This window comes from Ceratosolen solmsi, unplaced genomic scaffold, assembly GCF_000503995.2.
Source record: "Ceratosolen solmsi marchali unplaced genomic scaffold, CerSol_1.0 scaffold1, whole genome shotgun sequence".
In the NCBI taxonomy this organism is placed as follows: Eukaryota; Metazoa; Arthropoda; class Insecta; order Hymenoptera; family Agaonidae; genus Ceratosolen; species Ceratosolen solmsi.
In genome coordinates this window covers 1161924-1234012 of record NW_011948415.1, presented here as the reverse complement: position 1 = coordinate 1234012, position 72089 = coordinate 1161924, and the positions used below count along the sequence as shown (strand labels likewise).

At 24.8% G+C, this 72089-nt stretch overlaps 2 protein-coding genes across 2 annotated transcripts in view; both read right to left on the bottom strand.

Annotated features, from left to right (window-relative positions):
- The window catches only part of LOC105369038 (arrestin homolog), a 9509-nt gene extending 8286 nt beyond the window's left edge, over positions 1–1223 (bottom strand). Inside the window, exon 1 of the mRNA XM_011508280.1 lies at positions 1218–1223. Within this exon, the coding sequence (XP_011506582.1) occupies positions 1218–1223 (6 nt within the window). The remainder of the gene's footprint in view (positions 1–1217) is intronic.
- Positions 1224–19936: 18713 nt separating this feature from the next.
- On the bottom strand, positions 19937–51485 carry LOC105369037 (beta-arrestin-1-like). The gene is made up of 6 exons (XM_011508279.1): positions 51414–51485; positions 51071–51223; positions 34315–34462; positions 21345–21578; positions 20119–20282; positions 19937–19984 (listed from the first exon to the last, which is right to left on the bottom strand). Exons 2-6 carry the CDS (start codon positions 51167–51169, stop codon positions 19937–19939), a joined length of 693 nt encoding a protein of 230 aa, XP_011506581.1. The 5' UTR covers positions 51170–51223; positions 51414–51485.
- Between the last annotated feature and the right edge of the window lie 20604 nt (positions 51486–72089).

The window sequence follows — 72089 nt, the reverse complement described above, 5'->3', positions numbered from 1 at the left end:
AGGTTTGTAAACTTCAATAGTATCGATTTCTAGGTAATTTACATTTATTATTATATTGCATGGAATTCTTTAGGGATTTCGTCGGATTAATATTATTGTTAAATAAAATTAAATATACTTTCACTCGATATTATTCAACATATTTTCAATGGCACTTTCTTCAAGGATAAAAAGTGTTTTTCTAGGCGTGGAACGTGTTATTCTAGTTTAGCGCAGTTTTCTAATTTTTCGAAATAATGTAATCTTTAAACAATTTAGGTAGTGCGGCTATTTTAGAACTTATGCAAAATTAATAAGAATATATAATAGATATGTGTTTATTTGCACATTTACCTTTGAAATTAAATTTTCGTCACATTTTCGTATCAAGTTTAAGATTTGGTGGTATGGCTCACGAATAATCATACTTGGGCCGATGATTCTAACTAGACACACAGACGGAAGCTACTCATTACTTAGTTATGTGCAAACTCAGTAATCTACTAGAAGCAGACAAGTTGCTATAATATGCTTTATGCATGATTCACAGTGACACATTAGACATGCAGAAGGTATATTCAGCTTTTTAAATCCGGAGAACAAATTTCTCTATTAAATTATTATAATATATAGGCAAATGTTTCAGTGAACGTTAATTTATAAATGTGGATTTATTTTTACGATTGATTATTATTATTATTATTATTTTTTTTTTCATTCAAATTTTCACGATATAATTGCACCAATTGAAGAACCGTGCAAGATAATTTTCACACATACCTGCACATATTCAGTTTACGAATTCAGGATATGATTAATCCCTAATTTATGTACATATCATAATGTAGTGAGATACATTAAAGTACTTGGAACAATAATTAATTAATTAATTAATAATTAATTACGATGAAGATTTAGAATTTTTTTTATATAGCTCTAAATTATCACATAAGATTGCAAATAAAAATATGTATGTTAAATATAAATATTTATTATGTAAATTAAAAAAATTCATTCTTTTATTTTAGCAATGTTTGTACAATGGTATAAATATATTTATAACTGTGAATAAGTCTATTGGTGGGAAAAAAAATTGAAATCCAATCTTTAAAGAATTTGAAATTTTTCTTAAAAATCGAATGTTAAAGTTTTTGTTTATCAACTGTTTGTTCTGCCATTTGTAAAATTTGATGCAAGTACGTTTGATTTATTTACGGTAATTCAAAATTAAGACTTACGTTCATATTAACTTTTTTTAAAAGATATATATCTATATGAAAGCTGATTTCATTGTCAAATAAATTTTGGCGCAATTAGGACTAGAAACAGCTAGACCTAAATATTACCCGTTTTTTTTTTTTTTTTTTTTTTTTAATCGTGAAATTAACTTTTAGAGGATTAGAATGTAATTTAATTCCACTGTCGTTTAACAATTCTTATTTTACATTTATACGATATATATTATTGCATTAACTTCAGTGACAATAAGAATATTAATTATTTTTATATTAAGTTTAAAATTATTTCATTGAGTTAAACATTTTTTTTTTAATAAATTTTTCAAGATATTTCTTGACGTTGTTGGACGTGAAACTAGCGAACAATACGTATGTGTAACGACATTTATCAACTCGTTTAAAAAATTTACTCGAAATAAATTTTCATTGTATTTGTCGACTTTTATCATTTAATTCTCAATTTCAGTTGAGTTTTACTTTGAATTTTTAACATTAAAAGCAAAAAAGAAAAGTCAGAATTATACGCTTTGGAAACTAATCTGGTGGATTTTTTTGCAAGACCGACCCTGATACGATCGATAGGTCGTTTTGTTCGGGTGACCTCATTTTGGAGAACGAAAATCGGCTCTATACGGTTGAGTTTGAAAAATCTTTGATACCCGGTCGTACGAATTTGAGAAAAATAGAAAAAAAAATATAATATAGTAGAGAACGGGGACTCTTAGCATATCAGCCACATAATACGAAATACCAGCAAAATGCTCAAGTGTTTTGTATCAATTTTTCATTTGGCTAAGCAACTTTAAGGACGCGATAAAAATTATTTGAAATAAAAAGTAGTTACAAAAGGCGTGGCGCATTTATTATCGAGTCCATAGAGGACTTATTTCTTACATTAATAACGACCAGTGTGGAACAAAGTTAATGTGCGTATGGATGGAGAATTACTGTGGGGAATAGAAGTTTAGTTGTAACCTCAGGCATCGCGACTCTCCATAACTCAATCCATAACATAAGAAAAGCTGCTATTGTAATAGGAGCTTAGAAAAAATGTCTTCCGTATTCACCAGTGCAATCGCAGATTTGCTATTGAACCTGATATCAGCAAATTCCTCGATCTCGGAAACTTGGCTCGAATTGGTCAAGGGTGAAAGCGAAGTTTTATCCTAAAATAGACCCTTAATCTACGTTAGCTCCTGGCAATGTATACGCTGTCACTCGTTAGCTGAACGCGTACTAGACAGCCATTGTTTATGTTGAAAACGGTTTGATCGGGGAGACGAGTGTCTGTGTAAGCGAGGACGGTGATGGGATGGTCCGGAGTTGGGAGAGTAAAGCTTGCAAGCTCATTGTAACAAGGGATGGGAGTTTTGGTTGCACGCGCAGTATGGAGAATGAGCGAATGCATCTAACCAGCTTCCATTAGCGGTTGAGTGAAGGGTCCGAATGCTGCTAAGGCTCAAGATTCTGCCTTTCGCAATCATAATCTTTAATCCGACGAGCAGGCGCTCAAGTACTTTGAGACGATTCTTTATTATCGTTGAGCGAATATCTCGAACTTGATCGCTATCAGACCGTCGATACGTATCATAATTGACCGCCAGTTGATGATATTTGGGCTCTTTCATTTCGATCGAGAATGAATTTATTTTTATCGATATTTTATATATTCTATTCGCGCACTTTACGTCGATGTAGTTATAAACTATAATTATAAACGCTATGAAAAGTTTGACAATATTTATTATAAAAGCATCGAGTCACTCCACAACTATTACGTGGCTTTAAAAGTTAGCGCGTTGTAACACAAATTCGAATATGATAACACATTTTTAAAACTGTTTAACAAACAATAATTGATGCGGAGTAAAACTTTACAGTCGTATCCTATTAATGTCCTAAAATTCTGTAATTGTTACTTATTTTTTTTTTAGTATTTGTTCGATAATCAGCAAGAATATACAAAATCTATGAAGTTTTGTTCAATTACATTGAGGTATCTGCAACCGCTTACAGATTCATTTAAACTAAGCAATATATATATATATATATATATATATATATATATATATATATATATATATTAAATTCAATAAAATTAGTAAAGATTATTTAATAAAACCATAAAAACAAATTGAATAATATTCATTAATTATAAGGATTATTATTCGATAAGCTAATTCATTTGATAAAATATCTTTTTTAAGATTTCTCAGAAATTTATTTGTACTTGTTAACAAAGTAATAATCCAAAAGATTTGAAAGATTAACTCAATCCCATAAGATGAATAGGTTATTTATATTAAAAAAATTGATATGTTTGCAGGAAGGGAATAGGAGGTAAATATGTCAAACGAAACAGAAAATTAGATGACTATAATACGAGTATAAAAGAATTTATGACCATAACAAATCAAAAAATCGTACTCATGTTTCATATTGATTATCACGCTCGTAGGATAGTTCTTGTTCTATCGGAAATAATGTCTATTTGATTTGTTATGTTACCGATTTACTCTTCTTTATGTTTCTAAATACGCTGCTTTCATAATGTATCAACTATTTGTTTTATATTATTGATGTTTCTAGAATTTTAGATGACACTTTAGCCTATTAGATTCTGCACCACGTGTCTGAAAAGCCCTTTTTCACTACGTTCATCGTAGTTATTTTACAAAATATCAAGGCAAAGCAAAAATCTATGCATATATGTGCGTAAATAATATGTACTTATGTAGTGGAAAGCAGGAGGGCTATTTTCATGTACAGCTCTCTCGTGCTTACCTTATTTTAGTTCCAAATTGTATTATTATATTTCTAATAGGTTAGGATATACACAGGCAGGGCGAGTGCAAATGTGTAGGTTTTATTGTTCGAGGGAAAATTACGAGGATGAGAAAGAGGTATGTATTAATTTTAGACAAGAGAATGTCAAATTGACACGATACTGCATACGAATGTAAGTACAGAGTTCTACAAGTTTAAAACTATTACAAAGAGCATGCAAGTTAGAGGATAATTAAAAGTAATTTTATTTATTGAAATAAAATAGCAAATATGTGATTGAAGAAAATATAATGAATCCTTAGTTAATTATATTTATAAAATAATGTGATATAAGCTACATTAAATAAGACATAGGGTAAATAATTATTGTATTAGATACATTAAACGATAGAATTCCAAATAAGCACATAGAGTTTCCATTTGTTTATCTACAATATGATAAAATTATTATATTCTTCCATTTCAAATAAAAGCATAATAATTCTGTATCTATGAAATATATCAAGTTTTATATAACATTGAAAATGATAGTTTAAAGAATATAAGCAATATCTCGTTTAAAAAATTATTTTTGTCCATATATGGGATGTAAATGCCTAGGGATATGCAGACGCACGAATGTATTTGCATTATATGCTTTCAAATATAGTATCTTTAAGTTTGACCAACAATAGGAATTTATTTTTTATTTATTATTTAAACCCATTGAAAATAAATTTTTTTATAAACCATTTTTACAACCCCCCTCCCCCTTTTTCTTTTTAAACCAATGATAATAATTGTTCTTTTTACGCATTTGATAATATTTTTTTGGAACATACATTACATTTATTTTTCTTTTCATGTGGCTTTAATTAAGCAACTCCTTAGGATTCCCTTGTTGGTAGTATATTTTCAAAGGATTTATTACTGTTTAGTTTATTGCCATTTTAATATACACGACTGGTAGTACTTTCATTTAGAATGGAACAATAAACGCAACTGCATATATCTATGTGTTACTTGTATATCTTACTTATATCAATACTTGAAATATTCGTGTTATTGCTCGTGTATTTACGCGTGATAAAAGCCATTGACGGAAACTTTTATAATATGTTATTGTTGAAAGGCTATTAGTTTAATGATGTTATATTCATATGAACATCGGTTATCCGTTAAAAACGAAAGAAAATTTTAATTCCTTAATTATTAACCCTTGTTTATTAAGCTTTTAGACAAATAGAAGTAATTAGTACTCCCCAAGTATTATTAATATTAATCGATGTTTCGTTACAATTATAATTTACTGTTTAATTAGTTTCTCAGCTTTTTCTCATTAATAATATATATATATTGAATTAAAATCATTTAGACAGAAATCTGTAAGGTCAATATATTAAAGAAAATATATTATTTATTTACATATCATTGCGCTTCTAAGCGTTACCTAAATGACGTCATATGTACAATTGCGTTCGTAACCTATTTACTTAAAGAATAGTTATTGAGTAACGTAGTGTGTGGAAACAATAATTTGAATGTAAGACAAATCGTACTGAACACTTTCTATTTCAAGAAATCCTGCAATCGTTCTTATCGTCGTTTAATTTTTATGAGTCGTAACAAATTGAAAATAAAAAAGATGCATTAAAATTATGAATGTGGACTTCAGAAAAAAAGTAAATATTTACATTAATTAGCATTAATTATGCCTTCGCATTTGCTATTGGTCATCTTACTTATTTCTCTCTTCGCGAAACCAGTGCAAAGTGAAGACATAAACGTCCATGTAATTTATATTATTACGCTATTTGCAATTATGTATATTATAAATACTTTTGTTTTCCTACGTAAAACGAGAGAAGAAAAATTAGTGAGCAAAGTTGTGGTTCATTGATTCATTCGGTTTCATGCATTGGAATTGACTTTTTCTTATGGGTGTGCCACGGTATTCATATGTACATATATAAATTTGTACTCATCTACATTGTACATCAGTTGCTATTTTGACACGATGAAATTCATAATTATTATTGTTTTATTAATGACATTTACCACTATCAAATGTGACTTTTTTGGATTTTTGAATGACGAATGTGTATGTAATTCAGGTGAGTTGATTTAAAATAGAAATTCCGTTAGGCATTTCCGTTATAAAATGTTACCTTTTTTTGTTTATATCATTAAAAGTTCATATCTTCTCAAAATTGTGATAAAGTATAAGAGTTCATAACATTGTAATAGATAGAAATTCTTCGATTGATAAAAGTGATAAAAGTTCTTATTCGAATCGAAATAACACCAGATAATTTTTAATGTTTTCTGTATAATTGGAGCATATTTTAAAATAAAATTATATCAAGAGTTTTCTAAAATTTCCTTTATTCAATTTCATTATATAGTATGTATTTCAATTTTCCATGTACACATTTACAAACACTGAAAGGAATTTTTTTTTTTGTTTTTTTTTTTTTTTTTTGAAATTATATGCGATTAAGATAATACGTGGTGTAATTAGGACACTTTTGTAATTGACACAGAATTAATTTAGGGATTTTTACAAGAGAAGAGAATGTTTACAAACTTAAAAGATTTTTAAGCTCTATCTTTAAAAGTTACAAATTTAAATTTATAGTTTTTCAATTTAAGAAATTCATAAAACTTTGTTATTTAAAATATGGGTTTAAGCGTTATTGTTTTCAAATTATTTACATTATATTTATTTGCAATAATAAAAAAAGTCATAGCGTTGTTAAAAATAAATATTGGTATGAACAAAATTGGTATGATTAAAAGATAAAGTTACAAGAAGAAATATGGTCTATAAAATTTTATAAAAAATAATACATAAAAATGCACATTCTACTTTTGATCCAATTTAAAATGTGTTCATAAATGAGATTTTTTTTCATAGCAGTTGGTTTAAAATCATTACATGTTAAGAACAGACGAATAATAAATTCATAGGGAAATGAAATATCTTGATCTACATCTATTTTCCGTTTAAAATATCTAAGTGTATTATTAAATTCTTTTAGCTTCTCTGATATATGAATAGATGATAATTGTTATTCAATTTGATCAATTTCACAAAAAAAAAAAAAAAAAAAAAAAAAAAAAAAATATATATATATATATATATATATATATAGCAAGTATATAATGAAGATTATTACTTATTATATTAGTTAGAATCATCATAGTATAATATATTTACTATATAGCAGAGCGTTAATTTAATGTAAATATTTTTAAGTCTAATGTAAAATTTCAAAAGTTTGAATATCTTCAAATATTTCAATCAATTACGATAGATTTTTATTTAACAAAAGTTATCGTGCTTTTTAATGTAGGAAATAGCATAATTTAAAGGAACGAAATTTAAATAAAAATAAAGAAAAAAGTTAATAAATTAAACATTTTATACTATTTAATTTAAGGTAATTATGCATATAAAATTCATAACAATGATTAAAGATTTATTTTCAATATTTTTTTTTATTTCATTTTGGGTTTATTATATAGTATAGTCAATCCAATCAAATCATTATTTGGATTATTTATAATTTATTATTAATAAAATTTCAATTTAGTACGGTATTTATTTGTTTTATTATTTCATTATACTCGATACTATCGTCTTATACTTTTATTTGGGAGATTTATTTAACAAGGTGAAAAAAACTTTGAAAAAAACTTGTTTTAATATTACAAGGAATTGTAAATATATTATACGATAAAACACGATTAGAATATCATAAATCACCTCTTAGTATAGCAGCTAAATATTCTATTCTACTATTATTGAAATTTATATATTTCTTGAGTAAAGATTAAATTTTTGTTTTTCTTTTTAATGGAGGCTTCTAATTAGTTAACATAGAATTAAGCATATTAGCCATAAAATAACATAAAATCTGCTTATTCAGCAGATATTCATAAAAATATCTTCTTAACTTAATAAAATTATCATCATTCATTCATTACCCGAAATTGCTAATGATAAATCTAATAGAAGTAACAGTGGAATGAAATACATAGTATACAATGAAATTGGAATTTATTATGATTATGATATAATTTTTAGACGAACCTACGATCATTTATATTTTTATAAACTTGATATTCATTAATTTGAAATTTGAGTACGTGTAAAGAGGTATTCGATTTAGAATATTTGATAAAAATTTAGAAATGGATGCTTATGTAGAGATTTTCAGTGAATTTTCTACAGATACTTTGTAATCCGACTAACTTTTGAATATAAATAAAATATAATTGTATTTTTATTTTATGTAAAGATGGGACCTCTAATTGAAACTAGGTTTTAATAATACCATCGATATCAAATTTTTAGATTCTTCAGAGGACACGCCTGTACTTACAGCAGATTTGTCAACATTGGCGAATGAAATTGATAAGCTCCTTACGACAATTGAAAAAGTGAAAAAAAAGGGAAATAAAACTACCTGAATTACACATAAGACAAATGAATATATCATAACATATTGTCATCTTTTATAATTTCATAGATTAATCATTTTTAATGCTTCACTATGAATAAAAAAGATTCATATATTATTTTAATAAACAGTTTATTCATGGCTTATTATATTCTAATGATTAAATCACTCCATGGATTAAAAATATTATTAAGTAAAATTAAAATGTAAAATATTATTAAACTTACGTATTTGAAATGAAGTAGGAAATTATTCGATGTTTTGAGTTAAAGTTGAGTAAAATGAAATTTGAAACATTTTTAAAAAATATTTTATATGTTTTCATCATGTACACTATCCTATACTATGGAATAATTGATACAAAATTTTGTAAGTTTCTAAATGTTTTTTATTTTAAATTTGTACACGAATAAATTAGTTACTCTTTATTTACATTTTATGTTTCTTACAAGTTTATAAATATATGTATATTATTGAATCTAATAGTTAAAATAAATAAAAAACAAAATTTTTTGGATGTTTTTTTTTTTTTTTTTATACACAATTAATCACAAATATATATTATTCGATGAATACATTAATTATATAAAGTAGAACCTGCAATATACAATCTAATAATATTATCATAATTATTTTCTTTCATATAATTTCTCAATTTTTGGCAATAAAATGTTAAATTATCGAAATGTTGTACGTTCAATTTTTGACTATTTTCTCATTTTAAATACCGTTTATAGAATGTGATTAATGAATTTTTGAAATAAAATAGGAGAATCTACTTTGGAAAACGAAATTTTGAAAATATTCAATTGTTAATAATATAAATGGATGGTAATTAAGCTTTGATAAGAACAATCCAATAAAATATCTTTTTGTCCAAGAAAAGAAAATTATTTAAAATTATATGTTTAACTTTACTCGGCTTGTTAATGCGTTGAACTTCTACAAGCATCGGAAATATATGTAAACACGTATGTTAGATGTCTCACCCCCCCCCCCCCCCACAGATTTTACAATTCTCGTGTTAATAACAGTCGCTTATTGCATAGTCGTCGAGATGTAAATGAACTTCCTCCGTCTTCCCTTTTGCACAAGGCAATCTAAATTCCTTTTATCTCGTGGAACTTCATTCTTTGATAATTGACTGGCTTACTCGGATAGATCAATGGCACTCGATGCAGCGTGTGCATATAAATGAAGTAAAATTGGAATAAATTTAGCGACGGAAGCTTGTAAGCTAAAAATATATTATATATATGTGTGTATATATTTATTCGGAAGCATTGAGAAATCAGTGTAAAAGCTGCAGCAAACATCTGTATTAGTTAAATAATTTATTTATTAGGAGTGTTTAAGCAAGATATTATGACGGTGAATTCACTTCTCATCAGAGAGAAATTTGATATATCAGACGCTATTGTAAATTGTATCTTTTTGTGTAACAATTGTAGTTATATTATGTAAAATTTTTATCAATTATGTACGTCACGAAGCGCTGATTTTGAAGATATGTAGATGAAAAATATAATTTGAGTGAAAGTTCCTTGTTCTACGATTCGTATTTAGATAGCATTTTCATATAGTTTCTTGATAATTCTAATCTTACGATTTACTAATTAATGATTATTTGAAACTAATCATCATTAGTTATTTTAAATGTATCGTATACAGTTTATCATATACAGAAATTTCTATGATAATTTTTTTTCTTCTTTTCATTGAAGGTAACTGAATTTTATGCTTCAAAAAAGTAAAAAGTAATTTGAATATATAGGGTGTTTCGTGGCCTTTTATAATGATTAAAATATATATTGCTTTAAGGAAGTGTTATATATACCCCTAATTCTTTTAATAATATTTGGTAAATATGAGCCATAAACTATTCCGTATAATTCAGCTTTTTGATTAAAAGAGTAAGTTTAAATTTCATTTATAAATTATGACAAAACAAAAAAATAAATTTTTGCTTCTCTACAAATTTTTTCATACTTATTATAAAAATAAATATTATTAAAATAACTCATAATGTTCTTAAAATAAATTAATTAATAATTAATGAATAATAATTATTATTAATATTGCGGTTAGAATGTAACATATTCACTTTACCGAATATAAATGTATTGGTTCACTTAAAATAATTTGAGATACATAATGACGTAATTGGTGTGGAATTAATTAAGATAAGCTCACCAAAATTAATTATGCAATACTTATATCATGGGATTTATTATTTCACAGGAAAGCTTTTTGTAAACGTTCATTATTTCATCTTCTCACGAATCAGAAACTTACTCTGATATTCCTCCAAAGAAAAGTTTTTGTTTACCGAAAAAGCACGTAATTTCTCTAAGAATTATATATTAAACTGATTCTGTTTGTATCTACACAGGTTAATATGCCTCGAGCTCAATGTATTTAATATTTCGATTATCTGACTTATCTGTTATTATAATTATAATTACAATTAATAAGTACAATATATATATATAATTAAATCTATACTTGTATATGACTGTTAATGTTTTCTTTAAAATTCGTCTGTTAATGCTATAAAAATTATTTCAAGATCATCCACATATTTCTGCTTGATTATTTTATGTAAATAAAGGAAAACTTTTAATAATTAATATCAGTTGTTTTTAGTATTTTATAAATAAGATAGTTTTAAGACCATTTTTCATCCATTATTGCATTCATAAACTCATTGTGGATTGTGCTGTGGAATTGTGAAAATCTAAATTGTTAGTCCTAGAAAGTTCATTATTCTTTTCTTTCTAAAATTTTAGATAATAATTTACATTTATGTCTTTATTTAACAATTAAATTACAATAATCATTGAATAATAAACTTGAAATTGAATTTCGTCTATCCGCTGCAAGAAAATCGTAAGAAAATATGGTTGAGTATTTTTTTCAAATTTTCTTTCGAAAGCAATTGAGAACTCGTTAATGATCAACTAATAGTGGATAAAACGAGCTCCTCTCATTTAGCACGTTTTTTGTCTTCTTTTTCGTTAGCTTCAAGGCTTTCACGTTAAGCTTTTTAACCGTATGTTTATACCAAGGACCTATGATTTACATTATTTTATGACTTATATTTTGATTATTTGACAGCCTAAATGGATCTTTAGCTTATAGAAATGAGATAAGCTTATACAATGATCTTATAAATTTATTAAAGACAATCATCTTTATACTTTAGTGTTATATACAATAAATTACGAATAATTTCCTTATGTAATATCACCAGACAATAAGTTTTTATTGAAATTAGATATTTAAAAAAAATTTTGGACGTATATAATACATTTTCAATGACTTTCCACAATTGTAAATCAATAGAATGAAAATAAACTAATTAAAAATTAGTTTTTTTTTTTTTTTTTTATAAAGGTCAGCTTACTTCCATTACTTCACTTATGTATTTCTATTCCATGTGTCGTGTTTATTATTTTTTTTTCATCATTTTTAACGACAAATTAAAATTCTATCTCATATGAAGGAGAAAACATTGTATTTGCAAAAATATTTTATCATTCTGTAACGGGTTTAACGATAAAATGTGCACATCATTCGCTAGGCCGCTGAATTGAAATAATAATCTTCAACTTGGAAAAGTCGGTAAGGAAAGGGGTATATAGTGAGACGAGAGAGGCCGAAAGAAATTCATGTACATTCGTATTTACAGACATGTTCTTGCTAATAAATGTTCAAGTGGGTTCGATATTAGCTTTTTATATTGACTCGCGTGTGCTCTCCTTTCTCAATGGGACAGCATTTATACAGGACATCTGTACAGCATTAAAGGACAAATGAAACTTTTTATGCGAATACCTACGAGTGCCCGTCGATGGTGAAATGTATTATACTTTGTATGTCACCCTTTATTTATTCTACGTTAATTTCTAAAATAGTGTTGGAAAAAGTTTTAGCTTTAGTTTTCGTTTCAATAGTCTATAGTTATTTTACAACATATATATATAAACGCGAAAAGAACAATTATTTTTGTATAATGGAAATAGAAACTAGTTCATGCAGGTCTTTATATTTTCATCGTATTTGTTACGTAATTTTTATATACAATCCAATTTGATATTGACAATTCATATGTCTCATAAGCCAGGATTTCTTGTATTAATGATTAAAAAATCAGAGATATACGTTTATTTTAGTTATATTAATATCAGGCTTTGTTATCGATCATAAGGAAGATTAGGGAAGGAAGATTTTTATAATATTGATTTTTTCTATTTTATATTAATATGCTGTATGTTTTTATGTTGAGAGTTTAATTTATCTCGACAAAATTATAAACACTTTTTTTTTTTTTTTTTTACAAAGTTTTACAATTTATTGTAAAATTCTTATGTACATTATTTATGATGTCGGTTAAAAATTTTACTTGCTGTCAAATTTCGTGCAAATATATTTTTTTGAACTTAACAAAATAGAATTTATTTTGGAGCAAATGTAGTATTGAAATAAATCTTGTTCGTTATCTTATAAATATATGTTTCACATTACAATAACTGTCTTCTTTAAATGAAAAATTTTTTTAAATTTCATCACAAAGTAATAGTATTATTGTCTTTTTCTATTTCCATTTAGTCGTATTATCTGCAAGATGCCATTTTTACAGATATTACTTATAATATCTCTATTTATTGATTATTATTATATATGCGTATGTGCATATTTAGCATTGATTTAAGTTGTAAAATCGGACGAATTCAAGTAACTCGAACACTGAGACAAGGATTGAGCAATAAAATTTTAACAGCTTAAGTAATTAGTAAGTACACTTGTTACTCCAATTGCAACTCTAATTGCGACGTCATTATATTACTGTGCTTACTTTTTTATTTGGACTTGATATTTTATTCTCGTAATATTTCATAGATTTCTCTGTTCTTTAGCTTTTATTCTCCTCTTCATATCGTTTCACGTAAATTCTTGGGTAATATTTTTTAATTTATTTATTCAAGTTAATCTTTCATTTTGGTTGACGGTTTCCCTATTGTTTTCATATTTTCGTATATTATCGTAGATCAGAAATTGTTTAAAACTTTATGCAGTTACTAGAATTCATTATTATATGTTACTATTGTTCGAATTTCATTCGCAAGTTGACTTTCAGTATTTGCTTTTAATATAATTACCCAATATACTGCTCTTAATATCGATTAATTCGATTAATATATATATATATATATATATATATATATATATATATATATATATATATATATGTGTGTGTGTATCTCAAATATGAAAATATTAAAGATATCTTTTCATGCAAAGATATCGATTTTAATACAGAAATGAATCGACAGACTTACTTTTTAACATTTCAAATTAGTGTGAGTGAAATAGAAAGTATATATGAATATTGATGTACGAAGGCAATTCAAATTTTGTTCTCTGCCGCATTGAAGAGTGCTTTAAATAAATTAAATAACAAATATTACAGTTAAAAAGCATTGTCAATTTTTAATATATAAAAAAGGCAAAATTTTGCCTCAAATTAGTTATCTAATTCAGTCATAAGTTTTAATGGAGGTAATTTTTTTTTAATATTTATAGCTTATCGATGACATAAACGTATATTGTAACGAATAACCCTTTTGAAATTTTTGCATTTGATAAAAATCGCAGGCTCTATCGTTCTCATTAATTTGTGATATCAGCCGTGAGCTGTTTAATAGTCAGCTGATAACCGCACAGTTTTCAAACAATAAACGAACGAATGTTGTATTTTTTCAAATCTGAGTTAAAATATTTTTACACATCCACATATTTAAGACATTATTTTGAATTCTTTAAAATATTTTTAATAAAAGTCGTAGAATAATACATTTGGTTATATATACATATTAGGTATATCGGAAATTTGAGTATTTTACCCTATTAGATACTGTGTATAAGTTAAGTAGTTAATACTTATATTAATAATTGAGGATTTATGGGAGAGAGGGATATATATATATATATATATATATATATATATATATGAATTTTAATTATAAATGAATATTAATATAAAGTAGTTCATAAAACTTAAATACTTAGATTTTATATTAAAAACTGCAATATCACATCTTGAATATTCTAATAGAGATTATCCTTTTTGGAAAAATATTTTTTTAATAGTGGTTTCATACGTGCTTAAGTTGCATGATTTTATGTTGTACATTGCAAAAATTATCATTATAAATTCTGTTCACATGCCAGTGATTTTAGGATTAAAAATTCCTTAATGGATATATTTAGAATACAACAATATTCTATTATATAAAATAATATTGTGGATATTGTATAGTAGCTGTATCTATTTTATATCGAAGAAACTTAATTAACTAAAATAATATGTGTCAAGGGACTCTATTACGCATCAGTAGCCTTAAAGACTACACAATGGCTCATGTAGTTTGAATTTGAGATATCTAAATTATTTTAAATAACTCGAAAAAACAACAATTTAATTTAAATATCTTTAATATAAAATCTAAAGATATATATATATATGATTAATTTTCAAATGCTTTTAAAAGTATGATGATATGATATGACGATTTAAATAACGTAATATTTCGTTATATATTTCTAAATTATGTTTAGTCTGTTGAAATTAAAAGACTTTTATGAAAATTCTGTCAATGTTTCTTAATAAATATACTTAAGCACTTTCACTTTCATACTCATGGATAATTTATTGTTGTTAATATTTTCAAAAAATTCTCAATTCTAAAAGAACACATAGCGAGATAAATGTTTTGAAATAAAAGTAAATATCAAAATTATGCAATAGAAAATAATAAATTTCGAAGATTCGAAATAGAAAATATCTAAGTTACGTTAGAACACATAATCCACTATATAAAGTAGAAAATTTTTCACAAAATTTCTTTTGAAACTTAGAAACATAGTAGCTAAAGTGTTTAAGAAACACCATAAAAAGTATTAAAATAAATTTTGAAATGTCTGATTTTTATTTCAAATGGAATACTGTAGATTTGCCGAAAACTATAATGTTGGAGCTTTTTATATAATCGTAAAATATTTGAAAATACCTCATACTCTGTGAGTTTATTTTAATAGAAAAATCGTGTTCTATATTATATTTATGATAAACTTTTATGACATATAACAAAAATATATGTTGTTTTAATTTCATTGTGCTATAAAATATTTTAAAGTGATGTTGTATAGCTGTGATGCAATTCTTATTAGAAAGAAGTAAAATTTATATCTAAATTCCGAGTAATTTATTTTTGTTTTATTTTTACGTATTTGAAGAATTGTTTTTCTTTTCTTTTTAATGCAATTAGAATGTTTTAGTTAAATGTAAAATCTAGAATGTACACAAATTAGGCAATTTTTTCTTTATTACAAAAAAAAAAGTCAAAATGCCATTAAAGCATATAAATAGTGTATATGATGTTTATAAATTGAATGTGAGAATAGAAAGAATAGTTATATTTTATTCAGAGTCCATCTTCTTTTGTACCCTCTAAAGTATTGATGTATGTGATTATATATTCTTCTTGAAATATAACGTTGTTTAAGAAGATAATTTGACCTCCGAGTTTATATTATTTTCTTTCTTAACATTTTCCTTCACAATTGATTTTTTCAAAATTTTTAATTATGAAAATAAAAATTTCATTTTGTCGCAATATTAATAAGGTGAAGCGTCATGTTTCCTACCAATTTTAAAGATTAAAATATTCATAAATATGAGAAACATTTTTACCTGTGAATTTTAAAAAATTCGAATTTTTTTATCGTTATTATAATTAGAATTAAAACGTCAAATTTACTTTATGGTATTAGTTAAATTCAATATAAATTTTCCTAAATTTGTATGTTATTTTATAGTTATCGTGATTTTAAGCCTTTCGAAAGTATGTATTGTCAATGGCAGTTTACAATAAGGAAAATTTTTATATGAAATAACTCGTAATCGTAAGTGTCCAAAATATATATATCAATGTATATGTATAGGAACCGATAATTTTACTTAATTAATTTTTGGGATCTATAATACCTACTGTAAGTCGATGTATCTTTAATTTTTAATAGAAAATCAAGTAACATTAAAGTTGACGTACTATCACCAAAATGCTCCATATAAAAGACAATAAGATAGTATATAGAATCACTATTCCTTTGGGATGTCAAAGTAAGTTACATCTTCGAATTGTAGTCTATGGATACCGATTTTGAAATTGGCTGGAGAGAGTTGGGATCATGACGTCTGATAACAGCAAGTCAATGCCTATTTGACTGAATATGAGCCAAATTTTATGAATAGTAACATATGAATGAAGTTATGATTTTATAAAAGTAATCGTTCAACGTAACAGTAGTTTATAAATACTAAATAAAATTTATTAAAAACGATAGATACATTTCTAGCATTAAGAAAATTAGATTTCGTACGATATTTGAATGACATCTTTTATTCTTTTATATGAAATGAATAATAAATATCCATGACTGAACGAAATGACTAATCTTCAATGTTTAGTTTTTAAGTTGTTTATTATTGCTTGGCAATCAGGTTAATTGATAGTGCACGTGGAAATCATAATGACTCGAAATACAATATTAAAATATATGTATTATATCTTTGAACTATTTAACAACAAAACGATAATCCCGTAGAACTAGCGTATATATATATATATATATATATATATATATATATATATATATATACACATAAATAAAAATAACATTATTAAAGGTCTGACCATACTATTTTCTCTCTACTTAAAAAATATTCAAGTAAGAATACTTAATTGTAATATTCAAAATATTTAAAAAAAATTATAATTTTTTACATTGACTGAATATGTTTGAAAACATGAATGTGTTTAAAGAAATGCTCAATGTCAATAATTTGTTAAGATAAGTAACGTATTGGAATTATAAGAGTTCTATAATTGAAAGATAATTTATATGAATTAGAAAAATTTTAATTATAAAATATTGCTATTATAAGTATGTATAGTGTAATAATATATAGGTATATTATTGTGATAGGAAAAGAATTGTAATTAGATTTCTAAGGTAATTCGATCTTCTAAATCTTGAAAACTAATGTGTTTTTATTTGATAGATTCAACTTTTCTAATTTTATCATACTGCTTTAGATAGCGCAATTTTCATTCTTGTTTATGATATTTGATAATAGTGATAATATAAATGATAACTACATCAACCTATATAGTTAGTGATATTATAAATTTAATACACACACGTGTTATTATTTATGCTATTAAACTATGAAAGGAGTGTCATTAAACCAAGAAACTAAGAGAGTTTAATATTTACCTGGATAAACAACTAAGAAATTTTTTAATAACCTACATTAGATTAAATTATCTATATTTTTTGCATTTTTAATAATTTTTTCCCTTATTTATATTATACGAACCATGTTATGACATTCAAGGGTGAATGCATTTTATTTTATCTATGCAAACAATTTAATTTGAAGAATAATTGATTGTTAAGATTAACTTAAACTAAACTTCACTACGAAATTATAATTAATTTGAGTGCCCCGAGTTGTATACATCACCTTATCAGTCAAAACTGGAACCAACCATCAAGTTGTTAAAAATGTGCACGTAATATATGGAACAATGTAACTGCCTTCGCGTATACATTTACTTTCACATATACGGCAATCCTTTGAAATGAGCACACCGATAGTTCACAGAATTGTACAATTCCATTCCGGAACAAGTAAACGACTAGCGTATTCTCGGTTAGGTAGATGATTTCGAATCATCCTTCTCACTAAGCTTATTAAATTGCATATGCGAACAGCATAAAGGAACTATACTGGGATTATTATTGGTATATATTGACGAATAATTACTACGAATGAATGCTTTCAGCACCTGTAATACTGTGATAGTTGCATCATTTGTAAATTTTAAAAAAAAAAAAAAAAAAAAAAAAAAAAAAATGAATTATCAATTAAAGTAAGAGATTTTTTTTTTTGGTGAAAATATCGATTAATTAGAAAGAAAGTAATGTGTAGATTGTAGTTTCATTTATAATTTTTTTCTAATATTCTCAATCATTGGCTTAATAATGATACATTATTACATAGTCCAATGTACAAAGACTATTTTTCTCTTCATCATTTTCATATTGCAATTAAAAAATTTGATTAGCTTTATAATTATATAATAACAATAATAATAACAAGACACTGCACTACATAACAGCTGGAATATATCTGAATAATAAATACTAACACTAATTATTATTATATAGTTATTCGTTTAAGTAATATCTTTATAATAAATACATTTAAATTTTATACAATTTTTAGATTTAGTGCACATGTAACATAATATATCATCGAATAATTATAATTGCCTATAAATAGTGAAAATGGAGCAATGCAGAAAAATAGAATGCCAAATTTGCGTAACGAATTTTTATAATTTTAAAAGAAAAAAAAAAGTGCTAACCGTTAGCTTACAGCATAGAATAATAAATTTTTTTAAAGGCGTGAATAAAATTAAATATGTTCAATTAATTTTGTAAACTACACTTGTTTTCATTCTCTTTTTTGGCATGGTAAATCTGAAATTAGACCTAATTGGTACTGCATCGTTGAAATATTTTCAATCAATTTTATTGAAAGGTAAACTTAGAGGCAGGCGAATGATATATTTGTCTCAAAGCATATTATTAAAAAGTAACGTATTTTAAAATATTTACTTATAGAATGGAATTCATCACATTTTAAATAGTTTTAATTAAAGAAAAGTTTCGAAGAATTTTAGCGTAACTGAGAAACTTATTTTCAGAACTACCTACCATATGTGCATGTTCAACACTTATACGTCACGTTTACTTTATTATAAGTAAACACTGAATCTTTAATTAATAATTAAATATTCACTGTGAATACGACCGACCGAAAGTGTGTAAATATTTTAGAAGGACATTAGAACTTCGTATTCACGAGTTTGTATTATACTGAATTTATTTTGGGCGCTATTATAATAAGGGAACTGTCACTTAGTCATTAGATGTTAAAAATTGTATATAACATAATATAGTGCCCATTTGAGGTTTATAGTATTTATAAAATGTAAATAATTATTAAAATTATTGAGCAAAATTAATGCGCGAAAGATTCTTAATATTTTCAAAAACTGATGAATAATATTAATTCTATTGTAATATGAAATTTTTTAGTAATGCGTTTTAACGCATATATACTTATATGCATTATAATAGATGATATATGTTTGTATTCTACAAAGATATTATAAACTTTTTCAAACAACATAATTAATAACAATAGATTTATGATATATATATATATATATATGAAATTGAAATATTTTTATACATCTTAAAATGACATTGATGAATTTTACTTTAATTGGGCTTCTAGTGTTATCTTCATACGTATTAGATAAAAATGAGTAAATTTAGTAGTATAAACTATACAAGCATGGCGTCATTGCCCGTCACTTTGCACTCGTTATCCATCTTTTACGATAAAATTTATTTCTTATCCACGTTTGCAAAAAAATATATTATACACCAACTATTTATTTAACTTTGCCCTTACATTTGGTCTATAAGAAAAAAATATTCACGCGCAGAAGCCGCTTTGTATTTACCTCGATTCTTTTGATTGATTTGTTGCTGTTGTTGGTGACATTGATTTGCACCGTAATTGAATCCCCATGATTGTAAGTTGCCCGATCAAGACTGGCCTCGAGCCTAACTCGGCCGTCGGTTAGCAGAAATTGCTTTTCCACCACTGCGTGAGGAATTGGCGAATCTGAAAACGGAAAGTAAAAAAGAAAAAGAAAAAGAGAAATACGATCTCTGATTTGTCGGCTTTTCTCCTGTGACTAGATACAAATGGGCGGCGGTGGGTGGTGAATGGGGGAGAGGGAAGGGGACAAAAAAAAAAAAAAAGAAAACAAAAGAAATGTGTTTGCGTATCGTATATTTTCGCTCGAGTAAATATTAATATTGCTGAACTCTTGTCGCGTCAATCTGTGCATATAAATATATATATTTATATAAAAATATATAAATATATGTATATAAATATAAATATATATATATATATATATATATATATATATATATATAAATACATACTTCCCTTATTTTCCCGTTTCGAGAGACTTTTGCTCGGCCATTTCTGCTCACCTTATTCGAATATTTATGTATTCGGTAGTAGTGTTTTTTAAAAAAGAAAAGTTTATAGCGTAATTTATATAATTTACTTCAATAAAATTATATTTGAATAAATTTCATTGGGAAAGATTTTCAGATACTTTTTATCTTGGCATGATTTTGGACGGCGCAGCTAAAAATAATTACTCTTGACATCATTTAAATATAAGTATTGGCTTTTAATTTACTCCCTATATGAAAGTTTTTATTATGGAAACAATGAATTGATTCTTAATTAATAATATTACAAGTAGTGAAAGTAATGTAATTTTTTTAAAAATTGATATTTCAAATGAAAATTAATTCACTATTATAAATTTAGTTTTTTTTCTTACTTAATGAAAATATTATGCGATGGATATTAATGAAACTCCGTAAAATTAATTTTATCATTATAAATCAAAAGCTTTATATATTTTATATAAACCATCCAATTATTCAATAATTTACTTTTAAATAACAAAAAATAAAAATTTATATATATATATATATATATTTAAAAATTATAAATTAAAAAATTATATACACTCGCACACGCACACGCACGCACACACATCATGTATTTAATTATGTGCAAGTTGGCTTCCGGGTAGTTGTACATCATATTATTCCTTATGTATGAAATTTTATTTAAGCACGAGAGAAAGATATTCACCTTCCCCAGCCTTTATTTCAATTTTGTCCTCGGCACTGCTGCTTTTTTTGTCCAATTGTGATTTGGCGCTGAGTAATGGAGACGTTGTTCTTGTTCCAGGACTTGATTCAGTTGCGCTTGGAAGGTCGTAAATGGAATTTTTTGGCGGAGGGATTGTGTTGGCTCCTTGAATCACTCGAATTCCCATTCGGATGAGTTGCATTTTTCGCGTTAATTTTTCATCTGGTCTCTCGGCTGTAACATTCAATAATACTTACAGTTAAATACATATACATTTATATATATATAAATACTTACATATATATATATATACATATATATATATATATATATATATATATATATATATATATATATATATATAAATTAATTGACTTTGACAGAAATTCACGCTTTTTTTACACTTTTTAGATTTACTTTTATTTCTAAACAACATGATACTTTTATTACTTATATGTACATTTAGAATTGAATAGTATTATTGAAACCGGATTTATGAAAATTTAACATCATATTTGTATGGAATAATTTGAATAGAATATGGGCGTCGATGAGATAGAAAGTAATCTTTCGATTAATTCTTTTTCACATAAGTTTTTCCTTTATTAGTGTAAGATGCAACTCGACAATCGCATTACATAATAGGGTCGCATCGTAGATGGTTTGTGCGTGTTTAGAATGTGTGCTCCAATACCTCGTGATGTCTTCATGTATTGGTACGTGGGAAAAATCGTAAGCTAAGCCCGAGGTAACGTAAACAGAGCTAGTGAGCGATAACTTCGAGTTCAGATTAGATGATTTGATAGAAGAAAATTTTACACATTCACTTTATTGAATGCGATAATACACGAAAACCAATTTCAGTATCGTCACGTGAATTTTTCGCAAAAATTTAACCTACTGAAATTTACTTTAGCGCATATTGAACTAAAATTTCACTTGATATTATCGGTAACTAAGAAGAGCATTAAATTGTAGATTAAATACATTAAAAAAAAAAAAAAAAAAAAAAAAAAAATAAAAAAAAAGGAATGCGAGAAAGTAATTTGTATTAACTGCTGAAATATGCTCAATGGATTAAATTTTGTTTTACTATTTTACTTGGCGTTAATCATTTCAAATACTTCATCCGAATATGATGTACAATAATATGGATTACAGCCAGTTACAAATATTGCACATATTTTATCTATTTCTAAAAGATTAATAGGATTGTGCACAGCTTTTACATAAATGTAAAAGCTCTTGTAATACAAAATAGAAATTGTTCGAATGCACGAATACGGGGTAATCCACGAAATTCCATGCTAAACACGGTTCATTATTTTTTGTCGCAATATAGAATAAATTTATGATGATTAAATTCGATGATTTTCATCGATCTTATCTACGCCCAGGCTTAGATTACAGCCACTTCCTCTAATAAGGCTAATCTCGATTTATACATGAGAAAGATTAAGGCGTTTAGTCACGGATAAAGTGGGATGATTTGCCGGTATCATATCATTTACAAAGCTACATCAGATTATTGAAATATCAACAAACGCTGGTAGCAACTAATGAGCTTACAAATCTATTGGCATATTAAAATAAAGGCTAATTCGCTTTTATATTTTGTTGCCTATTAATAATTTAAGTCATTCAAGTGAAACTGAGACCATTTAAGAAAATACTATAAGAATAAAACGGTTAATGAAATTATCGAGAAGAAACTCATTCTTCTTCCGTTAGGAAATTATCCTAGAAAATTGTCTTTTAAATTTTTTTTTCCCGATACATATACAATATGCCTATCATGGTTATATATATTATTTATTATTTTACATTTTTCGTTTTAATAATTGCGACATTAATGGGACCTGCAATACATAAGATTATTATAATACTCGTCTGAAGTAACAATATTACGGGATTAAGAATAATTAATTCATCAAAATATTCAGCACTTTATTCGTACGATTATTTTCACAATACATATAATAGAAAAGTAGTTATATAATCATTTATTTTTAAAAAGTAGTGAAAAAATTAATTCTCTCAATTAATTTCATATTTAACATTTTAGTATTATGTATGTTTAAAACAATTTTATATGATTAAGTCTACAGCATATCAAATATTCACAAAATTAATCTGAAAATTATGATTTCAAAAACAAGACGTTGAAAATTACATTATATCTTGTAGTCGGTTTAAATTTGTTAACAATACTCTTGATATTTTTATATTTTATAGTTACCCAAGTCATACGAATAAATAGATTTAAAAATATTCTCTGCGTGGTATTTGAAAAAAAAGTACAATTCATTGATATAAAAAAATGAATGCATAAATTTTAATAAATGTACTTAAATAGGTGATGAAAATAATATTATCAGGATGAAACATATTAGTCACTAGCAGATATTTCTAAAGCATAAGATGAGAGATGTTAAAAATATCTTTTTTATTATGCAAATTAAAAAATATTTCGTTAAAAAACGCCAAAGTAATGGAGTAACCTGATAAAAATAGTATACGGTAACATGATACTAGATAAAGCGCTTTCTTTTTAAATCAGAAAAAATAAAATGTAAAGATAAATTATTAGAATATGATAAAAAGCTTGATAATATTATTGATTTCAATACCTAATACTACAATTATTATTATTATTATTATTATTATTATTATTATTATTATTATTATTATTATTATTATTATTATTATTATTATTATTATACAATAATGAAATTATGTGCATAATTAATTAATTATATTTTGAAAATTCTTTTAAGTACGTTAATTAATTGAAAAGAACGAAATTAATTTAATTAATATTTAAAAGGGTTTTCAAATTTAATTAGTTTAATTTTTCTTTCTTATAATAAATTATATTCCATTATTCTACATGCTATACATAAAATGTATTTATACTATTTTGAATTTAAAATGAAATCAGTACACGAAAGAAAGACATATGATATGAAAAAGGAATCAATATTTTATTCGTGATTTTTCGTCTATAAATAACATACCGTAAGTGTAAATTTTGATCGTTAAATAAATTGGTAAAATATTCATTATCCTGAATGTATAATAATAATACGTTTTTCTTCATCAATTGAATTGTGTATTAATGAGTTACCTTGTAATTATCTTGGGTGCCTTATACTCTGATCACAATACCGATCTAGTTTACATTGTTTCATATTCAAACATAATATCTTAAGTATTTATCGTAATACCAAGTTTAAAAAATTATTTAAATAATTTTAAGTAATTATTTTCTGTATTTTATTAAAGTTTTTGTAACATATTTTTAATGAGAAAGGGTATAAATTAATCGAACTATATGCAACTGTAACATATCACATTTATTAATAAGTATATCGTAAAATTTCTAAAGGCTTACAGTTTTTTTCTTTTCTTTTTTTTTTTTTTTAACAGGCTTATACAAATATTTAATTTAATGTAAAAATTCGAGATAATTCATATAATTCCGGCAAAACCAACTTTCAACGAAATACGTATGGAAAGATTATTTAAGATAGTACATATTTTTGAAAATTGTACAAATTCATTTATGCGCAAATAAATTAAAATATGAATTTTAAGATTATGAAGTCTCCGTGAACAGCAATATTTTGTAATGTTGTATTTAAATTTCTGAATACGAGAATACTGAATAGTATCAAGTAAAAAATATCTTACTTTTTATTAGACTATAATTTTAATTGATCAACTCTTTTGAAAATAAAAAAATCCTTGCATTATTTTGTCTGATTATGCGCCTTTTTAAGATAAAACTTGTTGATTACTGTAATAAAGTAGATGCCGAGTAACAAGAAATTCTGCCTTGCCAAAGGAATTAAAATCAGCTATTATTAAATTATTCAAAAGTTAAGTAAATATATTTATATTAATATGAATAAATTTTTTTTATATCTTAATATTATCCTGTCTAGAGATTTTTATGAATCCTGTTGTAATTTATATGTATAGATTTTCATAAATTATGTCGAATAGATATAATTGCAGAATGGACTTTTAAAAGAAAAATATGAGAATAATTTATTCTGTTTAAGTTATGAAACACAAAGTTATAATAATTAGTTATTGTTTAGGAAAATTTTTTTTTGTTTTTTTTTTGTTTTTTTTTTGTTTTTTTTTTGATATTTATTACAAGCTATTGATTAATAATTACATTAATATTATTATTCTCATAATATTGCAATATTTATATGAATTTTATTTTCTGTAATTAGTATATCGTTTCATCAATGACGGAGAATTTTCAAATGCATTCATTGAAATTATAAGCTGATTAAAAAATTGTAAAATAATATATGAAAGAAGTATAATTAAAAAATATCTGAATTTGTTAAGAGATATGCAAGTAAACATGTCATACAATATTTTATACAATTTGTATACGGATAATTGTTTAATTTTATAATATAAATTATGAGTGAAGTAAAATAATTAAGTATTCATTGCTCATTGGATAGTAAAAATTACGGTTTAATTATTAACTTATAAAAGTGCACAATAAATAAGATAAGATTAAAGTTTCATTTAACAAACTGCAATAATAAAAGTTCAATTTGGATTTTTCTAAACAATCTCCGTGGACAGATATTATTTTATATAATGCTACATCGAAGGTTCTGTTTAAAAGTTTTCATTTTTTTTTTTCAATATATGCGACAAGTGGAATAATTTTTGCGGCTTCTTTGTCCAAAGTTTATTCAAAGTCTGGTGACAAAAATACAATATACATGAGTATATTTCATAACAAAACTCTGCCAAGAAGAAATAAAGCGACAACTTTCCATTTTATCCTCTTTGAGCATGTTAAATATATTGGTTCAAGGATATAAAAACAAGAAATATTTTATGGCTAAAAATATGGTCTTAGTTGAATTTCACTTCTTTAATAATAATAAGAATTGATCATTAATAATTAACATTTATGCACGTATATTAGTGTTATATTATAGTTAAATTAATAAATCTGCTCAAATATAATTTTATTCTAGATTCTGCTTTGTCTCTTAAGATATTATATAAAATAAATGTATTATATATAATACAATATTATATATATATATATATATATATATATATATATACATAATATTGTCATCGATAAACTTGTATAAGAGAGTAGGGCACATCTGTTGCATTATTGCTGGCCAGAAACTAGCTGCTTCAATATGAATTTCTTTCATTTAAAATCTATGTGTTTAGATTTGATAAAATAAATATTTTAACTTGTATATGCGATACAGTATTTGTTAAATATATTGGTTCAAGGATATAAAAACAAGAAATATTTTATGGCTAAAAATATGGTCTTAGTTGAATTTCACTTCTTTAATAATAATAAGAATTGATCATTAATAATTAACATTTATGCACGTATATTAGTGTTATATTATAGTTAAATTAATAAATCTGCTCAAATATAATTTTATTCTAGATTCTGCTTTGTCTCTTAAGATATTATATACAATAAATGTATTATATATTTATCGTTATATTTTTATGATTATATAAATTTTTTCTTAAGTTCAAGTTGCAAGGATCAGGAATTTGATCGAAAAGTACTTTATCTAGTTGTTGTATAGGTATTTTATTAACATTTTGTTGGAATCTTAATTTATTAAAAAAATTCCCTTTGAAAATGTACAGAGTTGAAATCTTTATGTCTTTTAATGCTAAAATGAAGCTTAATTCTATATTTTTACGTAGGAAACAGCAATAGAATATTTAATTTATATGATACTAACTTTGTATAATATAATTTTATAATTGCTCATTAAATGTAGTATCATAAAATATGTACAATCTGTTAATAAAAATATAATGTTTCTCTCGTCTTTAAAAAATTGTAATATATTACTTCTATATAGTAGTTATATACATATATATATAATTAATATTTTACTAATTTTTAATTTACTCATTTATTAAATCTGCATATATATAGTAGAAATATCTACGCCATGTAATAAGAATATTAATTATCCTACAAGATGTAGTATAGTTTCTCGTTGAAAAACATTGATTTCATTTTAAAATTTAAAAATATATAAAAATTGAATAGGAGAACAATTTAATAGAGGACGAAAATAAAGATAGAAAAAGATATAAAGACATTTCATAACTTTTTCATACAAACTAAATAAACAAAATTTTTCAAATTTATGTACATTAGAAAATGTATTATTAGTATTTCTATGATATTTGAACGCAAATATTTAAGTCTTCGATGAGTTCAACGAACGTTCCTACGACCAACACTCTCTCCTACATCGTACGAATGTTCTACTTTAGTTCACATTTGTTGGCGACAAAAAGACTATTTTCTTCTTTATTTTTGCAAGACCCTACATTTTTCACTTTATTGGGTTGTATTCGCGCGCATGTCATAACGTCCATTAAATTTCAGTGAAGGTAAATGACGGGTGCAAGAGCATTTGACATTCATGCGTGACTCGATCAATCTTCCTTAGAATGATGCTCACTCGGGTGAGTCAAAACCGATGGTGTTATAGCGTGAACTTTGTTATTGTTGTTCTACGTTTTTCTCGCACGTATACGTGGACGAAGTTCTGCAAGTGTTTCCGGAATATAATGCTTTTTTTTTTGCGCTTCTTCTTGCGTTCTATACTTCGATGAGATAGAATTCATAAGCTTCAATTAATGTAAATTGAGGGAAAAGAACAACAAAATTTCCTACTCCATAATTAATCCTAATCTATAATCATTCGTGTATGTGTAGAAAGTCTTCCTGATGTCTATATAATATTTATGGGATTAGTTCAATTGAATGGAATTTGAATGAGAAGATTTACGCATATAGGCGCGCGAATTCTAACGAAAATGTATTCTTATAATTGAAATAATCGTATAGTTGCAAAATTTATAATGATAATAAAACTATAATAAGCATAAATATAATTTCGAATTCTATATTTTATTATATGATAAAAATGCATGATAAAAAAATAGAAAATTTTTTTTTGTTTAATGTAGTTATAAATTTTACGTATACACTAAATATTACGTCTACCCTTAGTTATATAATTAATTGTCTCATCTTTGCTTATTTTATTACGAAATCTGTTAGTAGCGATATGAAACATTCAGAGTCATGAATTGGCTTAACATCTTTGCATAAACAGTATACACATTTATATATATGAAAAATTCAATTGCATTATATTTAAAATAATATTTTTTAGATTCGTGTCTAAAATACGAGGGAACATAGATTGCAGAGTCGTTTCAGTTTATATAACTGTTTTTCTTTATTTGACTTTATATTAGTAAAGAGTTTTAAGAAAGAATATAATTAATTCGAAATAATTCATAATAATTTGTTCATTCGTCTCTCGTCATATAATCCTTGGAAGTGAAATATGGCTTATATTCTTAGTAAATCAATTTTTTGTTATTTTATTAAACATATAATGTATAATAATTTTATTGATAAACTAAATAATAATAATAAAAACAACTATAACGACAACGACAACGACAACGACAACGACAACGACAACGACAACGACAACGACAACGACAACGACAACGACAACGACAACGACAACGACAACGACAACGACAACGACAACGACAACGACAACGACAACGACAACGACAACGACAACGACAACGACAACGACAACGACAACGACAACGACAACGACAACGACAACGACAACGACAACGACAACGACAACGACAACGACAACGACAACGACAACGACAACGACAACGACAACGACAACGACAACGACAACGACAACGACAACGACAACGACAACGACAACGACAACGACAACGACAACGACAACGACAACGACAACGACAACGACAACGACAACGACAACGACAACGACAACGACAACGACAACGACAACGACAACGACAACGACAACGACAACGACAACGACAACGACAACGACAACGACAACGACAACGACAACGACAACGACAACGACAACGACAACGACAACGACAACGACAACGACAACGACAACGACAACGACAACGACAACGACAACGACAACGACAACGACAACGACAACGACAACGACAACGACAACGACAACGACAATAACAACAACAACAACAACAACAACAATAAAAAAAGATGATTATGATGATTATAAGTTTGCTGTTTCGATATTACTCAAGCAACAGGTTTCGAAAGTAGTACCGACTAGTGGTAAACAGTACTGTGTTTACTACTGGATGAACTTTGGAATAAGTGTTCGCGCCTCCGGTACTGGAAAATTAAAACAAGAAATAGCGAACATACCGGAGATTTATTAGAATTCAACAGCGACGTTATAATTAACTGGATGAATAGTTAAAGTAATTCATGGGATCGCGGATCCAAATGCGTGACTCGGAAACTTTCAGCTTTTTGTAAGAAGAAACCGCCAAAATTACGAGCACAATGGAAACAATCGTAAATAATCTTTCCCTTACGTAGTCGCAACTAATAAAGACACCAGAAACTTCCTGCGACCTAGCAATTTACATTTTTCACCGAGGCACAGCTGAATTGAAAAGCTCCAGAATTAAATTGCCGAAGGCGATAGTTACAATGCACCCGAATCTTCCGTTGATCAAAAGCGGTCGTTTTTTTTATGCTGAAAGGACTCATCGTCAAATGTGCCAACCCAGTGGATATTCTAATATTGTTTAGATCTTTGTGTCTGCTCGATACCATTGAGACCATTGACAAAATCTATAAGCACTCGAGCGGAGGATAAGGGATACAATCCGACCTGCAATAATATGGCTTATGTAGAGTTTGTCTGATACAAATGACGTACACGAGATGTATTTAACAACTTGTTAACAGGAGTTAAGTAAATTGAGAAACGAATAATCCCGTTTTACATGTTACGGGTCACCTAAGTGGGTGTTGGTAGATAACGATAATCTGTAAGAAAAGAGTTGACATTTGTGTTCGCGACGTTCTCGAGGTGTTTGCCATTTACCAAAGAAGCTGGGCGATGTAATATTTTTAGAAATTTGTATTATAAACGATAATTGTTTTTATTATCTTTTGTGTGTGCGTGGGCGCGCGCGCGCGCGCGTGTATATTACATTAATTATAAGTTTATAATAAATGAACGCAAGCCTGTTTTCCGTATTAGATAGAACCCATTTGATAATAATTTCGTGTCTAAGTTTCTGCACCATGAAGATTATTATATTTGCATTTCCATTATATATTTATGTGGAGATAAATAGGAATAGTATAAACAATATTAACATCGAGACCAATTGAAATAATATTTTAATATTTTTTGTGAATTACCCAAATTTGTATTTTTTTTTTTTTTTTTTTTCGTAAAAATTATTTCATTATAGTTGCATAAAAAGATAGTTCTACTAATTGTTATATAGAAAAAAGTTTTGCTAGCCTATGTAATATTACGGATTAGTTTTATGCCTTCAACTTAAGGAAAGCATATTAAGCGTACGAACATTTCCTTAAAATGTTAAATTATAAAGACATATTTCAGGATCGAGATTAAATTTCTTAGATAGTGACTTGCATAAAATATTTCGATATTTAATAGGATTGTATGGCAGTATAATCTTTATAGTACCAATTGGTCACAAAAAATAATTTAAAATGACTTTATTACAGAAAGTTAAGCATAATATTTTGTAAGACAAGATTATAAATGTGCTAATAGTAATTAATAATTAAAAAGTTGTTAATATATCTTCGAGTATTATAGTTGTCGTTGTGACGAGACTTTCACTCATTTATATTATTTATCTTGAAATATTTGAAATTATATCTGATCAAACTCCTTATTTTAATTTCAATACATTATATATTCCCTTTAATAATAATTACAGATATCATTTTACGTTTATTATCAGTATAATTAATATTTTTATAATTAACAAGATCGACAATTTACCAAAGAAATATAAGGAATTTGTAATCAATTATTTAGTTTATATATTATTGAATTTGAATAATTGATCTTACTTAGGATAAGACGAAGCTGAATATTTTGATTTTTTATCATCGATCATTAACAATTACTATATTTATTAATCTAAAGCATTTTATGTTATTTATTGGTTATGTATTTTAATAATTAGTTTTGATGATTCTGTTTAAACAATATTTTTTTCAGTGATTACGATATATCTCTATTTGTACATATTAATAAGGATTAAATCAGTGAAACTAATCTCGTATTCTGCATAGTGCATCTAGATCTCTCATTAGGGTTTTAATATTTAATTTTGATTATAGTCATTACAAGGCATATGTCAAAAAATACAATTGACATATTAAATCGATCGCATTACTTAATTAAAATATTTCCTTGTTTTTTTACATTTTTATAGAAGTAAAAGAATACAATATCTTACATTTTTCTTCTATTTGTACGACATAATCACTTACGGATTCCATTATATCGATGAAATTACTTATCCATTATTATCAATTTTTTCAATTTTTTCAATTTTTTCATTTTTTTCAATTTTTTTCAATTTTTTTCAATTTTTTTCAATTTTTTCAATTTTTTCAATTTTTTTCAATTTATTATTTTCCTGGAATTATTTTCAATGTGAAATTCTTTTATTTTCTTCAAAAATTTATGAGAAATGATTTTTTAACAATCTATAGAGCTTTCACACTTACATTAATGAATTGGATACAATATTATCATATTTTTATTAATTAAATAAAAAATTCTATTACTTATTCATAATATTATATATTACCTATTTATAAAATTAATATTAATATTGACGATTATATAACCGTTCCGATGTACTATTTCAATATATTTATATAGTAATTAAATTAAAATACGAAATAATATTGGTATATTAAATATTTTATACTTAATAATTATATTTGTCAACAATTAAAATTCAAATTATTGATAGTCCATGTTATTTTTTAAAAACTATTATAATTAACAGGTTTTTGTTAAATTCAGCTTAATAAAATTAATTAATCCCTTAAATATTGTATCAGCTTAAATATGTGATTGCTTTATATCCTTTTGAGTCAAAGCGGAATTATTTCCGACGTAAAATTTTGAATTTTGATTATTCAAAATATCGACACCCAATAATTTTTGTTTCATTTATATATTCTATGAATAGATTTTTAACTTTAGATACACAAACATACAAATATACACATATAAATATATAATAAAATTTACTAATAACATAAGAAGCTTTTGAAAATTTAATGTTATAAATACAAGGAAAGCTTTATGCATTCAGTATTTTATGGTAAATATTTTGGTGGATATACTGTAACATAATTCTATTTAATGTTTTACTTTACCTAATATTTTATTTAATATAAACTAATATATTTATTTAATATTTATTTAATTTATTTAATTTTTAGTACTGATAATTTTTATAATCTTGGTTTTCTTGAAAAGTTATAAAAAATATTTGTAATGTTGCTTATTATATTATTTAAAAAATAAATTAAAAATTTTCAATTATAATGAAGAAAGCTGATATAATATATTTATATATATAAAAAAATTTTTTATTTTTTTATAATTTTTAATATAATATTAAGTTTTCTATGATGTAGAAAAAGTCTAGTTAACGTTTAATGTAAAATGTTAAAAACATAATTTGAATGCGCTACTTTTTAATATGAGTAAGATTTTTGTAATTAATAGACATTTTTCCTATAAATTTTATTTAATATTTATATTTATTGTGCATTCGAATAATGTGATCAATATAATTTTGATAAAGAGTTAGACATTTTATCATGTCTAGTTTTGTTAAGACATAACTTGTAATATCCTTCTTAAAAAAAAAAATCTCTAGTTTGATGTATAAACAAATACTATTTTATGGAAAAATACGGCTTGTAGAAATATTAAAAAAAAGAAAATATTAATTATGACTGTTTTTAAAATTTTTTAGATTATACATATTATATATATTATATATATATATAAAATATTAAATGTTAATATTTTCATAATATTAACTCATTAACTATAGTTCATTAGTCCAATGTATCAATGTATATGAAAATGTACACCAAAGAAAATTTTAATAAAAGTCGATAATTAATTGTATAATTATGCATTTTGCGAAATATGTGTCCAAAAAAAAAAACCATATATACGTAATAAAATTATAGTTTTTTGTGGTATAAATACTGTACGATACATTTAATTTTCTGATATATAATTTTCTAATAACTTTCTTATGTTTTTAATATTTCCTTTTAATTTTTTACTTTGATGTCATATATTTTAGAATTTTCTTGAAAGTATGTAGGAAAAGTATTATTGAAAATCTTATTTCGTAACGTAAAATACTATTTATAATTATTTCATTAGATACGAGGTAGATGAGAAAAGTATTTTAATTTTATAAAGACTAGACGATTAAAAAATATAATATATTCGAGATTTTATTACAGAATAGAGTATATTAATTTTTAATATATTTATTTCAATAAAATATTATATAAATACAATATAATATAAATACTATCCAATTCCTTATTATATTTCTAATAATTATTTCTAACAATTAGTTCCAACTTATTATTAATACTTATTAATGAACAGAATAAAATACTTGCAATAAATAATTTACTAATATTTATTTATTTATTTTTAAACTTATGTAAGTGGTTTTATAAGCGATTCAGTTTAATAACATGTAAATGCATCTTTATCAACGAATAATTTTGTAGATTAAATAATTATGAATGATGCAACTGGCATTAGCAATTGCTCAGTAACTCAATATCTATGCATCGTATTGTGAATTTTAGTTTCACCTGTATTTGCAACGATATCAAACAGTTTCATTGGAATTTAAAGGATTATTTTAATTATATGCTGCTTCATATAAACTATATAGCAATTAAGTATTAATTAAATACGTATTTTAGAAAAGAAGATTAAGCTTTGCAATTGCCTACCTACGTAAACTCGAATGTCGTAACTCGTTCCTATTGGTGCCCCATTATATTCTTTAGCCGGTACAAGCTGAACCGAAGGTGGTGCCAAGGGTGTCACTGTCATTGTAAAGGCATGCGCATCCGGATGAAATCTTTTAACTAAAACATCCTAAGAGAAAAAAAGAAAGCGTCATATATTGTAAATTATTTACATGTCAATATGAACATAGAAATTTTGTATAATCCAATTTAAATTTGTATTTAACATATTTTCTAGACTTATTAATGCACTTTAAGGAAAATTGTATTGGCAATGCTGGAAAAAAAAAGAAAACAAAAACAAAAACAAAAAAATCAAAAAAGAAAAAACAACAACAAAAAACATCAATTGTTTTTCAAGAAAAATTTAATAGATACGTTTTCTGCGATTTTATTTCTAACAGTTTAAACAACAATAGTTTACTGAAATTTTTTTTCATTTTTGACCATCCGATGGCGCATTATTAATCTTAATTACCAATATCCATGAATGAAGAATATTATTTTATTATATATTTATTTTTATACAGAGGATATGATTAAAAAACAAATACAAATACTCTATATATTTTGAAATTGCAAGTTAAATATTTGTCTGTAAAATTGTCTGAACTTAGCGTCATAAATTTTAAAGTTCACATAAAAAGAAGTAGTCACATAAAGAAATGTAATTTATACATCCTTTGTGCTCTTGATTTATTACATGTAAGTAGACAAATTTTATGTTTGCTTGGATTATATAGCCCACATATTTAAGATTTTTATTCACTAGCGTGAAAAATGACTTTAAGAGTTGGAAAAATAAGTACACTATTTTTGAAAAATGTGAAGAATTTCAAGTTGCCCGGAAAATGTTATGTAACTTTGTACGTAAGTGCACAAGTATTATTATTGTATTCTTGAGCAGTTCATTATAAGCGTAACTTTCACATCAACATCTAATGGGGGGATGGTCTAATGATTAATTATAGGAATTAGAAAAAGTTCTTCTTCTTATTTCTCTGTTTGGTCATTTGAAATTTAATTTCATTCCACGAGACTTTTATTTGACATTTATATGCTAGAAAATTATTTTTCTACTAGAAAAAGAATTTACAATGAGAGCAAATAAATTCCTAGAGGGCATTGGAAATATATCAATTTCATAATAATAGTTTACAATATAGCGTCACTTAATTAATATTAATTATTTATTTAGTTTCAGGTTTTGCAAGTAAATCATAGCGAGCTATGCTGTATGCTTGATATTATACATTATAAGGTTATTTCAATGAATTATATATGCATGATGAATTAATTAATTGAAATTTTAATATAAATTAATTGTTACTAAAAATATTGTTAAATAAAATGTAAAAGAACACAGTATTCATTTCGTTGTTTTCTCAAACTCTATCCATCATATAATTCATATATTCCACTAATTTTATTCAATGTTTGGTCTTTCCCAGTGAAATGATTGAAAATTCTAAAATAAAATTTCCAATTTCAACATAACTACGTCGGCATTAGACAAATTTAATAAATTTATATTTATATATTAAAGATTTCACGTTAAAAAAAAAAAAAACAAACAAACAAACAAAACGGTAGCGCTGTGCCATTAGTGTAAATAAATACTCAAGACATATCGTTAAATATGGATCGTAAAAATAAATTCATTAGAGTTCTTTGAAAATTCTTTAATAACTAATTATCCGATATTTATTTTACATTATCGTACTATTCGAAGGCACAATTTACAACGGTATAATTTCTAATTAAGTGTCAGCAAATTATTAATAAGCGCGGATTGGCGCTCATCCAAATGATGTTGAATCGCGCAGTAGTTATTTTCGAATCCTACGGAAATGATGAAATCCTTTTGTGTTGATTCAGTGATATGACTCGTTTAGAATAAAAGTAGTTGCTATGCATATAATTTAATTTTTCGCGTTAATGAGCATTGTTGTTATATATGCATTTTTCATAATTTATTACTTAATTCTTTAGTTAATATATGGAGATATTTCGTTAAAGAAAAGTGAGAATAAAATTAACAGATGACAATGTTTTGCAGATAATTTAGCAATTAATTAGGAGATTTTTTAACTACAAGATTTATTACTATTACCGTTCCAATTTTATTTGCTACAATAAAATTATTATTATGTTTCCAATACATTAAATTGGATTTTATTCATAAATGATTTATAGTAAAAACATATAATTATAAATTATTAATTATTACGTTTTATGTGACTGCATTATAATATGTGCCTGTAAAATGTTATATGGAAATACATAAAATTTTCTAATATCTTTTGAACAGTAAATTATTAAAGATTATGCAGTATGATATAAAAAATTTTTTTTTATTTATATTATTAAACAGTTAGTTATATTAACTAATATAAATATTAAAGACAAAGTTGTTTTGTTGAAAAGCACATCATTTATACTTCATATCAATGAAAAGAAATATTTAATATTAATTGTTTTAAATAATTTTACGTTATGAAATAATTATATCTCATTGTTTTAACGTAATATCTGAACTTTATTGATATGAGGAGTTATTATTAAATACGATAATTGGAGGAGGACGTATTTATAGGTAATAAATACTCTTATATTTCTAGTAGACCCCTAATTATTGTTAATTTTAAATTATTATATAATTAATTATTAGAAGGAATAATCATTTTACTTTAAATAATTAGCATTGTTAGGAGGATTTTATTTCAATGTTACTTTGCAACTTTTCAACATTAAAAAAACATCTAGAAATTTGTCGCGATGTTGTGAATCTGTATTATTAAACTTCTATAAAAAAAAAAAAAAAAAAAAAAAGATATTCTTTTAATGGTGAAATATTTTCTAAATAAATAACCTTCAATCTTTTTCGAAATAAGAGTTGCATAATTTTATTTTATTAATATTTACTCTATTAAATGCTACTGCAGAGACTCTTTGAAATTCATGAGATTTAATTTGGAACGATCGTTTTACTAATTTTCACATCTATTGCAATTCATTACATTCCATTTTTCGTTAGATTATATTAAGCGTTAGATTGTATTAAAATTTTAATTGATAGTGTCAAATACATTGAGAAAATATTGACGGGAATGTAATCGAAAAATATCTAGCTATAATATATATATACGAATCTTATATTGAAATTATCTGCTTGGAAAAATGTAATGTAATTTTTTTTACATATATCGTCTTATTTTTAATGTCAAAATGCTATGTACGATATTATCGTAATACAATTGAAAGATAAAAGAAAACATTTTTTTTTCAAATCGGAATGTTTTCTTATATGAAAATCTTCATTCCTTCAATCTTATTTATGTCCTCAGGTATTTGGTTAGTTCGTTTAAAATTATTAAATAGTTTAGATATAATGAAGCCGAAACGTCAAACTATGATATAAGCATACATTAGAAGGTTGAGTTTTTCAATTTTCTTATTTTAAAATTTGATCTCAATGCCGTTTCAAGTCTTCTTTATTCCGTACACTAATTTAAAATTAATATCTATTTATAATGAAGTATATATACACGAGATTACGGCAGAATATTATAATTAGATCTATAATATTAAGTTTATTGTTATAGGGACAGATGTTTATAATTGATGACACGAGTTTTCATCATTTAAATTAGATTTAAAAATCCTTGAATAACATTTATGGTATTTTCAATTTACTTTTTCTGTACATTTTTAATTCCGTTTACTATTACATATTTTTTTTTTTTTATTTGATGATGATTCTATATTAAGATATAATAATAATAATAATAATAATAATAATAATTATATTAATAATAATAAAGCCCGTTCGAAGAGCCATTATGAGATTGAGAAAAAATCTTCATTTAATAACAATAAGATAATACCAGAGTAGTCTATAGAATTCCGTATTCGCATATGATTTCATTTCATTTAAGTCTTATTCAAATATTCAAACGGCTACTGTCATAAACTAAGTCCGAAGTGAAATTTCTACATGTTGCGTTACCTATTTTTACTTTCAAGTAGTTCGTTGATGATATGTAAGTCGATGGTGATTGTCTCATGCTATTCCTTGTTGTTGTGTAGTCGAAAAACATAAAAGCTATGTAGCCGCCACTCATGGATTCCTTGACTATATCCTTGATTTTATTTATTCCTGCCTTTTGCATGCATTAATGCATTTTACATTGTATAATAATATAATATTCAAATTCTATTTATTGATTTATCGTTGATCCTATTCGGCAATATCATTTTCTTTTGCTGTATTTTATACATAGTCCATTAATGTTTAAATTAGAAAAAATGGTTAATAGATAGAAAAAAAATTAATAGAAAAAAGCTTAATGGTCATGGGTGCTGCAATTTGCATATATATCGTAAAAATAAATAATGTAGTCTTATATATATTAAAGATTAGAGATAAATAGGTTTTTTTACATTATAAGCATTGTAAGTTATGTACTTTTTGAAAAAGGTTCGGTACGATTTTTCATATTGTTCGAATTAATGTCTTTCTTGAATATTAATAATCTTATTGTTAATCTACTTAGTATATCTTGGTAACTTGCATGGTTTTATAGAAATTTCTCTGTTTTTCTATGAGTATTTTTCTTTTCATCAAATGGATGTTTTTCATATATTTTTCATTCTACTGGATCACCGTTTAACCATTAAAAATTAATTATTTGAATGTAGATAAATTTTTGGTCTATAGACATATTTTTTTCTACTAGTGTATTTCATATTAATTGCCAAATATATTTAAATTGATGTCCTATCATATGTTGTTTATAAAGTCTGCTGCGAGAGGATGTTAACTCTGCCGGAATATATCGACATATTCGTTTAAGATTTAATATATGACTATGATTTTTGTTGAGTAAAGTCCAAAATGAAACATGGAAACTCGCGCAAGTATTTAATTTTTTTTTTTTTATATTATTTTAGATTAATATCCATAATATCAAACAAAGAATATACAATAAAATGATAAAATACTAAATTTAGAGAAAGGATTTTTTAAATTTCATTTATTAACAATTTATAAATTATGTATTTATAATTTTAATGCATTAAAGATAACAACAGAGTTTTGGTTTCATTAGAAATAAATGCAATGTCATGTGAATTAATCAGCTCCATCTCTCTAATTTCTCTATTATTATTATTATTATTATTATTATTATTGTTGTTATTGTTGTTATTGTTGTTGTTGTTGTTGTTATTATTATTATTATTATTATTATTATTATTATTATTATTATTATTATTATTATTATTATTATTATTATTATTATTATTATTATTATTATTGCAGTAGGTGATTTTGATATTTTGTTCTAATACAAATGCATATATTTTAAATATTAAATATACAATTATAAGAACCGTAGGTTAAAAAGAATAATGAAACGTGGTTGTTTCATTTTGAATAATACAGTATCTTCATTCTTATATAACTGCAATGGCATTAAATGTTTATGGAGACTGCCGAGAGTCCAAGAGAGATAAAAGGTTGAAAGCATATATCCAAACACGGATTATGTAGTTTGATACACCAGATACCTTGAAAAATAGGTCAGGAAGAGGCACATAAGGTCTAACTGCATACATCTTCCAAAGGATTGGCATTGTTGAGCTTACAATGATCCAGTCGTAAATTAATGCATAACAATGACTTCGAAAAAACCATAAATATATAGATACCGCAAGCAAGTATGAATTAGTTGAACGAGGATCTATGTGGATTTTTCTTTGTAATGAAAGTGCAAACTTTGTAGGCCTAACTGTATCGTATTTTTTTGTTTTTTTTGTTTTTTAATTTTATGACACACACATTTATACGCTGAAATTTAGTCAAATTTAGTCCATATATATGTATCTGTATTTTTAAGAAGTAAATTACATTGAGTAGCTCAATGAAAATCTTCGTACGGTAATATTTTTTGTTGCTTTGCTTGTTCTTATTATTTTTTATGCAAAATAAAGATTTTTTTTTTAAAGAAATATGTAAAATAAGATTTAGTAGAAAATTTGATATTAAGTTTATAAAAAAATTTTTCAAAAGAGCTATTAAAAGAAATAAAAATTTAAATATATACAGTAGATGAGGTTCTGAATTTGATTGTCAAAATTTATTGTCTTGTTCACTATTTATAATCTAACAAACTATCAATCGTTCGTTTTCAATAAAAAAAAAAACTTGTCATTTAAAAAGAAAATTGGAACTTTCAAGTTCCATTAATTTTTCATCAAAGTTGATATCTTTAATTCCGTTCCATTAGTTATATGTTGTATTACTAAAAATTTCGTTGTTAAATGGAATAATTTGTCAATGTAAGTTATATCTCTTTGCATTAGTCAGTGATTTATGTATATAAATTTGAAATTATACTCTTTGCTCGATAAATTTGGTAAATAATTTTCATTTTTATCATATTTTCAGAATATTTCTTTAGTACAATAATAATTTTAATGATAGCATTATTTTGCTTAAAAGTATCTAATTTTGTAAATTTGAATTTTATGAACTTTCCTAAATAATCGCAGGCTCAACATAAATGAAGTAATATCAACGTTTTTAATTTGTATATATTATTTATGTTCTCAAATGATTAGTTATTATATGCGTTTTTTTTAAAAATGTTAACATTACTTATTTTCACATACAAAATTAAATATCTAAAATTAAGATATTCGTATTGATGAAATTGGTGTTACAAGATATTTTCTATATATGAAATATGTAGAAAATAGATGGTCACGAAAAATTCAAAAAGCACTTACACCGAGTAGTTTCAGTGAAAAATAAAGGGCACTATACATCTTACTTCAAGAAATACATCCATCAAGTACCAAAAACGAAGTACTTGTTTTACTTGTCTTGATTCTCCTTATGAAATAGTTGTTTTCATTAGCCAACTCATAACTTCATAAAGACATCTATCCTTTTCTTTTTTACAGACTTTTTTTACAACTTTGTAAAACACCACTCTGTCGAATATTTTAAGAATATTTTTCGTCACATGAGAAAACCTAGGTATTTTATTTATTTATTTATTTTCATAAAAAATTCAAGGAGAGATGCAGATGCAAGAGAGTATTGATAAATTATTGAATATTTTTATAACTACAGCTCATTATGGTTTAATTTGTGCTCCAGGATGCTCTTGAGATTTTGAACAGAAATTGAAGTAAGCTATCGAATAAACGGCTATATGTGTGTGATGAGGTGTACATTATTTTTTTAATGTGCCTGATAAATAAATTTCTACCGGACCAATAGCTGGTATTAGCAGGTCAAGGTTGAGGTCAGGTCGTGAGAACACTGACGTCAGCAATGAAAATGTATCCAAGAGGTGTGCGACTTCTCCGTTCTCCTTTATAGTTTCGTCTTTAATACTTTATTATGCCGAGGATATTATTGGAAGATGATTGATAACAGAGAACAAATGGCGTTTCCATTTACGATAGAACATATCGACGAGTTTTGACAATATTTTGTATTTTATTTGCTGGTATCGAAACGTCTGTAATCTTACCGGCAAAGTCGTTGTGAGGGTATCAGAGAGTCATCGAGACAGTATTATATGAATTAATTCTATATATATAAAAGTGTAAATTGTCACTCGATTCATTGTTGGGGCATTAAGTTCAACGACCTTTGGGATCAACGCGATCCTTTACATCTTCAACTAATTCTTAGAGCAAATATTAAATTTACTATGTGTTAAATAAATCTCGATGTGGTAAATTATTAACATTTTTCATAAATAGAAATTTTATATTTGTGCAAATGATTGAAAAATTGTTAAATCTGAATAATATGAATACGATGAATTGTTAAAGGCTGTTTGAAAAAGAAGACAATACGTTGGTACAAAGTATCGACAAATAAAATAAAATTTCTATTTATTCAATACTGTATTAAATAAATATTTCATTAATTTTTCTACATTTAATAAATATCTAGATAAAAACAATAAATAATAATGATTTAATTTATGATTCATATACTTTGGATTATTTTGTTTATACAGACATTTCATCGATACTATCTATATTAATTTTATTGGATGCAATATATTTTAATATAAATAATAATATTTTATTATAAGCATAATACACGAAAAATCCATTAGATGGTTTTTACCAGAAGAGTATTATATTAATTATAACTTTTTCAATTTAATTATAAATAGAAAATTTGTTTTTATCAAGAAATGACAGGACTAGGGGTCTTTATTTATCTTCCTTATTTGAATATTGATTCTATTGTAATAAGATTGTTCGTTGATCACTTAATGAAGAAAGTTAAGAGCTTATTCAAGTAAAACTAGAGAAGTTTCTTAGATATAAAGACATAAGAAATAAGTAAGAATAATTTTCGAGAAAAAATGTTGCACTGAATGTATGCTGCCATAATAAATCTGAGCTTTTAATGCTCTCATTTCAAGATAAATACAAAATATAATATTAAATAAAATTAATTCCCTTCAAATATAAATATATTATTATCGTTAGATAATATCGATTTTTCATATTAATAAAAAGATAAAATATTAGTTTTATTACGTAATTGAAATTGTAGAATAAAGTTTTATGCAAATACATGCGATATTTCTTAATATTTTGAGCTTTCGGTGCTTAAAGTAGCGTGTAAAATATTATTAAAGTATTAGATGTACTTTTCAAAGGTTTTTAACTAAAAATAATAATTATTGGTTTTTCAATTTCGTAATTTCGAGTAATGATGCTTTTTAAAAATTTCAAAATCACCACCTAAGCATCATCTCACTAAACTTAAAAATTATACAAACGATATTATATAAAAGGATTTTAGATCAACAGCTTACACAATCATTAATAATTTTTTAATTATCATTTTAATTTATCATTCTAGATAATAATAATAATAATTTTGAAGTTTTACATATTTTTATTAAGTTCTACATATATTTATACGCAGTGCTTTATATCTCAGTAAAATATAATTTATGGAGGCAAGTATTTAAAGTAATACCAGTTTATTTTTTATTGACGGATTTAATAATTGAATTTAGGGAACTAATTAGAATAGCTAATTTCCTTAATTACGTCTAAAAGTGTGAATTAATGAATTTTTTTATTAGAATTTTATTTATCATGAGATAATGACTACGTTTAACTATTCTATATGATTGCAAATAAATCATTACATATACATTAAATTAATTTCAATTTATAATTTTCTCTACCTCTTCTTATCTTCCAAATTATTTTTCTATTCTTTTCATCAATTTTATGCCATTAATTTTATTGTATGGAAAGATTTTCTTTCAGTATGAGAATAAGTTTCTAGAATTAGATGAAAGAATATCCATATCGCGTACTTCTATGACGATAAATACTCTTTTAAAAATTGTCATTAAGTCATACGGCAGCAAAATTATTATTATAGCTTGAGATTTTATTAACTTCGTAAACATGCTGATATTATCGTACGAATTACATAAATTGGCACGTACATACCTAAAAGTGCATATGCTCAGATACAAATATACATATCGATGTCTGCAGATTATGAACGAGGCTAATAGCTGCCATTTAACTTCGTAAATGTCATTAGAAATATTACCTGGACACTTGTATAGTTTTTTTTTTTTTTTTTTTTTTTTTTTTTTTTTTTTAAGAAAATTGTTATAATACTTGCTATAACCAGCATAGTTTGATATTCTAATATGTAGTAATATTTTAATTAGTTTCCTGGAATAGGCTCTTTACAATTTTGTCGTTTCAGTCATTAGACATTAATTTTAAGAAATATGAGACAATCGGATATTGCCGAAAGTTGCATATATATTAGGGTGTAAGGAAATAAAATAATTATGTTTTATAAAATTAAATTTCATATCATATTCAATATTCTTATTAGTTTCGAATATTCATGAATATTATCATTGAAAATAGTTATCATTTTATATTAATTATTTAAGGAAAACATTGCATTGAATCAGAAAGAAAAATTATTTTCATCCAGTAATTACATTTATCAGGGAGAAAAAGTTATAAATTTCTATAATAATTACAATGCTACGTTATTTAATGACCGTTATTGGAGACTTAATAATCTTAAATTCCTATATTTCGTAAAAATGGCTCATTATCACTCGTTTAACTAGAGATTTTTTTTAAAAATAGGTATTAATAAATTTTAAATGAAATGAAAAAAGAAGGGCATATTAATTGCAGAGGCAAGGTCATATTTAATGAAAAAGATTAAAATAAACAAAAATATAACAAAAAAAAAAAAAAACACACACACACACACACATAACAAATTCAAGGAAGATCGACTGTATTTAAGAATTGTATTTCAAATTTTTTTATTTTCATGTAGCTAATAATATATATCGATATTAACATAGAAAATATAATTACATTCGATCAAAATGATGCTATCGTCTATAAGATCAAAGTAAACGGAATGTAGACGCTCAATTTCCATTTTAGTAGTATTGAAAATGAAGATCATTTAATCAAAAGCATTAGATAATAGCGTAAGAATTGTAAAATATGAGCTTTGAAAATTTTTTGTAGTTTATTACAGACAGCTTAATATTCTTGACTAACAAATGCTTTTCCCGTCATTGTTTATAAAAGTTTATTTATTATTATTTATAATCATTAAGATTTATATATATATATATTTTTTTTCATAGAAAGCATTTGCGCTTCGTATACTTGGCGCTTAATTACCAATATATCAAATACAATATTTTAAATAATTATATTTATGCAATTAATATAGATGATTCGATTTTTTTTGTAGTTGAAGCAACGTACTTAAGAAAAGTATTTATTTATGACATATAATAATTATTCTATTTGAAATTCTTCACTTAGTTACGGTTATTACGCACAATTTTTATATCTATCAAAGCTTCTTTTTAATAATTCGAATAATTTTTCGGTTTCAATGTTTTACAAGAATATGTATACATATCGTAAGAAAATAATTCAAAGTTTTTAATGCCTCTGAATTTGAAAATTTCAGTGTTCGGTACAAAAGACTTGAAAACATGAGCAATATATGGAAGGTGTGGCAAGTTAGAGAAATTTTGGAAAGGCCGCCCCTAGCCGAAGATGTCGCTACAAATTGCTGAATCGAGAGATGTGGTTATTCACGATTCACCTAATAAACTAAATAGTATTGAGTATCCATTTAAATTGCTTAATCAGTTGCTTTTTTATAGTTACCTCGGACGTTTATCTGATATGGCGTTTTTATGTGAGCAAAGACTTGGAACATTTGCACCCAATCAGTTTCGTATTGTGACAAATTGATCCTTAGAATTTATTAAAGTTTTTTATATCGAGCATTCGGTCGATTAATTAAGCGGTAAAATTTTGTCGGAATAATTGAAAATGACCCAGCGTGTAATATTTTTAATTACATTTTCACCTTATTAACTGTCTAAAGATTTAATTTAAAGAAACAACAGCAGCGAGTGAGAGAGAGAGAGAGAGAGAGAGAGAGAGAGAGCGTTGAATAAACATGCACAGAGGTCGCGGTCATAAATAATTATATTTTCATATGATCGATATATAGATGTTTGGATGCTTGAAAATGTAATTGCACACACATAATGTGATGTTGTGTTAAGACTCATTCGTGTGTTGGCAGACTAATCGAATGCAGCTTCTGTTGAAATGAGGGGCCAAGCTAACATTAAGGGAATTGCTTGGTACCATCGACGAATACACTGCGAATATTCGCGTCTACAGCATCGCACACACATTTACATGTGTTTATAATTATAAAATGAGCGTATTTCTGAATAATTCGGAGCAGTTCTCTGTTTGGCTCAATTATTTTGGATGTCAAAATTTTGTATAAAATGTACCAACTTTTTAAATGTTCAAGCGTTTATTTTGATATTACTGTCAATTTCACTGATAATTTATTTTTATACTATAGGACATAGTTTAAAATTAATGATAAATTAAAGATAAATGTCGTCGGATATTAGATGAAGTTTATACAGTGTATCATGACATTCTGTATTATTTAAAAAAAAAAATACAATATTTAAATAGCATAAGGCCTATTTAAGAATCTAAATCATATTGGAGTAATTTTTACGTATTCGATGATAAGAGAGAACATACTGCTGTTGTAACGATTTAATGAAAAAAAAAAAAAAAAAAAAAAAAAAAAAAAAAAAAAACTTGTACTTGTATGATGTATAACTACTAAGTTGAGTAAATGAAAAATAAATAAATGAAAAATAATAAACTTTATTCCACTCGTTACTGTATATTTACTAATATTATTGTAAAAATGGTTCAAATATAGGAATGTATATATATATATATATATATATATAGATATATATGTTATCGGAATATGCATAAAGAATATTTAAAATAGAATTTTAGAAGGAGAATAATAGATGAATTTGGACAATTTTTATTTTAAGTAAGAACAATTTTACCAAATGTGAAGTAAAATTTTCTTCTATTCCCTAGTCTTGAATAAGTCCGATAAATGTAGTATAGTCACGTACATAATTTCTCTTTTAGTTGGAATTGTACTATGGACACTCATAATTTCTCTTGAATTATATGGTTATTAAATTTCATACATGCATGAAAAATATTTTCAAAAAAAAATATATGTTTTCTTTCTTTCTGCTCTGAATAATAAGAAATATTATTTCTATCCGTAAATCAAGCTCATTTGAATATCAACGAGCAGAAGTTTTGCCAGTGATGTAGCACAGACATTCCAATCATTAAATATATTACTGGATACCCTAATGAAGTAGTAAAATCGACTATTAATCCTACTTATAAGTAACCTATTATTTTAACGTTTTGACATTTTAATTGCAAAGAAAATCAAAATGTTTATATGAATTGATAAAAAATGGCTATCCCAACGACAAAGATCATTTTAAATTATATTTTCCATTATTAATGTGAACAATGTTAATGGATTCATTTTAATTTCCATACCAAGAATATTTTACCAAGTTCATCAATTAAATGTAACGATTTTCAGACTCACCTGAATAGTTTATTACTTAATTTATCTATCTGAAAAGGGAGCGTGAGCCATTAAACGTTTAAAACGTCAGCTATTGGATAGCATTAATAAAGATGGCATCTAATTTAGATAAAAAGTAAAATTAACTTATTTTCATATCGACTTATCAATGATTACGACAATCAACGACTCTTGAGCCAACGAGTCTTGCTCATTGAGACAAAAAAAAAAAAAAAAAAAAAAAAAAAAAAAAAGAAGAAAAAAAACAAAAACAAAAGAGGAGGGGAATTTTAGAGTCGAAGAGCCATTATTTAATAATCAATTGATATGGGAGAAAGTGAGTTAATTGGATCGTTGGAGTCAAGATATGTTTCGAGGAGGGAGTCGATCACGCATGGCTCTTGCATCGCTGCGCAGGCAAAACTTGGTAATGGAGTGCTTTCATACACGAGTGGTACAAAGATGGAGGCGTACTCGCGTAAACAAGCAAGTGGATATTCGTTGTGCAAGATGCGTTAATAGAGCCAGGGAACTGGGGAATGTCCACTCGTAGTAGTCAACGATGCACTTCACAAGTACCTATTCCATACCCGTTCTCGGCTACTCAATCCTCCCTCTCCCTCCTCTTTCATCGATGATATCATATTCCCATAGCACCCACGCACCCGCCCCTCATACGTCCGAGATCGCATGGTCTCGGCGCTAAATGTAGCGTATTGTCGGGCTGGTTATTGGCGCCACGGCAATCCTCCCTCCCCATCCTCGTGTGCGCCCCACTATTATATCGTTCTACTATTATAATAATTATTATACTTGCTAAGCTGATGCGCGCCCCTGAAAATGTAAGATAAACTTTGCAGGAGAGTATTATTATTATTTTTTTTTTTCCGTGAAATTGCTAATTTTCTTGGGCGATGGCGGGGTTGGGGGAGTAGGGGGGGGGTAGAGAGGGATTGGTTAAGTGGGAACCGAGAGAAGCGATTCGATAAGGCTGTCGGCGCGAACGGGTAGATTCGTTACCGAAACGGCATTCGTCCGAGTATGCGTGCTCTCGCTTTTACTCCGAGAGTGCTTTATTTATTTGGTAATTGATAGCCATTATTTGAATGTGGAGCTGCGAGTTGCTAATCAAGGGCTGTCAGCCGATTTCAGTACTTGAACTTCAATGTTCTCGTGAGCTCCATTTCAATTGCCATTATTTAATTTACACGAAAGCTACTTACCGTAAGGGTCCGAGCAAATATCTTGAATTCTATTTTTCAACTTTATTGCAATTACATGGTCTGGTTATTCTGGTTGATGGATTATGGTTGGAAATATTGTGGACAATGTCAAATGCAGCATACACTGTTACATATAATAATCTAAAAATAAAGCAGCATGAATCAGGAGCGAGTATTCCAATAAAAATAGTTTAAATAATAACCGAATGAAAATGTGGATTTACTCGCTTCTAATAATAACTGCAAGAAAATTTACGTATTGATGGATATGTTCTCGTAAATGTGATTTTACGCTTGAAATAATTTACCGTCAAATGGAAAATTATTATTGAATGCGACTTGCGAGCAAGACTAATTTTAATAATATTTAGTTAGTTTAATAATAATCTATTAAATAATTTTATTAAATAAGTTTACTTGCAATCACGATTCGCGTTATTCATATGATATAGTCGCATGACTCGTGTTCCAATAAAGTATTATTAAACTTTATATCTTCAAATTGAGTATATTATTTTATTTGAGATATTCGACTAAAAATCTTTTCCACTTGTTTTCGACAATTATATATAATTGGTGTGGTAGTAGGGCATTGTATGTTATTTAAAAAAAAAAAAAAATCACTAAACTTAAAAATTGGATATTTAAAACATTGAGCGAATGACTAATTTAGAAATATAAATTATAAATTGCGTGTTATAAGTTTTTGATTGGTTAAATGCTTATAGGTTAAGTAAAAAATTTGTTTTGTCATTGAATAAATAAAGACAAAACTTTAATCTTTCGTAATGATTAATTATGTAAAAGAAAAATTTGTTTTTTCTTTTTTTTTTTTTAATACTTTATAAGGATGCCTGACTTTTTTCTTTTAATCTTGTAAAAACGCCAGTATTTACGGTAAAACCTTTCTTCTGATACTTTGCTGATAAATCTTATGCATGTTAATAAAAAATTCCTATTGCCAAACGGTATCGTGTAAAATTACTATTAAAATAATTGGACAATACAAAGAATTTTAATTGATTTAAATATTTGCTCTTATGAAAATAATGCCAACAAATTAATATATGAAATGATAAAAACATACACAGCACCGCAATTAAGGGAAATAAAATGTCTTAGTTATTTGTAAATTGCTCTAACGTTTTAATTAATTCGAATTGCAAAAATGCCTTTATAGTGACAAATCGCTTTAAAATATGGGCAATAATAGTAGTTTATAGTTAAACATTAAGAACTATATTTATAATTTTATATTGCTAGTCAAGTAAGTTAACATAATTTTTAAATACGAATAAAGTCTTGGAAAAATCAAGTGGAATGTATGTTTTAATATGATAATGACAGAAAATAAGACAAGTAGTTTGATTATAGAACAATAAAATAATTAAAATATCAGAAAAATAATTATCTTATAAGATCAATTCTGACAGATATTCAAAAGCTTTACTATAAGTGATAAAATTTTACATTCAAATTTTAATTCTCATTAAAGATTTTTTTACCATATCGTAGATTTTACAAAGTTGAAAAATTGTTTTTGTAAACATCAAATTCAATTATATTAGAGCTTGCAAATTAATGATTAAATTACGTAGTAATTTTGGGTAAGAATTCGAATTGTTTTATATGTTTTATATAATCATTTTTATTATTGAAAAAAAAAAAAAAATCAATCCTCGTATAATTGTAAAATAAATTAAAAGAAATTAATTTAAAGTAATTTTTGTATTTTTTTTCTTTATCGTTTACCGTTAAATTGTAATTTTATTCTGTCATAGCTCTATTATAAATACTATAAGTACGAATAATATTTGTAATATTGGAAATTATTTTCATACAAATATAAAATAATTGATAAAGTAATAGCAGGAAATTAAGAAATGAGAACATCTTGGTTATACGATCAATGCCAAGTTTTAATAATTGTATTATAAGTCTATATATATATATATTTATATATATATATATATATATAGTTATAATTATTATATATTTTAAAAATTTAATCGTCTAGAAATTTCAGTTTTATCATATGCGTTTACATCTTATCGTGTTTGAAAATTGGTTTTGTAATGGAAAAGTCGCAATCGTTTTTATCATCTGGTTGGTCATCAATTTTATGTACTATCATTTAAATAATATAATTTACAAATTGGATATTCAATATTTTAATAGATTTAATATCGCTTGATGACTCCATTGTAATACAATGTTGAATTAAATTTATACTACGCTTACATGAACATGTATAATAACTCTAAGTGTGTGTACTTACATTCAAAGTCACGAACAATTCTTAATATTCTAGTGTAGAATTGCAAATTGTCTATTAGTATTAGGGATATTTCTTTTTTATTAATGGCATTTGTATAATTTTCCGATAAAAAATTTGTAATGGCCTTTTTGATAAAAATATTAATAAATACGCCTTTAAATTAAAAAAGTTCTAGTTAATTTAAAGTATAATTACACTAACCTGAAATGGAGTGGTAAGCTCTTGGCGATCACCTGGATAATAAGGTGGATAAAGTTGAGCAAGAGACATAATGGCCTCATTACAAAATTTCAATCCCATTACTTCTTCGTCTTCTCTGCCGTAACGAAAAGTCAATGTCACCTGTCCATAGACCTACAACACAATACATTTATTTATGTACACACACACACACACACACACACACACACACACACACACAGAGAGAGAGAGAGAGAGAGAGGTACACACACACACAGACACACACAGGCACACGCACACGCGCACATATATATATTTTTATTTTGGATATTGATGAAGTTGCATGTAACAGAGCGAGATATACCTTTTTGTCTTGAAGAATTTCAGGATCAATCAGTATAACACCTTGAATTTTATCGATTTTTCCATCAGTGACAATGAGATCTCGACTAGCTAAGTATAGGGTGAGTTTGCCATTTTGAGATGACTTCTTGAATGCTCTGCTCATGAAAATTATTAAATTAACTTGATTATACTTTCTATTAAAATACTTGCATTAATAGTTTCATTATCAATTATTCCAAAGACGATATTATACGAAATACGATATACCATTCAATATTCAGATACTTTATTCTTTTTTCATTTTTACGTATAATATATTAAATTCTTATGAAGTTGATTTTGAAATTAAATGCAACAATGAATTAGTGCGTAATATCTTAAACATAAATATATAAGACAAAAAATTGAAATATATCTAAAATAATAGTCGGCATAAAGGAGTTTTCGTTTTTAAAATTATCTCTTTTAACGAAAGTTTTTTGGCATATATATGATTCAAATATTGCACGTGTTTAGGTAATAGAATTTCAGTATATTTATTGATTTGTGTTGATGTTGAGATATCAATATTCAACATGGAACAATTTAGATGTATAAAGTATAATTAGACACCTTTACATACGTCACAAATCAAAATATTTTCCTCGGGTTAATTCGTACAATTTAAAGTATTATACATTTATTTTCTATTGTCGGAAACATTAATGATTAAAATTGTCATTTATAAATGCCATTATTATTAGTAATTACTCTATCAGATAAATTCATAACGAATTAATCAAGATTATATATATTTTGTATTTCATAATTTGTCGATATATTTATATTAAAATGTTTAATGCATCTAGAATTCGTATTCATTAATTCACGTCGTATAATCATTTCTTTATTATTATATTGGCATTGAAATATTGAATTACCATTATTTGAATAAATATTCTCTTTGAAAAATTTAATCTTACTGTAATCACGATCTCACAATCATGTTACTTTCATCAATCATTTTCTAAATTTCAGCTACTGGTATTTGATATAATAGTCCTAATTAATAATTCGCGTTTATATATTAGAACTATCAAGTCTTTTAATTTTTATCCATAAAGGGACGTTGAAAATAATTTCGATATTAGTAAAAAAAAAAAAAAAACTATACTTATAATCGTTAAATTTAATAAAAATTTTGAATTATAATTAAATTTGGATTTTAGGAAAGTTTAATATCATAATTAATATTCATATTAAAAATTTAAGAATTTCAATGTATTAAATTATCACTTGTAATTAATTACATATTTAACTTTTCAAGAAAATATTAATATAAGACTTTGGATGTGTTTTTGAACTTATAAGCTTTTAAAGTCAATGTACTATACGATAGGTGTAATACCCAACTTCGGTATTACCATTATGAAACTACTATTGTATTCATTAAGTTGTACCTTCTAAAACCTGATGAAGTAGATTTTAGTAAAGTAAGTTTAGATTAATGATATTTAATGTTTTGTGACATAATATTTGCATTTCTTATTGTTTCGGACGTTATTCGTAATATAAAAACTTTATTCATTAAGAAATATTCTATAACTTTACGTTTATTACAAATATTTTTCTTTATAATGTTCACCGAGTATTTTCAATAAAGATTATTGCTTATTTATTCTAAATTTCAAACAAATATTTTAATACAATGTAAAGACATTATAATATATCTAATGATTTTTAAGACAGATGAATGATATTCTTAAAAAAAATGTTTCTTTACACTATTTATATATATATATATATATATATATATATATATACATATATGTGTGTGTCTAATTTAAAATAAAAAATTTTGTTAATATGAAAATAATTGTTAAAGAAAAAATATTAAATAGTAAACATTATTCTACTTATCGTTATAATGACAAATTTTTATAATTATGCTTAAGTAAAATAAACAAATGAACCAATTTAACTGCTATTATATATATTTGAAGCTAAGCTGTTCGTTAAATTTTTTTCAAACAACTGAATCTTTACAACGATGGAAATTTAAATATATAAAAATCATATTTCACAAGTATTTCTTACATAGGAATTCGGTTAATTTCTCTCATTTAGATTAAAATGTAATTTTAACGAATATAGCCAATTTATTTTTACAAATATGCCAAAGTATAGAAGTAATATTTATTTTACATTCGATATTATAGAAATGTTAATAAATATAAAATTCATATAAAAATGAAGTTTTATATGAAGGAATCATTTTAATAAATATTTCCGTTTGATATAAATAATGATAATGATATAAAAATATTTAATTAACTGTTCACAAGTACTTTTTGTATTTCAGAGTTCATGAAAAAATAACAGTTAAAGAAATATAACTAACTATTATTAGCTTTTTAATTAAATTATATAAAAGTTACAATTAGAATTATGAAAGCTCATACTATAACATTGCATATGCATTATCTGAGATGTTATGAAGGAAGATTGGCAAGTGAGATTATAAGAGTATTATTACAATTTTTAAAAATATTTTGTGAAATATCAAAGGTAAAATACATTGGACTAAAATAATGTATATTATACATAAACATTTGTAAGCTATTATATCGTATGTTTTTACTGTTTATAAAAGTTGAAAGAATTGTCATGTATTACTATTAATTATTTATGAATTTTCGTGATAAACTAATAAATTTAGCAAATATTAATATAAAACTGTATAATTAAATATATAGAAAGTTATCTATTGTATTTTTTTTTTTTTTTAATTGCTGAAATCGGAGCAATGGCAATTTATATATATAAACTAATTTTAAAATCGTAAATTTTTAACTTTAAATAAAGAAGGAAGAAATAAGTTACAATACATAGTAAACTAGAATATATAAAAAAAAGTTTACCGTTGACTGTATATACAGCTGGAATCTGATTCGCTTGATCTATTTATTTCTAATTTCCTGTAAAAAAAAACATATATTGTTAATGCATATCTTCCTTTATCACTATGTAATTAAATAATTATTTATAATATAATAGTAATAGTTATCTTGAAATTGTCGAGTATATTAATTACAATACATTATTTGAAGTAATTTATCGAATTAAAATAGCTGTAAAATTATCATTTACATTAATGGATTTACTATTAATAGTCTATCATTTAAGTAATTAAATTAGAATAGATTACCTATACTACATATCTGTTATTTAATTAAATTAAACATTATTTAAATTAGTTTACGAAGAATTGATACCAATATAAATTTGGTCGGATGCACATAAGAATACAAAGTTACTGTAAAAAATAATAAAATTAGTAGTTCTCTCATTATTGTTGAAAATATTTAAAATATAATATATCGTTATAAATAATTAAAATAAATTCAAAATTTAATATGTTTAATAAATTCTCGCAACTAAAGTCCTCTTTATATTATATAATAAATTATAAAAAATAAGAAATAAAAAAAATAATAATATGTCGTTGTGATTTATTTATAATTTCCAAACAGAAGTATTGCAATTATTTTGACCCGATTTTGTAAAAAGGAAATATTTTTCTTATTAAAATAATTTTCTTTCGGCAACTTTTATTATGTTCTATTATATATTTACATGAATTTAAATGATTACAGCGCGTAGGTGTGCTATGCCTTCATTTTGGTGAAATGTTCATCGGTATTATATTCAGCACGACCGGGTCATACGCCAATGAAAATATTTTAAAATACTTTAGTACAATTTAAAATACTTTAAAACACTTCACTTGATTAGAATTGTATTTATTTACACCCTAGTTAATGTGCTGGATTTATAAGATTAGTTTTTGAAAATTTAAGTAAACCAAGATAAAATACGATTAAATAAAGCAAACTTAAAATTTTTATCTAATTAATGCTTAATAGTATTTATAATTTCAAGAATGATCTGTAATTTATAAATATCAACCATTGTTTACAATACCGTTACAACAATGTTGCTTCATAGTATATAATAATAACAACAATAACAGAATAATATGAAAAACAACGATAAGAACAATAATTACAATAATATCAATATATAAAATAACTTGTAAGAATAACTTTTACTTGAGTTTAGGAATAAATTTAACTCTACTACATTTAGGACGAAACAGCATGGCATATTAACCAAACAATCACTTTTTTTTTTAAAACATTAAAGTCTAGATGAATAGAAATCTGAATTTCTAGTCATTACTTTACAAGTCCGTTACTTAATTCGAAATAATTCGCATTACATGTGAAAGGACCAATTTTAGGTGTAAATATCTTTAGTTATTCTGTTGCTTTTTTCTATATTTTTTATATCAATTCATTTTTTATTTTATATCAATTTTTTATTTTGAAGAGGAGTATTTTAATGTATATAATTTGAATTCACAATACCATGTCTTTATAAAATTTCAAAAGAATTTCATTGTATATATATATATATATATATATATATATATATACGAAACAACTAATTATATTTTATAATTCAACATAAAATTTTTAATTCGTATTCAATGATCTTCATATGATAGATAAATCAATAAAATTTCTTAATTTTTAATTCATTTAAAAAACAAGAAAATTATTTCGTTATTAAGAATTTTACTAGTTGATTTTTCAGTTATAGTTTGGAATAACTATTTTGAATAACGTAGAATGTCAATATATAAATTATGGATCTTAATTAAGAGACTTGATATTGTTAGACTTTTGGATGGTATAATTATGTAATTAGTTATATTAATACGAATGAAGATGAGCTGAGATGTTACAAATGACAGTTATTATCGTAGTCGTAATCCATGTTTATGTTTAAATTATGCATTTAAGTTATTGCTCTTAGTTTATTTATATTTAAGTCCTATGAAATGTAATTATGTATGCCTGCGATATATTCATCACCCAATAAATCGATAATCTAACGAACTATATAATGGTGTATTATAATCAATATACTATAAAAAAAAAAAATGTGAAAATGATTTGTGATATTGAAAGATATTCAGCAATGTTTTCATAAGACAATTTCTTTTAATTATGAAATGGTTACATTTATTTTGATTAGCTTATGTAAAACATTATAATTGAGTTACATATATATGGTATAACAAGGTAAACTATCCTTACTCGTATATATTTAAACTATGTAAATTAATAGATTAAAGGTGAAGTTTGGACAAGTTAAAATATGATACTCGAATACTTCTATCTTCAGTATTATTAAAGGACAGTTTTGTGGGCGAGAATTTTAATGTAGACTTTATAAACCTGAATTGGACCTTATCCTCATGCCTGGACATTACATTATTGGACGGTGGAAACATTTTCGTTTTATTTGTCATATCCTATATGGATCACTGGCAAGAAGTTTGACAAGCGAAGAATTTTACTTATAAATATGTAGTTTTTGTGATGGACGAGAAGAATGATGAATTAAATTTACTAAATAAAAATGCAAAAAAAAAATAAAAACAATAAAGATATCACAATCCAGATTCAATACATTTATGCAAAAAGAGTTTTTCCATTACCATCATTTTTGACGGTTACGACTAAAAATTACAAACAAATAGCAATCTATCTATTTTTATATATCGTAATTTTTTTTTTTTTTTTTTTTTTTGCAATTTGTACAGAGTTTAACTTTATAATTTATTCTATTTATTTCTTTAAGCTATTAATGGAATCCATAGTTACACTTCATATCTTATGTATGCAATAAAAATTTTTTTAGTAGTAAAATAGAGGCATAGGTAGTTTGCGAAGAAGAAGAGAGAGAGAGAGAGAGAGAGAGAGAGAGAGGTAGAATGTAGTAAACTATTTAATTTTGGAATAACATTATTATTTTATTTCCTATAAATTACAAATAAAACTGATTCAGTTTTTTTATTTTTTTGATAATACGTAATTAATTGTTTTAAAAATAATTAATTAAAATATTTCTTCAAATTATGAATGTATCATTTTTATTTAAAACTTATATATATAATAAGACTTATTATATGTCAATAACTGGACTTATTTAATCTAGATACAATGAATATTATTTTAATCAATTTCAGTAAATGCAACTTATTTTAAATAATGTACTATTAAATTTAATTTATATCGAGTCGTTTTTTATACTTGTTGAATTTTATAGATATTGTAAATAAATATTCTGTGTTATAAATATTACGTAAAATTAGGTATCAATAGAATAATTTTTATGAATATTTTAATATTTTGGAATAGAACTAAAGATTTTCATAGTTAATTTATATATAAATTTAATTGATAATACAGATATTTGAGATTATATAATAGAATTAAAAGATCCAAATGATTAAAAATTCTTTATTGGTTTTCGTCTTAAGTCATACATTAATTATCATAGTAGAGAGATTAATTTTTGTAATAAAATTAAATATATTAGATATTATCGACTGATACTATGTTAAAAAAAATTTTCAAAAGAAATATTTTACTTTTATGTTAAAAGTGAAAATAATTAATTTTTAATTATCGTTAAACTATAGTCGTTTCAATGTCAATAATAACTATTAATAAGTATAACAATAAATAAGTAATAACAAATACTATCAAACAATTAATTATCATACTAAATAATAAATTACAATAATTAATTAATAAGTGTTAATAAATCAATAGTTGCAGTATAGTTTTTACAATACTTAAAGTTGACATAAAATCATTAGTAGTAAAAGAATCGAGAAATTCAAATTATAGTTGAAATTAAATAAATTAGTGTGAAAACAATTGAATCTGTTAAAGTAATAAACTAATTATTGAAAAAGAAACTTACTCCAATTGTTGCAATTTTCTACTTTATATTATTAAATCCAGTATGATATATCATCACAAATAAGTCTTTATATTACTGCAGTTTTATTACTACCATTAATTGTTGTAACATTAAATGTTTTATTATAAATTAATGTCTACTTTGATGGATAAGATAAAACCAAATGCACTATGATCTATTTATATTTATAGTTTTTTTTTTCCCCGGTAAATAACTTTTCTCTATTTTACTTCTCTTCTACGCATTTGTACGTTGATAATTGAAAACGCATTTGTAATTGAATAACTGCCAGGATCTTAAAGTATTTACAAGTGACATTTGACCAATAATATGAGTACTATGGCTAATTTATATATACTAAATCCCAATTAAAATTGTAAATTAATAATTTAAATAAGTATTTTATTACATTTATTAATAAATATGATTATCTTTTGAAGTTCTTGTGCATTATATTCTATTATGATTATTTAAAATTCATAAATATAATTCTCGAATATAAAAGAAAAGTACGCACATTTAATTTGTGGTAAATTTAGTATCTTAGGAGACATCGATTTACTATAGACAAAACGTTTATGCTGGACTATGATTTTCATACATTATAATTTTGAATATCATAGAATATTTTTAATCTGAAACTTATTATACGCATACCAAAATATAAATAAAAGGTTTAAATGCCATGTTTTGATAAATAATTTCATAAATTTTGAAGTCTATATGAATTATAAGTATAAAACATGTGGTTTGTCAATTTCTTTTATTTGTGCTGTTAAGAAAAGTTTATTTATCTATTTTATAGGAATGTTATTTCGAGAACTGATTAATATAGAGTATAATATGTGTTAATTATTAAATCTGAATATTCCTTTTATTTCTTAACTGAAATCTGAATATTTAACAATTAAAAAATTTAATATTCTTAAATAGTTATATGACTTTGTGTAGGCAGTAATAATTTTATCACAGTAATTTTTGTAATCTGACAGCTTCATTTCATTATCTTGTACGAGTCGTATTACAGTTATTCCAACTCTAATTAACAGTATTGTGATTCAGGAGTTTTTATATTCAATTTCAGAAGTATTTATATTAATAATTTCTATATTTTAACATAAATGTTTAAAAGTATATAAAAAATATAAAAATTAATTAAAATTTATGAAAATTGTTATCATTTTAAGTTGTGTAATGTTAAAGAATTTAGTATGTGAAATAATTTATTATACACATTTTAATATAAGTTTATTGGTATTATTTAGGTAAATACGTGGAAGAAATATATTTTACTTATAATATAGATTAATGTATACTACAATGTTATGAAATAATAATCTAGATTTATCGTATACAGAATATTAAATAAAATAAGAAACGCTGTACCTTTAAAAATCATTTAGTTTATATTAATTTTCTTTACTCAGTTTTATAAAAAGACACGTTTTATTTTTAATAACTTATATTACAATAAATGGTATAAAATATATAAGATTAATTAATTCATAGAGCATAATGAATATGTAAACGCTAAATTTTGCTGAATTTTCAATTAAAATTATAACATACAAATTATAGAGAGAAATTAATAATTATTTAATATTTATTAAAGATGAAATAAAAAGATTTGAAAAGTAATTTACTTCCTTGATATTGAAAAAATCAGAGGAAGTAGAGGCTGACAATTATAATATATTAGTTTATTAATCGAATGTATTAAATTGTTGTTGAATATTTTAATATTTTTAATTATACTTTAGAAGTGTTATCTTTTTAATAAATATGAAATTATATGTTCTCATAAATAATTAACGACTTTCTATCTATTCAACTTTTTCTAATGCAGTAGAATTTATTAATTATTATAATAATATTTTGTTCTTCTTTAAGTTGTTTGAAGTCAATAACGTTCACGCAACGTATTTTGGTAATGAAGGAAATAATAATTGAATTTTAAGATATTCATAAATGTTCTTCATTAATTATATTAATACGTAACGAGTGTCTATTAATATTTAATTTATATCTACATGAATACATTTATTATAACTGGTTTATATATAGCCAATAGTGTGATATATATTTATAAAATTATATATTTACAATTGAAATTATTAATTAAAATTATATTTCTATTATTAAATGTACCATTTGCTTAATAATGTAATGACAGAAACATTATCAATTATTTTATTTTAAAATTTTTTACAAAACATACATTAATTGGTGCGTGCGTACGCGCCCGCGCGTGTGTGTTTAAAGCAAATATTGAAAAATATATAAAATATTAATGAAAATTTAAATTTAAATTATTGATTGTTTACTGATTATCCTTTTTAGTATATACGTTTTATTCCGATAGATTTTTATAGTTTTTTTATATTATAAATTGGATTATTTTTCAAAAATTTATATATTATATATATTATTTATAAACATTTTAACTAGGTAATGTCTAATATATATATATATATATATATATATATATATAATTTAAATATTATTGCGGAAGAAAAAAACATATAGATTGATTAAAATAAAACTGTTGTATTATAAATATTATATTATAATATTATGTTATTATATCAATAAAGTTGTATTATCGGTAATGATATTGGTATTTAATATATTTTAATATTTCTTATTGGAATTATTGGTAGTTGAGGATAATTTATATATTCACAGATTATATATTTTATTATCAATATCATATTTCTTGTACAATGTTTTGAAAAGTACATGTTTTTATTCAAATTTGATCAACTATCTGACAGTCGAACGAAGATACATTAAGTTCGTTAAGATTGTAAATTATAGAAGCACAGAAGTATAGAATTTTAGTAATCAGTTCAGTGCTTAATTTTATCAATAGGATTGAAATTTTAATGACGAATTTTTTTTCATATCTACAATATAAAATATTTAATACATTTTCATCAATAAATTTTATGAATAAATAATAATTTTATAGAAAAAATGGCTGATTATATACACTCTGTTAATTTAAAGGATGATTTTTTATTTTTTGTTGCTTGAAATTCGTATTGCAAATCATCAATATTATCTTAATTTGTTACATAAATGTGTTAGTGTGAATCGAGGAAATATAAATCGACTTTTTAAAAATAGTAGACATATTATTAATGGAATATTTTAATCTTATAAACAATTTACAATTCAAAGTTTTTTATTTGTGTCGGTAATAGATTAATATCATTATTTAATTAAAATATTTTATTTTTGTTTTAATTCTAATTGTATTAATTATATAAAATTTCGTGAGAATTTATTGAATTTATCATTAAATCTAATTTTATATTAATTTTATATTAATATATCTATTTTATAGTAATTATAGTTGTATAAAAGCATGATTATCGTCATTATAAATTATTTCAATAGATTGTTATAGCTTGTAAAATTACATATATGGTTGGAAGATTAGTAATGTAAATAATTATCTACAAGTCAGAATTATATCGACTATACCATGTACGAAAGATACTAACTACGTGTGCGTCAAGCTTTGTTAGCATTGATGTGGAAACATGTCCGCTGAGTTCGACATTTCGTACTGATTATCATTATGTAATTAAAAATATACGACAAATATTCTGTACAATATTATTATAATATAAAAACAAAAGTATTTTTTTTTATTCTTGAATGTAAGAAATATAAGTTAAATTATAATTACCGATGAACTATTATTTTATATTATAAGAACAATAATTTTACACTAATATGTCAATAAGTTATTTAAAAAAAAAACTTAAAATGAATTTACGATGTTATACAGAATTTTTTTTAATCTTATAAAAGTTGTTGTAATCTTGATTTTTAATTCATGGTTACTTACAATAAATACTTATTCTAATGAACTCTATAATAGTAAAATAGCAGATTAAATTATTATTCTTCAAAGCTCTTAGAAATTTAAGTCATTAAGGATTGATTTTATATTTTAATTATATGCATTTTGTAACTTGAACTATAACAATATGTATTTCAATAAAAATATATCTTATTAATTTAAAGATTTTTGCATAATTTCTCTTTATAACCTATATGTTATAAAGAAATATCAATACAATTATATTCGAGTATAATGCAAAATTATAAAGACTTTTTTACTATTTTGTTATTCTTCTATAATTCAATGTTAAACTTCCATAATTCAATGTTTATAGAAGTTATAAAAGATAATATCTTTACGGAATTATTCAATTTGTTTTTATAAATTTAATTATTCAGATCTTTGTATAAAAGTCAATATATATATTAAATTTTTCAAGTATAAAGACATATAGTATAGAAAATTAGTATAATGAATTAAAAAATTATTGTTTTACTTATTTTCATTATAATATTTATAAAATGACAGACCGACTATAATATTTCTTTTACAATTAAAGAAATATAACAAGAAATTACGAGATATTTTAATAATAAAGGAACAATAATATAATATTTGAAACAAATATTAAAATGATAAGTTTTATCAAAAATTTAACAATGATATGATAATAATTAATGAAAAGAAAATAGAGACATTCGGCATTGGCTTAATTTATTTTATGTGTATAGATATGAACAAGAATACTGACAAAGACGTTTGCGATATAACAAATGTAAAGGAAATGTGGTTGAAAAAGGTGATTATTCGACAGAGTGTGTGATTGCAAAATCCATATAATTTTCTAAATAAACAAAAATACTGCTTCGCACGGCATATTTGACAAAGTATTCCTACTGGGAGGAAACGATTGTGAATTTTATAATAAGAAAGACATGGAGTGCGATGTTCGATGAGTGCGATTTAGATTGCAACTGCGCGAGTCGGTAAACAAATAAATTATCAAAGGCGAAGTAACAGGAAAATTAGACGCAAATATAAAGTGGAAGTTGGTATTAAAATACACAGTCACATGTATATCGAGTAATTGCGATATAATCACTGAAATTTCTTTACGAACTTTATTACGAATTAGCGAATTGAATTAGCATTAGGTTTATTTATGAATTTATATTATTCGCTAAAATATGAATATATTTTCACACATGTATATAGAAAATATATTTTTATTTAATATTGATGAATAAATTATAGAAATATTAGATCGTTTGGTCTGATAATCGAATATTTTCATACATTTTCAAAAATATACAGGTTAATAATAGGTAATTTTGATCGTTGCAATATGTAAATGATATTGAAATTATATGTTCAAGAATTGTTAATATTATTGCGTTTTTTCAATGAATTTGTATTGGGTAGAAAGAAGTTTGCAAGTCTTAAAGTCAAGTCAAGTCAAGTCTTAAAAAACGAAATATATATATATATATATAAATTATAATTAATAATGATTACTTTTCGAAATAATAGTTTACAGTTAAAACAACATTTGCACAAAAATGTATATTAAAACCTTTCATGATTTATATCCTTCATTTGTTTATACAGCAACGGAATATTCATTCTGCTTCAAACAAGGAAACATTCAAATTAGTGACGAAGTTCTCATATGAATGCTCAAATTTGATTTACTTGGGGAAATTACTCTTATATAGTAGTAGAGCATTGTTTCATTAAATACGTATTAATTATAAAAATAAACGTTCGAGGTTATTGCGAGAGATTTCGGTGCTTTACATTTACACTTTTAGTATTATTTACAAAGAAAAGAAAAGAAAAAAAAATTAGAAATTGAACATGAATATAATTATTTTATACGCCGTTAGTTTCATTATCAAAAATTTTATTAAATGTTACTAAAATCGCACATAGAATGTAACCGACTAAGAACTATTCGTAAAATAAATATTGAGTTTCAAGGAGCTCGGATAATTTTAAATATTTGACGTTTCCTAAGTAATTTAATGAAAATTCGTTGGGAATTGAAATTTGGACATAAAAACATATAGTAGTTAACTTTGAACAACCATTGCCGTGGATATAATACTTAAACTTGATGGTAATTAAATATCAATTATTATTACGATCTAAACTAAATGTTTTGAAACTATGTATATACGCATAGTAATATCTTATTAATTATGTAAAAAGTCAAAAAAAACTTGTTCGTTAAGATGAACAGAGTGAAGAGAGAAAATGAAAAGAATAGTAGATTTCTGTATTGTATTGTAAGTAAATTATGTTCTCTGACAATTATGAATAAGGACAGACTGGGTATTGCAATAAATTTTACGTAAGAAAATGAGAAAACTCAATAATAATAATTTACATTTAACAATTACTTTATAATTACTTAAAAGTTGTTACAGCCTGACAATTACTAAGTCTTACTCAAGGTTAAAAGTCATATTTCTCATATTTGATATCAATTACCCATCAATTTAATTAATATTTGAAATAATGTATAAACGTCTTTACATAATTATGAATTTTATTATTTATGTAATAATAAGAGACTCTAAGGGAATTAATTAATATAATTTATAAAATCACAAAATATTTACATATCAATTAATGCTACATCTAAGTAATTTATTCCAAACGACTCATTACAATATTAATTAAAATAAAAATTGTCATACAACAGAGCAAATTGAGGATTTCATAAATTGCATAATAATATTCCTCTTAAGTAATTACAATTTCATTATGTAATGTTTATCCACAAATGATAAATTCATTCTTTTCATCATTCTGTAATCACATTAGTGTTAAAAGTCACATGTAGATGTTTTTAAATTAAAAGCCTTCCTTCCCATAATTTCGCTTTAGGGGAATGATATACTTACGGACGTGTAATTCATTGTTCACATTACAACTGATAACGTAGATGTGTGCGACAACGGTTGCACGATGTTATACAATTCTTTATCGACACGAGCCAAGTTAGTATTGGACGAGACAGGAGTGTGTATCGTTGCTATATATTTCATCGTTGAATTTCCTCCCGACGATGAGATGCAACAAGCAGTTTCAATTTCCGTTTAGCTAAGGAGAAACTTTCTATCTGTTTATCGTATTTGAATGACATGTTTCGACACTCAATGCGATCGATGCCCTACGCATTGTTATCACATATTGCTTTCATTAATTAGTTTTTAATCCTGCGCGTGTAATTCATCAAACTCTACGACGTAAACTTTAAATTGTCCAGTAGCCTCAAGGTCATTAATTAGTACTGACTTTTTCACGTTTCGCTTGAGCCAACATCACCTGTTAAATTTCAAGTTGCGCAGTGCCTCGAGGGTGGCTAATTGGTATCGAATTCTTCATATGTGTCGCTTAGAACTTGGCCTTTTAATATATAAGTAGGGGATCGTTAAATCACTTTTTTTTTCACGTTGCATTCATTGAATATTTGCATTCTTTGAATTCGCAATTGAATTTTATTCCCTTTCTAATTGCCGTATGATGGAAATTTCGTAAGAATTTAATTAATAATGTATAAAAGGTACATATAAGTAGAATCAATGATTTTACAATATAAATATTTCAATATCAATACTTTTATAAATTTTCTGTAAAATTTTATAAAAATTCTAATTAAAAGATTCCTTTGCTCGTTTTCCCGTTCTTCCTTTCATTTTATGCTTCTATTTTTTCGCATTATTATCAAGATTTATTGTAATAAATTTTTTTTATCCGTCGATACGCTGAATGAATTGTGAAATATTTTTCAAGTATTATATTTTTCATTTATTTCTTATATTTGCATTAACACTTTAAGTAATTTTGAAAATATTTCAAGATTGAAAGAACTTGGTTGTCTAGAAGGGGTAGTAAAATATTATTAATTTAAAAATTGATATTATGAAGAATTTGAATTCGAAGCAACTGCGAAATATCTTCAATCATTTATTAATATTTCGATACAATTGATTTTCTAAATCTTTTATTTTAACTGAAATTTTCTTTTCATTTTCATCGAATATTCATGAAATTTCATCCATAAAAATAAATTGATTTTAGTATTTAATGTCATAATGAAAATTAAATTTAAAACTTACTTCTTTTTCATTATACCTTTCCTTATGTTTATTTTAAAATATTCGTACTATAGTCACTTACTTTTCTTTCTTTTTTTTTTTTCAAGAGTTTGCTCAGCGGTGGATAAGCTTTACAACTTTTATGAGCACGTGAAACTCACTTATGCGCCAATAAAATTATGGTTTATATTTAAAAGACTCGTAATTATATTTTTATCTTCTTTTTTTTATTTCAATTAAAATTATAGCGAGCGTTACTTAAATTAAATTTCTAATATCGCACTAATTAATTAATATAATAAAATATTAATCTTGCCAATTTAAGTTATGAATTTGTTCTGTTTTTGTAACACTGCAAATAATGTGGTAGAATCTAACGAATTGATTTATAATATTTTTTACAATAAATTCAACGTTTAAAATATACAAATTATATTCATAATAATAAGTGTTCTTAATAAAACTAACTGTCATTATTAATACGACTTAATATGATTATTGATATTTTTTATTTTCTTCTTTTCCATACGAGACTCAAAACTTTATTTGAACATTAAAATTTGCATTTTTATGCCTTTGGTACTTCGTGGTTAATTTTTCACGGTATTTAGAATGCCAAATTATTTAAATAACTAATCGAAATAATAATGAAATTAATTTGTCAAAAATCATTAACTCATTTTCATTAAACTCAAGATTATATTAATTTATGACTTTGGTGACATTGGTCCACATTGAAACGAAATTCAACGCGATACACAACCATAGAATTTATGTGTTACGAGATACAATTTCAGTTTTTTCTTATTATGCAGTGTTTAATAAAATTTTATTTAACATTTAAACTGAGCCTTAAATTAATTATAATTAAATTTGACCGAATCTAATTTGCATATTAATTTTGCTTTTAAAGACTGCAGAATCATATATATCATTTACTCACAATATATTATATAAATTTTCGCTAAAAATCCAGATCCAATAAATTTGTTAAGTCTAAATAATATAAAAAATTGATTTCAATTTACCAAAAAATTAAAATACATATAACGTTTTACCAATTATTAATTACATCTATAAATTAATTGATCTTTATGTTGTTATTTTGTTGCAGGTAAGTCACAGACATTAATAAAATTACTAACTAGACATTTTACGTAAGTTTATTAATTTAATATTTAATTCATATTAATATTATCGAATTATTTATCGTGAATAGAATGCCAAAATTCTATTTTTAGTATCGATTAGCTCTCATTATATTATATATTTAATTAATGTGAATAATTTATAAAATACTATTTAAACGCTATAACGAAAATAGGAGCTGTTAATTAAAACTGTTCCTTGTTCAATAATAAGATGTGCCAAAGCTCGAATCATCAAGTCTCAATATAATTAAACTACATTTAGCTACAACGTATTTTCATTTTAGACATCCAACTATCCGTTAAATTAAGCAAGACGATGATGTGCGGATGGCTAAAGCAATTATTTTATCTTTCTCTAGCATAATATCTATTTTTATTTTATTTTTGGAAAGGAGCTTGGACCATAATACCTCATTTGACTAGGGCTTGACGAATTTCAGGGCCTCTTTATCGGCTAACGGCTCGGAAACTTTCTGCGAACCATTCGAATAAACGGAGATGAAAAGATTAAAATGGTCGGCACGCGAGAATTTCCCGTGGGCTTCCCCATGCATATTCCACAATGGCAGACGAGAATCGATCGCAATTTCACCCACTACTTGTAATATCATGCACACCTGAATCCGCACACAGCGAATACTATCTCTCTATCTCTCTATCTCTCCCTCCGCACACGCGCGCGTGCATGCACGCACACAAGCACGCACGCACACACGCACCCACGCACCCCAAGCACGTACTCACATCCATCTATCTATCTATCTATCTATCTCTATCTCTGCTTCTCTCTGTTTATCTTTGTCTCTCTTCGTTCTCCCCTCTTACTCTCTCCCTGATTCTCTTTTACCCTCGCGAGTCTGATCGATTTCGCGCGGATGGAGGAGGCATTTTGACTTTCATGACCCACTGAAGGAGTTTTGGAGCGCATGCCACCGCTTAACGCTTCCTGTGCACTTGTAGTTGCGAAACTTTTTATTACTTCAAGAGACGAATACCGGAGGTAGCTTTTCTATTCTGACAATACCACGGAATATGTTCTCTTTGTGCATGAAATATTCATTTTGTATCGATAATACGGAATATTTGCAATGTTATGATAAAAGTATCCGCTCGTTTAAATACAAAATTTTTTTCGTATTGTCTTAGGATTTTGTTCATATTTATTTTCCATATATACAATATTCTTTTTAAAGATTATTCAATAATCATATAGTTCGAAAATCAATACCAAAATATTGTTCCAGATTCTATTGAAATGAAAATCGGTGATATTAAACATACGTATATTGGATACATTTGATTGCTAATGTTTTAATTAGTTATATTGTTTGACATATTCAATTAAACAAAAATAACACGAATAGTTATAAATTTTTTATTTTTGTTTACAGCTATGAATGCTTTTGACACCCTTTGACACACATAGCACGAACATATTATCAATTTTTTTTTTTTTTTTCCTTTAGATGAATATATTTTTATAGATTTATGCAATATGAAAATAAATAAATTTAATTATTATTAATAACACCTACTTGGTGTTTAAGTCAACATTTCTATAATAATATTTTTGAGTAGATACGTTGATAAAAATCGCTTTCAATAAAAAGTATACTTTAAATAACTTATTAAAAAATAGACAAATTTTTTTTTTTTTTTTTTTTTTTTTTTTTAATGACATTAATTGATTAATTAGTCATATTCGAATTTTTATATTCTTAATCAAATAAATGCAAATGTAAATGAAAATAAATGTTAACATCTCAATATTTTCAATTTTCCTTAACATATTCATATGATTTAAAAATCATCCTATTATATGCTATTAGTGTATATGTAACTAAATGTTTTGTTACTCTTATGGTTACTTTCACTGCACCATTAAAGTATATCACGGTTATTCACCTACTTATCGCGAAATAGACTTTCATTCGTTCTTTTTAAAAACATTCATATTTTTTCTGAAATCACAAATTATCTAATTGTATAAGTAATAAACTAGTTTTAATTATTATTAGCGACATGCAAATAAATCCTTCTTATAAAAGAAGCCTTTATGAATGTTTATGAATATTGCACATTGAGAGCAGTTTGTAATATAAAATTAGTTTGTAATATAAAATTAAAACTAATATATGTAAAGCGCAGAATTCAGTTTGGACAGTAAAGGAATGTGCTTTTTGAAAATCAAAAATATAACGAAGTAGGTGAGTAAACGTTTTCACTTATACCATTTTTAACCCCTTAATGTCTGAAAATGGAGGAATAGAAGGTCAACGGTTATGTGACGTATGTCAAAGTCATAAAAACAGAGTTTACTGTCGAGCCATTACGTTACTAATGGACTATACTTCTATGGACGAATTGACCGATAAAACGTCGTTTTGCCTCTCGTTTGTTTTGTCCTTGATGTTACCCGATGGTAGCGGAACAACAAACTACGCAGGTATCAGAAGGCAAATTTTTTGACATAAATTTGTACATGTTCTGGTAAATAGCCAACATTATTGGTTCTACGTATGAAGCGATTGATTATATTATTACAAATATGTGTAATCAAAAATAGATGCACCGATATACGAATTTTATATAGAAATCTAGATTAAAATAAACATGTGGTATCTTTATAAAAAATTTAATATTATACTTAACTGTTGTTTCATTTAAAATTAGTATATATACATATATATTTCATTAGCTACACTTTTCGTAAATATTCATACACTATTTTTCTTTTTTTAACTTTTAACTTCAGTCTCTAGTTATATTTATCTAGTTCTTTAAACAATACAGTATTATTAATATTCATATTTACATATTACGTATAAATTAAAAAATAAAAATAAATAAATGAATAAATTAAAATGAAAATGTTTAAAATATTACTTCAAGTATAATTTAGAAAATTTATAAAAACTAATTTGAACCTTATTCGTGCAGCAGGTTTCGTGATCATTTTATATTTCTTACATTCATATTATGCTATCATAGGAAAAATAATATTTTTGTATGTTTCGTATAAAAAAAAAAAAAAAAAAAAAAAAAAAAAAAAAAAAAAAAAAACAATGTTGCTTATTTTAATTCCATAGTTCTTACATAATATAAGTTTAAGATTTAACATTTATAATATTTTTAAATATAATGTCATTGAAAGAGATTTTATGTATTTTCAAACATCGAAATTGACCTACCGAAAAATAATATGATTAGATGAATATATTTGCAATCATTATTATGTGCGTTAAATAATGAAAATAATATTCGACTGACAGATTAATTAATTTTATAAGAATTAAAATATCAATCATTATTAAAAAATTATCTTTATTATGTTGAAAATGATACGATATGACATTTCTTTAACTTTCTGATTTATGTATGCGTAGTTCCATGTTTGCAATGCAAGTACATAAAGTATAGATATTTCGTGATTATATATTAAATTAATCTGATATATGTATATAATGCAACAAATTATTCAGATTACATAATTTTTAAATTTTTTATGGGATAATAAAACATTAGTTATTGTCAAGTAATTACTGTATTGGATATATTTGCATATATGTAGCTTAATTTAATGCTTAATTAATTAATTAAATCATTGCTTAATATTTACAATTAATATATGTTATTTTACAATAATGATTATAAAAACTCAAAATTATATTAAAAATCTTAGTTTATAAAGTACCTTATATTTAATGACAATCCAATGCAACTTTTAATCATTTAATATAATGATGGTGTTAATCACTCTATCAATAATTACATTTTATATGACATTTTATTAAACGATTTATTTGTTTAAAGTAAGGTATTACCTATTTTACTATTTATCTACTAATTAGTAGTTGTTTATATTGGTTTATATTAAATAACTATAACATTGTCATTAGTAAATAATTTCCTATAGAACATAATGGAAAATGGAAAATCATTTACCATTTCATCACGATAAAACGTTAGGTAGTTCTTTATATATACATATATATATATATATATATATATATATATATATATATATATATATATATATATTGTCATGATAGTTTACTTAATAAGCGTTCGGAATAGATTCAGACACTACGAGCAATATCAATGTAAAAAGTAAAATATTTACCGAACGGAGTTAGTTGTATCGAATATCGAATCGAGTTTCGAGAAACTCAATATTGTCGGTATAATAAAAAATAGACTTATTGTTGATCGTCAGAATAATTAAAGAAGCTTAGAATAATTTTTTATGTCGGCTAGTTAGCTCGTTATGGTTAAAAAATGTGCTCGAATAAAATATTATTTGTACTTAACGTACTTAATGAAACGATTTTCATTAAATGAGATAGATTTTTTGCAAATTCATATTCGCTTCATAAATTTGCGATTCTCTTAAAAGAACATAGCAATGAAATTGTTAAGTAAAAGAAAAGGAGATATTTCTTGAAAGATGAAGAATACGGTTCATTGGCGGGAAAAAGGTAATATCGACTATTTTTTGCAATGTTCTAAGCATACGTTTCATTGACTATTGTGAAAAAGGCAAATAATAATGAGATAGTAATAAGCATTATTTCTAGATAATTTAATATAAAAAATTTGCAATAAAATGATTTTATTTAAGAAAAAAGAATTAAACTAAAATTCCGACCCCCCCCCCCGCCCCGACCCCAATACTATAATAACCCCCCAATACTCAATTACGGATTTCAAATTCATTAATTACGAATGATATTCTCCATATTTGTTTTTATTCCGTGAAT

Bases quoted from the DNA above. Each gene is read 5' to 3' on its own strand.
- LOC105369037 (XM_011508279.1), bottom strand. From the start codon at position 51,169: ATGGGATTGAAATTTTGTAATGAGGCCATTATGTCTCTTGCTCAACTT. The intron at 20,283-21,344 runs GTGAATATCTTT...TTCCGTTTTCAG, and splicing joins TGAAATAAAGGCTGGGGAAG to ATTCGCCAATTCCTCACGCA. The intron at 19,985-20,118 runs GTAAATACAAAG...TTATCGTAAAAG, and splicing joins AATCAATCAAAAGAATCGAG to ATGGATAACGAGTGCAAAGT.